Genomic DNA, 72,089 nt, shown 5'->3' on the forward strand with positions numbered 1-72,089 from the left:
CTAGAAGAGTCGATAAAATGCTTGCAGCCTTCTTGATGGGCTGCCCCAATTCGTTGCATTGGACGACGATCTTCTCATCCTCATGTAGGGTCTACACGTCCCATGCTCGAGTGGGCACTCGTGTTCTCCTCACTCTCCGCAGTCCATCTATAAAATAAGAAGTCCATTAAAGGCAAATAATTTAAAATAATTAGATTGTAAGAGAAATTAATATATAAATTGTAAATCAAATTGTCCTGGATGTCCACGTCATCCATGTCTGGACAATCTGCAGGTGGCGCGTGCTTAGACTAGGACTCGTGCTGAGTATGGGATTCGTACTGCTGGAGCTCATCGGGCTGCTGGGACCGTAAGGAATGATTAGAAGTAGATTCTACGGATGTGTGTTGAAACTCAATATCTCTGAAATATTTTTCTCGCGGCATGCTGTAACCTAGTATGCACAAAAAAAATTAATATTAGTTAAATAATAAAAGTATAGAAATAATTTTAGAATTGCTAATTAATTTAATGTATAGAAGTAATATTTTTCTTACCATTAAGAAACTACATTGTCTCATTCAACATCCGTCCTAACCAAACTAGTAAAATTCAGTTCATCAATTGGTGTACCATTAAAAGGCATACACTGAGTATAAATCTCATCATCCTTCTCTTCTAATCCTTTTCTCATATCATACAAGTCTCTAGGTTTAGTCTTAATAACAACATATCAATCTTTATCTTTAGAGTCTTGCATAAAAAACACTTGTTGAGCTTGAAATAAAAAAACGAATGAGTCATTTTTCAATAATACACCAGTATGTATCAACTTTGAAAAATTTACTAGCGTGAAACCATTTATATCTTGCCTCAGATCTCTAGATGAGTTTATATCCACCCAATCATATTGCAATAATACTACCTTAAAGTTTTCATAATAATCCAACTCATAAATATCTGTTAGGCCACTATAATAAATATTTCCGTTTGCCTCAACCATAACCCCACTATTTTGAATTTTTCTAAATTTCTCACTATTTTTAGTATGAAATTTAAAATCATTTATAATGAACCCATCATATCTGTTGACAATATTGTTCGGACCTCAAGCAAGGACTATTAATTCATTAGAAAAATTTTTCTCCATCGTCGTCGGTACCTAAAAAAATTTAGAAGTAACGATTAATTTTTCAAAGTTCCGATCGTAGAATATAATAAAAGATCTAATATATTCAACGTCTAAGCTGTTTTAATAGCCATTCAGGAAATAACTCAACCAACCATCTTTGCTCAATCCTTGGGGTAAGATGAATGTTATTGTTGACGCTTCGCTGAGCCACTAAAAATTCTTTGCACGAGCAAAAATTGTGATTTTTTTTGAATATTATATTTGATATGATAGTAAATTGTGATTTCTTATAACCATACTGATCCACGATACTCGGATATTAAGTTACTATGAAGTAAGACATAGCAATGTGCCTGTGCCAATAATTTGTGATGAACTACAGTACTTTCAGCTTTCTCCAAAAATCTTCCACCAGATGAGAACTTGTACTCCTCTGTATTCTGTACAATATCGTAATTCCTTTGTGGTCGATTAAAAGCAGTTTCAACACCTTCAAGATATCTTGAGCAAAATGTGTTAGAAACCCCACACATGCCGCTGAAAATTCAAAAAATTCAGATGCAGCGGAAGAGGCATGCGCGGGATTAACCGTTTATCGCAAGAACGTTGTTCAAAAATCGTTCGTAGATAGATAAGGATTAAAAAACTTTTAAAATCTTTAGAAGATCAGATCTTCACCTTGTGCGGGTAGATGATCACCGCAAACTGAAGTTCGTGGTTTAGGATGAAGGTTCGCTTGAAGCCGTTCAAGTGCCCGGCCTCTACAGGTATCCACACGAAGCAGGAACCGATCCAAGCTCTCTATCTCACCGGGGTGCTAGCTCCCTTGCAGAGATATCTTTTGATGCCTGATCTCCTCTCTTTCTTTCAACTCTTGAATGTACTTGAGAGGAGGAAGAAGAAGGATGAAGAAGAGGAAGAAGATCAAAGCCCTTGACAGCCTTCTTCTCTTTTCATGCGTTGGAGCCAAGGAAGAAACCCAAGAGGAGGGAGGCGCCAAGAGTTTTCTTCCCTTGCTGATGGCGGCTGAAAACCAAAAGGAAAAGAGGAGGCCATGGCTGGAGAGGAGAGGGATTCCTATGCCTAGGGCGCCGGCCCCTTTTCTCCCTTTAAAAAGCATCTAGGGCTCCTACAACTTAGGAGCCCTAGACTAGTTTCCTAAGAGGGGGCGCCGGCCCCCTCTCTTCATGCCGCACCAAGTAGATGAGAGGGGCTCATGCCCCTCTTACTTGGTTAACCTAATCCTCATCTAATGAGGATTGGGAGCCCCTAATGTGGTTTAGCCCTAATTCAATTAGGCTTAGCCCAAGGGTGAACCAGTTTGGATCCAATCTAGGTAAGTCCTAATCCAATTAGAACTTAAATCAATTTTGACTCAATTGAACTCTTCAATCCTAATCCAATTAGGAGTCTTATTGATTCATTAGATTAATAATTAATTGTGACTTAAGAAACCCTAATCCAAATTAGGACATATTTAATTTTAGTCCTAATCCAATTAGGACTCTTATTTGAATTCGAAGTCCTAATCCAATTAGGTCTTCTAGGAATCCTATTCCAAGTAGGAATCCATTTTTAATTCAAAACTCCTAATCTAATTAGGATTGTAGAAATCCTATTTCAAGTAGGAATCTCAGTCCTACTCCAACTAGGACTCCCAGTCCTAATCCAATTAGGACTCTAGGAATCCTACTCGAAGTAGGATTTGTGTTTAAGTCCAATTAATTAATTTCCTTTGTTCCTTCTTCAACTGAATATCAATCTAATTGATTACTTGTGATTTCTAATCATGATTCAACCATCGGATCGGTCAATACTTCTAGCGTGTGTGACCCCATAGGTTCTACTCTGACTGGTAGTGAGATATATTATGATCTCTATCACAATATCATTGAAAACTCCTTTCAATGGATTGGAACGATTCCAACTCTCCTCATTAGGGTTTATCGATCATCGAGATAATCCCTGTGAGTCCCACCATCCACCAGTGACACCTAGCAGCATGTAGTGGCTACCCAGTAGAATAGAATGAGGAACCTCTAGGTGCAGTTATCATGTGATACAGTCCTACTATCGTGGATTCCTACAAGACGGAGGTCATGGATAACTCGTCAAACTCTTTCGTCTGTCATATGTCAAGATTTATTCGACTCGAGTTCGTTAGTGGAAAACTCTTTCTCCACTTTATATTACTGCCCTGACCAAGGTCTTAGAACTCAGTCTAACAAATCACATAGGATCACTCCTCTTCTATCAAGGTCGATAGATTCTATGTGAGTGCATACCCTACTCCTACAGTGAACTTACTAGAGCCAATCTACACTACAAGGACCCATATGACTAGAGACCATGTATACGTGTAGTCAAACTACAATAACCTCACTGTGAGTAGCTGAAGCACCGCAGGTCAAAGGACCAGTCATACTACTGCAACATCAAGCAAGTCACTGACGAATGGATATACATCCAAGTGACTTCTAGTCTTGGTCACGCTCAGTACCCTTGTTCTCTAACAAGCACCTGCACTATCACTTCAGTGTCCCTACACTGTGGACTCAAGTCTCGTCCATCCAAAAGGAAAGTGATCTGTGCACTGATCGGATCGATCACCGTCCTCGTGATGATCCATTGATCAGGAGCATTTAGAAATTAATCACCAATGATACATGGCTCAAATTCTCAACTCTTGAGAATATGCATCATCATCTTATTAATTTTTTGGACGATTCATAGACACATAAATAATATGAATGAAAAGAATGCCTATTTATTAATCAATAATAATAAAGTCAAGTACCAAATTATGTCCTAGAATTAATAATGTGTCAGCCAGATTGGCTTCTAGGGCATACTTCTAACAAAATGTTAAACACTTATCAGCAATATATCCCTCAGCAATCGATCTCTCGGGATAGGCTCGATTGCGTACATATTCTTTTAAGCGCACAAGATACCTTCAACAATAAATTTTAATGCTCAATATCAACATTGAGAAAGATAATAGGATACATATCCATATTAATAACAAATATGGATATTCGAGTTTAGAAAAATCATCTCTCAATAGGATACATCCAATGGTAGTGAACCAGTCCACCAAGTTTAGCTTTCCCAACTAAGTGAATGAGTAGATGAACCATAATAGTAAAAAACCCAGAAGGAAAGATCTTCTTCATATGGCATAGTGTAAATGCAACATTAGACTCCAATTGATCAAGCTCCTTAGGATCAAGAACTTTGAAACATAATGCCTTAAAAAAGGATGATAACTGAGACACAATTGCAAGAACTTGTTTATACGCTGACGATCTTAAAGCCAATAGAAAGATATCTTGCATCAAAATGTGGCCATCATGACTTTTAAGATTTAAAAATTTTCGCTCTTTAAGATTAACGCATTTTAAAATATTCGATGCATACCCATCTGGAACCTTCATATTTTTCAAAACCGTTAGAAAAAGATCTTTTTCTTGAATAGACATTGTGTAACATGTAGGAGGTATGATATATTTATCATTGACAAGTTCTTTCGGATGAAGCTCTTATCTTATGCCTATGTCTTCCAAATCAAGACGCGCTTTCAAGTTGTCTTTGGTCTTTTCTTCAAACTTAAACAATGTTGCAATCAAGTTATTACAAACATTCTTTTCTATATGCATGACATGAAGATTATGTCGGAAAAGATTATACTCCTAATAAGGTAAATTAAAAAAATGCTTTTTTTTTCCATATTTGCTTCTGTGTAGATATCGAGTTTGTGCCATCGTCGTTTTTCTATCCATAAACGTTGTCATCATTCTTGAAGTTATCAGCGTCCTCAAAAATCTGTCATAGAGCTGCCAACATCCCTCCTTCCCCGCTTCTTTGAACTGTTGAAGACCTTACCGGGTATATAGTTAGTGCCATGAGTTTTCTTAAGAACTTCAGTTCTAGTTGGTGGAATAGGGGTAGATCGCAACTCTATAGTACCATTAAACTGATTATTCTGAAATTGAAATGGATGTTTTGCTTCTAACCATCAATGATGACCCATATAACAGAACTTTTTTTCATGTTTTAACCAATATGAATGGGTTGAATCTCCACAACAAGGGCATGCAATATGCCCCTTAGTGCTCCAACCAGATAAATTAGCATATGCAGAAAAATCATTGATTGTCCCGATAAGAGCTGCATGCAACTTGAATGTTCAGCTAGTGAAAGCATCAAATGCATCAATACCCTGCCATACTATTAAAGGCTGCAGAAAAATATCTATATCATTACCTAAGCCCTTACCATTGGGAATCACCATTGACATAATGAGTGAAGACTATTTCAAACACATCCATGGTGGCAAATTATATGGAACTAAAACAACTGGCCAAGTGTTGTATGTAGAACTCATCGTTCGAAATGGATTAAATCTATCAACAACCAAACCTAGCCTAACACTGCGAACATCATATGCAAATTCGTGATGCCTATCATCAAATACTTTTCATGCTAAACTCTCCGCTGGATGTCGTAACATTCCATCCCTTGTACGACCTTCATCATGTCATCTCATCGAGGAAGCCGTTTTTGATGATGCATACATTTTTTTCAATCTAGATATGAGAGAAAAATATCTTAAAATTTTAACTGTTTTTTTCAGTCTGTGCAGCATCCACTACATTTGACAAATCATGCTCGTCTTCATTTTGTTTATTCCATCATAAAGATCCACATGTTCTGCACGAATCTTCGTTAATATTTCATCACGGTATAAAATACAGTCTGTTAGACAACTGTGTATCTTCTTATATCCAAGATTCAATTCTTTTACTAGTTTTTTGGCTTCATAAGAAGATGATGGCAAAGTAACACCTTTTGGAAATGCATCCTTTAATAATTGAAGAAGCATAGTAAAATACTTGCTAGACCATCCATTCAAATATTTCAAATGGGATAAATGCACCAAAAAAGAAATCTTCATAAAATTCTTACAACCCGCATATAGTTCTTTATCACAATCTTTCAGCAAGTTATGTTACCGAGTTGTGTTATGTTCAGAGTCTATAGGTTTCTCAACATGTATAGATTCAGTAATGATATGTTCATCACCTATTTGAGCTTCTTTTTGCTCTCCACTGAAATCTGTTAAATTTTTAATATTATGTTCAAGAGTATCTCTAAGTAAGCCCCTCATATCATCTTCTATAATGGAATTTCTGTCCGTGTTACTAAATCCAATACTGGCAGTATATTCCATAATTAAGGATTGGTTAGATGAAGACGATAATTTAGACTCTCCATGGAATATCCGTTCTGTATAACCCTTCAGAAAATCATTCCATACCAAATGTTTTTCAATAGTTTTTGGAGCGATAGTAAAACAATTTACACATTTTTGACATGGACAAAAAATATTCTTATTCATTTCAGATTTCTCAAAAATAAATTTAACGAAATTCTGAACTCAATTCAAATATTCGGCACTGGATCTTAACTTATTTATCCAACTTTTGTCCATTCTACTAAAATACTGATTGAACTACAACTAATATAAAAAAAATAATAAACAAAATTAGGGTATGAATCAACAATACATACTCATGGAAATTCAAAAGAATTTATCTGTTGTAGTCAGTTAAAGGAAGAACAAACTAAAGAGTTAGGTTCTATCCCATGTTACAAACACTTAAGTTCAAGTGTCTGGTGCGCATGCATGCATGTGTGTCAAAGCATCGGATTCTTTCAATATCTAAGAATGTTTTGTTACCAAGCTTTTGTCTGGGTGTCATACAAAATGTTTGTTTTAGAGCATTGGTTTGGGGATATTTTAGGCTAAATTGAATAGTCCAAGTAACATTGGCTCTATCTGGACATCTTAAGTAATCGACATAGGTAATTGAACATCCCTATCAAAAGCTCTCAGTTCAATCACAAAGCATCAGGTAAAGAAGCCAGGATGGTTCTTTACCTTCAAATGTGATTCAAATATGATTCAAACATTAGCACACGTCCCAACAAAATTTTACCCTCGAACCGGAGGGCCGATTTGAATTTGCTCGCCTTGTTTTGAAAATTTGGACGAGTAACGAACAAAAACATCTCAACATTTGAAGCATTTGTTACTGGTCTAGTGTAGCAGATTTATTGGAAAATGAGGACAGATGGAGATGGATGTTTAAGGAATGTTTAAGAACCATGGAACCATGGCGGTTCTTTGAACATATGTTAGATTTTTTTTTTTATATAGTATTGTAGATCAAAGAGAAAACACAAAATTTGGACTTCTGGAGTGGATCTTGAATACAGATAAATCTATCTAGCCTGCCAACGAAAAAGCCAAAAATAAGTTCTGGAACCTATCTGGGATTAGAAAGACCAAAGGTGACACAAAAAAGGTCATCGAAGAAGAGAAGTTAACCACGATGGTAATACCAAAAGAAAACAAAGCTCGAAAATTTTACCGTCGGCGATAACAGCGACGCCCTGAGCGGCGGCGAACAAGATTAGTAAATTAATAAATCAGGAAGAGGGAGGAGAGGAGGGGGATGGGGCAATACCTCTTTTTCGAGCCGAGAGGGTGGTGGTCGGCCTGTCAGCGCAGCAGAGGAGGGAGGAGGAGAGGAGGTCGTTCAGCGCCGAAGAGGAGGGGAATGGGTCGGTATCTCTTCCTTGGGCGGAAGGGGATGGGGTCTGCCGGTCAGCGCTGCAAAGGAGCTAGGAAGGAGGAAAGGATCGAGGTTGTGCTGCAAAGGAGGGAGGAGGAGAGGAGATCGCTCGGCACTAGAGAGGAGGGAGGAGGAGAGGAGATCGTTCGGCACTGGAGAGGAGGGAGGAGGAGGGGACAAGGGTCGGCACTGGAGAGGAGGGAGGAGGAGGGGACAAGAGTCGGCTAGCTATTAGGACTTGATATCGATCGAGGATGGAAGGGGCGCAACTGCTGATTTTGTTAGGAATTGGGTTTTCAACGATGCAAATAAGCATCGTCTTAGGCCAAGACTACAACGACGTTAATTAGCATCGTATCTTTCCGATGCTTTTTAAAAGCGTCGGCTATTTTTGGTGCCAGACCGATATTTGCCGATGCTTGTAGAAAGCATCAGTAAAAAAGAGTCGATAAAACCCAATATTCCTGTAGTGTCCACTTCTTGATTTAAGAATTGAGGTGTCAAGAAGCTTGCTCGACATTATGCTATCTGCAAAATCGCTCCCCAACAGGATCAAGTCCAATATTAAAATATAAAATAGAAATTAATAGTGTAGAATCCTCCATTGGGGTTCATTAGGAGGTATACCATGAGTTCATGAATCTCTCTTTTACAAATCGTTTGGTCCAACTAGAGAGAGAAAAGAAGGAAAGTAGAGAGAGGAGAGAGAAGAGAAGAAGTGAGAAAGATGAGAGAGACTCTCTTCTTCTTCCCCAAAACAAGGGAGAGTTCCTCTCTCCCGTCTTTTTCGGACCAAAGGTGGCGACAACTAAGGCAGTCTGACCTCGATGATGGCGGCTGGTTCGGACGTTGGCCAGACGAAAGAAAATGAGAAAGAAAAGAAAATGGATAAAGGGCATGACCCTTCTCTTCCTCCCTTTTTCTTTTAACATGGCTAATGGTCAAGGGGCGACGGTGGCGGGCGACGATCGGAAAAAACAAAAGAAAGGAAGATAAAATAGGAGAAACCCCGTTCTTTGCTCACCCGCGGCTCAAAATCAAGTGGAGACAATGGCCTTAGATTAGGAAACATGGAGGAAGAAGAGTTTTGATCCATTACGTATGTCCAGCGAAGCTTTGAAGATGATCTGACGAGATGATCTGACGATCCTTTCTAGTGAAAATCCAAGGAAAAGCTATGCAAAAGGCTTGGTAATGGCGGTGATTGCTCTTGATTCTGGTGGTAGAGTCCGTAGGAGGAAGAGGACAACCTTTTATAGATGAGATCCGAGGGTTTTAGGATGAATTTCACTTGCCTAAGGACTCTTGGAGTCCACTGGAGTTGTGAGGGAAGAAAATCCTAATCGGAGTCTTCCTATTTGCTAGCATGCACAAGGCATGTGCAGTCAACAGGCCAAGCCTCTTCAGACTGGCCCACTGACCTAAATCAGTTATCATAATTTTGAAGTAATAATTGTATTTGTTTTAAAAGAAAATCTAATTTTTAATATACTCTGTTTAGTTTGTGCATAATTTGGTTAGAGTGATTTTCAATACTCGTGAGTCAATTGGTAAGTGACTTAACGCTTCTCAGCATGTTTTCTAAAAAAATCTTAAAAAATTATAGTTTATATTGATTTTATCACACCTCGTACCCAACATCTTGGTCAGTCTCGTAACATGGCCATATGAACCCTAAAGCAACATCTTAAGGATCATGCAAGGTCTATATGACAAACACAATTCTAATAATAACAGATAAATCATAAAATTTAGCCATAATAAAAGTCCCAAAAATTAATTCCAACATTGTCAAATAGCAAAGTTTATTCAATTACAAAATTCTAAAATGTTCATTTGGTATCAAAAAATCAACTAGCTAATCAACAACTCCATTGCTTGAACTCCATGTTCAAACCACTCTAAAACTAGACATCCTGTGGCTTGGAAAAAAATGCGACAAGAGATATAACCTTTGTGGCCAGTAAAAATTCTCCAAACATGCACACTAGCATGAATATGAAAAGATCTTTTATCAAATGTAGCTGATAAAAAAAAGTAAGATTCATATATTGACAATCTGATAATTGAATAATGCTTAGTGAATCCAGTGCTTATATCCATAGATGTACATCTAAGCCATGCCAGCATACACGTCAAGTTTTGACCATGTAACAACTTAATCACATACATAACACCATAATTAGAGTTTCGGGATACATGTCATATATCACCACAGTTCTATTAAAAACATCATATATCATCCAATTAGCAATTCCATTCAACAGTAATTCAATGAGATTACCTATCATTAATTGATTAATATAGTTCAAATCCTCACAAGATTATCGTTCAAGCATTGGAGTAGTTCCGCCCATGCTCCAGCCTGTGGCAGGCCAAAATGCATACCACATTTTCGTCTGTGGCTAGGAACCACAATATTACATCTTATCTCACCACTAATATCACATATACAATATTTCACACGTGTTGACTAGTCCAGATGCCTCTCATTTCCTCGATGTTGTAGTTAATGCAAAATGTAGTATGCTTATAATTAAACAAAATTTATTATCTTGATGTAATTTTGGTGTTGGACTAGTCATCGCCATGTTTCATCTTGTGGCAAGTCAAACATATGCCATGCTTTAGGCCATGGCCGACAACAATAAATATCATATCTCAGCCCACGACTAACGCACTATGTTTCACATATGGTCAGCTAGTCCAAATGTCCCTCTTTTTTCCCACTCTTACAATTATGCAAAATTTAATTTAATTATGTTACAATTACGATTTAGTATAATTTATTATCTACTAGTTATAGCCATGTTCTAGCATGTGGCAGGCCAAACACAAAACTATACTTTAGCTCAAGGATTACACAATATATACACCACGTTTCTTGCATGGCTGGTTGGTCCAACTGCTGCCTATGCCCCAGTATACAGTCTTGATTTTCTTTAAATTATTTACACTCTACATGATTACTATCCTTAGGTACAAATTAATAAGGATTATACAGAGCTAAAATAAGCAAAATCTAATCTTAAGCACATAATACAAATACTAACATATATAAAACACTCATAACATATAGACGTTAACTCAAATTATTTAATTTAATCATTACTATGTGACACATCTGCGTTCTAGTTTATCCATAATCATGTAGGTGATTGTAGCATATTGGAATTCGGCATCGCTTTATTAGAGAAATTGTAGCGGAAGGATTAATAGGCATGCACCACTGCTCGACGAACAATCAAGCTGCTGACATTATGACCAAGGCTTTATCCTATGAGATGTTTTCTCACTTTCGTGAATTACTTGGTGTCAATAGTTTTGCATTAAGAGGGAGTGTTGGAAATTGATGCAAGCTCAAGATTGAGTCTTTAGGGCTCTTCTATTCTAGTTGAAAGAGTCTTCTATTTGTTTTTAAGTTGAACGAGTCAGTAGCCTAGCTATAATAATGGATTCTATTTTAACTATTTCCTTATATAGCAGACATGCCACTATGCCAAGATGGGTCTCATAAGCCTATAAATAGGCCTGCACATAGTGTTCATCTTTGTTTTTGCTATCTCCTTCACCTGTGTTATCTTTCTTTGGCTTGTATTGTTCTTCTTTTCCATTGCAGGAAATTAGTAGCTAAAGCCGCTCTTGTTCCAAGCTCAATTACAACATCCAGGCCAGCATTATGCGACCATCTATCATCCATCTATAATATTTTAAGGCTAACTGAGGTTAGTTATGATTAATCTAAGGATGAGACCTGATCTTGTAAAGCGACAACCATCTGAGCAAGAAGATATTGAACAGAACACCTTGCCCCGAGTTCATAGATCGATGAGTGGCCTGGAATTCTCGTTCGCCCATGAAATGTAGGATTATTTGTCATTGATATTGTTGATTTTGTTGGAAATTGTATCCTAAATGTCAATCGTCAGCATGTTGATGATTGAATTTTGTAAATGAATTGACAAATCAATAAAGTATTTTTTGGCATTATTCATCATTTTACATCTTCAAATGGACTCTTATATGATGAAGTCCTTAGGACTTATTAATGATAAAGGAGAATTTATCTTCGAGTCCTTAAACTAGTTCGCGACCAAATGATATGTTGTTACAAGGACGACAACATTATCGAGATTAGGTCGTTGTGTAATATATACGTTGGTTGTCCTCTTAACCAAGAAGTCTGGAGACACTGGTATGCCATATAGGTAAAGTATAGGAGTACATTTCACTGAACGTGACCAATTCCGGAACGCTCTACTGTCTAGAGATGTTCCGAGTGGATATGGATATAAGTTTAGCCCTCTGACCTGAGACCGCAACCTATGACTAGCAAGCAACTCATTGTATTTTGGTACCGGACTACCTGAATTTCTAATTTAGTGACGGAATGTCACTGGGTGCAGTCAAGTACTTGCGTAGTCAGTTGTGAGTCGAGATGAAATTGACCCCTTCTAAAAATAGAAGATAATGTCTTGTGATTAATTTAGCAAAACCTTGGCCAGGGTAATCTCAGTGAGGAGTCATGGGATATCTAAAGTTAATCACATAATGGATGTACTAATTATAGGGTTGACAGTGAGCTCTAAGTCATCCTGGTGTTAGGAGTCAAAGGGATTGAATTATACAGTAACCATAGTTCAGGGTTCCAGAATATTTGCTTCGCATATATTCGGCCTATCCGGACGTCGGGTACCATTGCTAGATGGTCACATCGATTAGTGTAGGAAGTCATTCCTATACTACCGGCTTAGGTTCGAACCTATGAGGTCATACGCATAGAAGATTCCTGATTGATCAAGAAGGCTGATGAATGATTAAGAATCATTTAGGGATAATTTGGTCAATTCGATTGGCAAATTATCTTATAAAATAATTAAAGTAATTATCGGAGGATTAATTAGTAATTAGATTGCTAATGAACTCAATTGGATTGAGTAATTAGACTAAGGATGAGCCAAATTGAATTAGATTCAATTTTGGGCTCAATCAGGATTTTTGACCTGATTGGATTAGGTCTGAATCAAGAAGACTTAGGTTGACCAAATTAAATTAGATTAAATTTGTGCTTAATTAGGGATTGACCTAATTGGATTAGGTTCAACCCATGATAATTGGATCATTCTAATTGTTAGGATTTAATTAAATTAGATGGGTTTGATTTGAAACTGTTCGGATCTTGAAATCCACTTGTCACATATCCATGCATTGCGCCATAAATTGAATTTTAATATGATTAAAAATCAATTTAATTTATTTAATGGTTCCATGGGACACTTGGCAAAATCAGGGATCTCTTTCATCATTAGATGGGTCGAAATGGAGAGATAAATTCATGAAAAGAATTGGATAAGATCAAATTCTCTCTCTTCACGACATATGTCATCTTTATCTTTATCTCACTTCTAATTAAGGTTGAATTTCGAATTTAATCACCACAAAATCACCACATGACCCTCTAATCTGATTGGAGGCATGTGAATTTTGAAATTGAAAGAGGAAAGTGGCAACATGATAAATGGTTTAGATTAGATTAAGCTTCATCATGTAATGGCACATGAACTTGAATTTTGAATTCAAAATTCAAAACCCCACAAAATCCTCCACAAATATGGGATGGTTGGCATGAAGTTAGAGGGGATAGCAACATTAAAAGGACCTCCAACAGCTGGTGGTCGAATTCAAGGAAAGAAGAGAGAAAAAGAAGAAAAAAAGGGAAAAAAAAAGAGAGGAACCCTAGTTCATGCATGGAAAAATTCTGCATTAAATCTAGCCGACTTCTTCCTCCTCTAAATCCATCACGCCGTTAGTGTTAGGGGTCCCTGATAAGAGTCTTTAGATCAGATCTAAGTCCTCTTCAATCCCTCTAAACCTTTCCTCCAAGTTCTTCCAAGAAGGCGGATCAAAAGTTGATAGCGTTGGGAAGATCAAATTTCAGCCCCAAGAAATTCTGCGCAAGCTAGCACTTCCGCAGGATTGGATCTCTTCAGGAACTTCGCGTGGACTTCTCGTAGAGGCCATTCGTGTGCGTGGCTGCGAAGTCGAGGATCAGATCCACAAGTTTCATCCATCATAAAAGGTATTAATCCTACATTAATCTTTTATTTGGTGTCAGGGTCTAGGTTCGATTCTCCGAGGTTTTACCCTCCTTTGGGGCTCATCACGGAGATATCTTCAGAATCCATTCGATGGATATTCGGAGATTAATCGGAATAGAATATTTAACTTTCAGATCTGATAGTTAATCATGCATTAAAGTTTTAGCATAATTGTTTAAACGATTCCAGCATAATCCTATGTGTTCTTAAGGTGCTGATTTCTAGATTTGATCATGTAAGCATGCATGAATTAAATTGTTTGATTCGGTTTTTCCGCTATATTTTTAAACCTTAAAAAGAACTACGTATGACTTGATTCCCCTTATGAAGGGGTACGTAGGCAATCCGATCAGGTTCAGCCATAATTTTTTTTTAAAAAAAATCATCATGCTTAACACCGAAGAACCTAAGATTTACTAACAGTGGTATCAGAGCAAAGGTCCAAGAGTTGTGACCGATCTTCGGAAACTCTCACGCATGATTATGTGACGAAGCGTGGCTCTCCGCCCGGGGGCGTATAGAGATGCGTGCTCTGATAGGTATACATGAATGTCACCCTATTTTTAATAGGACCGAACCCATGTAGGAGTGGAGACTCCCCCTCTTTTAGTAGTATCAGAGCCAGGTTCATGTTTAAACTTTTATGTTTTAATTTTTGTAATTAAATCTGAAATCATGAGTATGCTTAGATTAGATCTAAAGTATTTTTATGATTGATTTAATTGTTGATTATGCATGATTAACTAGATCTAAAATTTTGAATGCATATGATGCATGTTTGTGTTAAGATTTGTCACATAAATAAATCTGAAATCATAATATTATTTAGATTAGATCTAAATAAAGTTTATGATTCATATGATCTCTGATTTTAATGAACAAATCAGATCTGAAAATAAAAGTGAAAAAACAAATACATAAGATGTATGTTGTTTGTATTAATTCATGTTGTTATATATATGTGATGCATGAACATTAAATATAATGACTTAAACATGAATTAAATATGATTACATGTGATTAATTACAAAAATTCAGATCTGAAAACATATTTTAAGAACTGAAAGATTGTAATTAATATGTAATTAAAAAGAAATATGCAATGATCAAAACTTTCATAAGTCTAAACTTAATTGAGAATTAAGTGTTATGAAATAGAAATGTAACTCAATTAATTGACATTGCATAATTCTTTGGGCATATGGGTTAGCTTGAATCAAGTTCTTAGGATTGGGTTAGACCTAAGGTTAGAATCATACGTGGACAAATAGAATTAATTGATCAAATCTAATTAGGTAGTAACTAGATTAGGTCAAGAAAATTCTAGGTCAATTTACAATAGTTGTAGATGGATCAAGTCCATATCTTTGATTAGACCAAGATAGAACTTGATTTAGGCTCAGAGGTGTAACCCGAGTCATTTGAGTAATCAAATCGAAATTGATTAACCAGTCGGTGTCTAAGGTAAGTTTGGCAGTTTTGACCGGAGGTTTTTAATTGGGAGCTACTCGCACTGATTCGTCTTTGTCGAGTTAATGGCATATCCCTTCCACCGATCTCACTTACCTGGCCGACATGGTCAATCACATTTTGATTGGATCACTTAATAATTCGAGTTAGCCCATGCTAATAAAGAAAATCAGTTTGACTGATTTAGGTGCCTCCTTAACCGGTTTGAGTCTAATCTGATTTGGTGAAGTCAGTGGGAGAAATTTGACTAACCGGATCTTCTTATCTATCCTAATTATGAAATCCTCTAAAATTATTAGGTCCTTAAAATGAAATGGTTATGGGGATAACTAGGTCATAGCCTTCCATTAAGTTGGGTGATAATGGGTCCAATGTTTTGATAATTATTGGAGGCGCGACACGCTTGGTACTTATCAAGTATTAGAATTGTCATTCAATATATGATGAGTTAAGTGTACCTTCAATAGGCGGTCAGGTGAGCCGAGCCACACTCGGGCTTGGTCGTCTATTAGTTGATTAGACTTAACCCTATCATTTAATGGTTGGACCTGACTAGGGTATTCGGTGGAGGCGCCACACGCCTGCCGAAGAACCTAGGACAAAATTATCACTAGAAGTTGCTTGGTAAAGCAACTGGTTTAGAACCTACCAATAGGTGCATATGGGTTAGCCGAGCCACACTCGGGCCTATATGCGATCTATTGGGTTCTAGTGCCCATTAAAGAATTAGGAGCAATTTTTCGAATTGGAGGGGCCAAATTTTCGAATTGGAGGGGCCTATATACTAATAGCCAAATTTTCTTTTATGTAGAAATGGCCACAAGTTTGTCACTTCGCTCATTATTGGATAATGACAAGTTGACTGGTCCCAACTTCAATAATTGGTATAGAAAGCTGAAAACTCAGCATAGTCAGACAGATTAAGGATGACCAAAGTCAGGCAGAATGCTTCTATTGTAAGAAGCAGGGGCATTGGAAGAGGAATTGTCCTCAGTACCTTACCTCATTTGATTTGAACAGGCCAAGCAAGAGAAAAGGGCAATCAGTTGCTGATCAAGGTATTTATATGATAACATCTTGTAATTTCTCTATATGTGATAATTCGACCTGGATATTAGATACTGGAAGTCCATTTAATATATGCAATTCATTGCAAGGACTTCAGGTCAATGAGAGATTTGAAAACAGCGAGAGATTCCTGAATGTTGGAGAAGGAAGATCTGTTCCAGTTCTAGCTTTAGAAAATCTCAAACTTGTTTTCAATTCTCATGTAGTTGTCTTGAGTGATTGTCACTATTGTCCTACATTCTTATTGAATGTAATTTCCGTAGGCTTTTTGGCCATGAACGGTTATGAAATTTCAATAAAGAAATGTTCTTGTGATATCATTATGAATGGTGTTACTGTAATGAATGGACGATTGAGCAATAGCATCTACTTGTTATCACAACCTATTAATGTAATGTACACGTCAAGTAAGCGTCCTAGAATAGATAATGTCACGGATGTCTACCTTTGGCATCATAGACTAGGTCATATTAACAAGAACAGGATGAACAGGTTAAGTAAAGAGGAAATCCTTAATATTAATGATTGTGAATCATTGACAACCTGTGAATCATGTCTTCTTAGTAAAATGACCAAATCACCTTTTACTGAAAAAGGTGAACGAGCCAGTGATTTATTGACCCTTGTACATTCTGATGTATGTGGGCCAATGAGCACAGATGCTAGAGGTGGGTATTCATATTTTATTACGTTTACAGATGATCTTTCTAGGTATGTTTATATCTATTTAATGAGACATAAGTCTGAATCATTTGAAATGTTCAAATTATATCGTAATGAAGTAGAAAAATAAACTGAAAAGAGTATTAAAACTCTTCGATCAGATCGAGGAGGTGAATACCTCTCCAGTGAGTTTTTGACATATCTAGGAGAGAATGTGATTCTCTCCCAATAGACTTCTCCTGGTACACCACAGTATAATGGTGTATCAGAAAGGAGAAATCGAACTCTATTAGACATGGTTTGATCCATGATGGGGTTTGCGAGTCTGCCTATATCCTTTTAGAGATATGCACTTGAGTCAGCCTGCTACATTCTAAATAAGGTTCCAAGTAAGTCTGTAAATAAAATACCACATGAGATGTGGACTGGACGTAAGCCAATGCTCTCTCACCTTAGGGTTTGGGGGTGTCCGGCATATGTCAAATGTTTGAAAACAGACAAACTTGAACCCAAGTCTGACAGATATTTCTTTGTTGGTTATCCTAAAGAAACTAAAGGATATTATTTCTACTTTGCTGAAGAACAAAAGTTGTTCGTAAGCAATAGAGCTGTTTTCTTAGAGAAAGAATTCTTAGTGAAGGAACTAAAAGCTCTAATGTTGAGCTTAGGGAAGTTCAACATGTAGAAGACCCGACACCATCCACTGAACCAATTGAGTCGGATTTGATTAGATCAGATCCAGAACCCATCTTAGATACACCATTAAGACGATCAGGTAGAATACCACGTCGGCCGGACAGATACTACGGTTTCTTGGTCCGGGACGGGGATCCTGTATAACTTGATGAAAACGATGAGGATCCGATCACCTACATAGATGCGATGCAGAGGTATGACTCTGATGCATGGCTTGGAGTCATGCAATCCGAAATGGAATCCATGAAGGTCAATGATGTATGGACATTAGTTGACCCACCCGAAGGGATTAAACCCATAGGGTGTAAGTGGATTTTCAAAAAGAAACGGGGCGCAGACGGAAAGGTAGAGACCTATAAAGCCTGTCTAGTTGCCAAAGGATATCGTCAGCGTTATGGTATTGACTATGATGAGACGTTTTCTCTTGTGGCAATGCTCAAATTCATTCGGATTATGCTTGCGATAGCAGCACACTTAGATTATGAAATCTGGCAAATGGATGTAAAGATCGCTTTTCTAAATGGAGATTTAGAAGAGGAGGTGTATATGATGCAACCTGAAGATTTTATATCTGCAGATGAGTCTAAGGTGTGCAAGCTTCAAAAATCCATTTATAGATTAAAGCAAGCTTCACGGAGTTGGAACATACGATTTGATAAGGTGATCAAATCGTATGGCTTCATTAAGAATGAAGAGGAACCTTGCATTTATAAATGGGCAAATGGTTCAGTTATCATATTTCTTGTTTTATATGTGGATGACATTCTTTTAATCGGAAATGACATTCCTGCATTACAAGGAATAAAGGTTTGGCTATCATCTCAATTTGCCATGAAGGATTTAGGAGAAGCATCTTACATCCTAGGGATGAAGATCTATAGAGATAGATCTAGAAGATTGCTTGGATTATCTCAATCCACATACATTGATACTATACTGAAGAGGTTCAGTATAATTAATTTCAAAAAAGGCTATCTTCCGATGGGCTATAGAATTAACCTCTCTAAAAGGGATTGTCCGACAATCCCTCAAGAAAGAAAGAGTATGGATAGAATTCCATATGCTTCGGTAGTGGAATCTATAATGTATGCCATGATATGTACTAGACCAGACATGGCATACTCACTAGGAGTAGTGAGCAGATACCAGTCTGATCCAGGTAGCAACCACTGGAAGGTTGTAAAAACCATTTTTAAGTATTTGAGAAATACTAAAGATCAGTGGCTTGTCTATGGTGATTTTGACTTAAAACTTGAGGGATATACCGATTCAAGTTTTCAGTCAGATCAAGATGATAGCAAGAGTGTGTCGGGATATATCTTTACTCTTAAGGGTGGGATCATCTGCTGGAAGAGTACCAAGCAGCATACAGTGGCAGATTCTACATGTGAAGCAGAATACATCGCAGCATCTGATGCCGCCAAGAAAGCTGTATGGTTGCGAAAGTTCATCACCGAGCTTGGAGTGACACCCTCCATTGATGGTCCAGTGCCTATATTTTGTGACAATACTGGAGCCATAGCTCAAGCAAGAGAACCTAAAGCACATCAGCGGACCAAGCATATTCTACGTCGCTACCACTTGGTTCGAGAAATCGTCGAACGACGTGATATTGATCTTTAGAAGATCGACACAAAAGAAAATCTGGCTGACCCATTTACCAAAGTCCTCGGCATCAAAGAGTTCAATGAACACAAGTCGAAGATGGGTATTAGATACTGTGCCGATTGGCTTTAGGCTAAGTGGGAGTTGTTGGAAATTGTATCCTAAATGTCAATCGTCAGCATGTTGATGATTGAATTTTGTAAATGAATTGACAAATCAATAAAGTATTTTTTGTTATTATTCATCATTTTACATCTTCAAATGGACTCTTATATGATGAAGTCCTTAGGACCTATTAATGATAAAGGAGGATTTATCTTCGAGTCCTTAAACTAGTTCGCGACCAAATGATATGTTGTTACAAGGACGACAACATTATCGAGATTAGGTCGTTGTGTGACATATACGTTGGTTGTCCTCTTAACCAAGGAGTGTGGAGACACTGGTATGCCACAAAGGTGAAGTGTAGGAGTACATTTCACTGAACGTGATCAATTCCGGAATGCTCTACTGTCTAGAGATGTTCCGAGTGGATATGGGTATAAGTTTCGCCCTCTGACCTGAGACCGCAACCTATGACTAGCAAGCAACTCATTGTATTTTGGTACCGGACTACCTGAATTTCTAATTTAGTGACGGAATGTCACTGGGTGCAGTCAAGTACTTGCGTAGTCAGTTGTGAGTCGAGATGGAATTGACCCCTTCTAAAAACAGAAGATAATGTCTTGTGATTAATTTAGCAAAACCTTGGCCAGGATAATCTCAGTGAGGAGTCACGGGATATCTAAAGTTAATCACATAATGGATGTACTAATTATAGGGTTGACAGTGAGCTCTAAGTCATCCTGGCGTTAGGAGTCAAAGGAATTGAATTATACAGTAATCATAGTTCAGCATTCCAAAATATTTGCTTCGCATATATTCGGCCTATCCGGACGTCGGGTATCATTGCTAGATGGTCACATCGATTAGTGTAGGAAGTCGTTCCTATACTACCGGCTTAGGTTCGAACCTATGAGGTCACACGCATAGAAGATTTCTGATTGATCAAGAAGGCTGATGAATGATTAAGAATCATTCAGAGATAATTTGATCAATTTGATTGGCAAATTATCTTATAAAATAATTAAAGTAATTATCGAAGAATTAATTAGTAATTAGATTGCTAATGAACTCAATTGGATTGAGTAATTAGACTAAGGATTAGAGGTGGGCAACGGGCCGTGCCGGGCCGGCCCGGCCCAGGCCCCCCGGGCCCAAAAACTAAACGGGCCGTGCCTGGCACGGCCCGTCCAGCACGGAAGGCCAGCCCGGCCCGGACCCAGGCCCCTCTATTGGTGGGCCGGGCCGGGCACGGCACGCCACGGGCCGTGCCTGGCACGGCCCGTAACGGGCGCAAACGGGCCGTGCCAGGCACGGCCCGCAACGTCTCCAAACGGGCCGTGCTTGGCACGGCCCGCAACGGCTCCAGACGGGCCGTGCCAGGCACGGCCCGTCTGGAGAGGGGGGAGGAAAATAGCCGTTTCCAACGGCTATTTTCGTGAAAATGACCCTTTTACCCCTCCCAACAGTCCAATAACGGCTGAATTGAGGGGTATTTTGGGAAAAAATTTTTTTTGAGCTTCTATAAATAGCCCATTCCTCCCTCATTCTCACCACACCAAACCTCTCATTCTCTCCTTCTCTACTGCTATTATTTCTCTCTTCTAAAGTGCTCTTCTAGCAATTTAATTTTTAGTTTGTTCAAGTGCTACACAAGAGGAGGTTCCTGTTGAGAAGAGAAGGTCGCTTCTGTTGAGAGCACAAGAGGAAGCTCGGAATCTCGGCTCTGCCTCTGCCCTCCGACCCTCTACTCAATTCCTCCTTGCGGTTAGTTTTTATTTTTTGAATTAATCATAGATATGTCATCTTTTGAGGAAAGTCAGTTTGGCATTCCTGTTTCTGAGGGAGAAGAAACTAATCCCCAACCCCCTGTTCCTAGTTCCTCTAGAACTGGTGAACCGAGTGAAGGTCAAACCTCTTCTCGTAAGAGGACTAGTACTGTATGGAATGAATTTGATAGAGTTATGGTTGAGAGAGTCTGGAAAGCTAAATGTAAAAAATGTGCCAAACTTTATAGTTGTAGTAGTAGTGGGAGAACAGGGCATTTAAAAAGACATCAAGAGAGTCATAGGATACATGATTCTCATGCTCAAACTCAAAGTACCCTTAATATACAAGGGGAATTACTTGTAGGTAATTTTGCATATAATCATGAAAATCAAAGAAAAGCACTTGTAAAATGGATAGTTAAGGATGAATTACCTTTTAGTTTATGTGAATCTTTTAATTTTGAAGAATATGTTCAATTAAACCTACAACCTGCTTACAAAAGAACTAGTAGGCGTACATTTAGAAGAGTAGCTATGACCAATTTTTTAGCAATGAAACAAAATTTAATTGAAACACTTTCTACTTTAAATATAAAAATTTCATTAACTTCTGATATTTGGTCAGCATCTGTAGGTAGTAATTGTTTTATTGCCATTACTGCTCATTATATTGATAATGATTGGCAATTAAATAAACGTATTCTTGCTTTTCGTGCTTTTGATTTTCCACATTCTGGGCAACAAATTTCAAATATAATTTATCAAACTGCATGTTTATATAATATTAATGATAAAATTATGTCTATTACTTTTGATAATGCATCTAATAATAATTCTGCTGTTGTATTATTAAAAGACTCATTGCATCCCATATTAGATGGAAATTTACTGCATATTAGATGTGCATGTCATATCTTAAATCTTTCTGTTCAAGCTGGCATGGGCATGATTCAAGATGTGATTTCAAAAATTAGAAATGCAGTTTCTTTTATTCATGCGTCTAGATCAAGACTTCAAGAATTTAAGGAATTATGCATAAATCATGGTAAACGTTTTAAAAAATTTAAACTTGATGTAATTACTCGTTGGAACTCCACATATAGCATGATACATGATGCATACCCATATAAAAATTTATTAAGTGCATATATTAATGATCGTGGATTAGGATTTACATTGACTGAAACTGATTGGAATAAAGGAAAAATTTTGGAAGATTTTTTGCTTAGTTTTTATAATGCTACCAATGATCTTTCTGGTATTTATTACCCTACTTCATATTCATTTTTACAACAAGCATATATAATTAGTCAAAAATTTGCAGAACATAGATATGATGATGTTTTAATGCCTATTATTGACCTAATGGAATCTAAATGAAATGAGTATTGGGACAGGATATGTCCTATGCATAACTTAGCTGCTGTATTTGATCCTAGAGTTAAATTAAATGGCGTGCTAATTTTACTTGATGCATACTCTGAAAATATGAATCAAGATGCTGAATCTGCTAAAGATGAGGTAAAAAAACTTCTTTATGATATTTATGCTATATATGATGAAAAAATTCGTGGATCTAGAACACAAATACAAACCTCTATTTCTCCTTCTAGTAGTTCTCGTTCGTCATCTATTTTTTCATTCATTGCACAGAGAAGACACACACATGCTTCAAGTTCCTCTTCATCTTCTTCATCTTTAAGTAGTGAACTAGAATTTTATTTACGAAATGATCTTCATTCTGCATATGATGAAAATCAAATAGAGAATCTAGATGTATTATCTTGGTGGAAGAGTGTTAGAAATCAATATCCTGTTATGTCTGCAATTGCACGCGATATTTTAGCTGTACCGATGTCCACGGTAGCATCGGAATCCGCTTTTAGTGCAGGTCGGCGTGTTCTTGACGAAAAGAGAAGTAGGATGACGGGCGAAACGGTGGAGATGCTTCTCTGTTTCAAGGATTGGCTGGATGCTGAGGCAAGACTTCAAGATAAAGGTGGACATAATACAACATCCTCTGATGATGATGATACAAACACTACTGAAGACTGAAGACTGAAGACTGAAGAGTGAATACTGATTCACTGAATCACTGATGATTAGTAAGATTTCTTAATTTTTTATAATTGTACATTTTTATTGTATTCTGGAGGTCAGACCAAGGTCCAAACCTCGGCCCTTTTTTAGTTTCTTATTGTATTCTAGAGGTCAGACCAAGGTCCAAACCTCCCTTCATGTACCATTTTGATTTAAATTAATAAACTGGTAGGGGTCTATGCCAAATCCCCCACCATTAAGGTGGCTTTATATTCATAAATCATAAATTCTTAGTGTTCAATATTTATAAATTTATTAAAAAAATTTATGAAGCATTAATTTTTATCGGGCCGAGCCGGGCCCAGGCCCGGACCGTGCCAGGCCCGCGTGCCAGCCCGACCCAGGCCCTTATGGGCCGTGCCGTGCTGGCCCGCGGGCCGTGCCGTGCTGGCCCGCGGGCCGTGCCGTGCTTGGCCCGCGGGCCTTGACCGGGCCGTGCCGGCCCAGGCCCGAAGCGGGCCGTGCCAGGCACGGCCCGCTGGCCAGGACCCTCTAGCCCAGCACGGCCCTCTCAAAGGGGCCGTGCCAGGCACGGCCCGGCACTGTAGCTGGCGGGCCGTGCCAGGCACGGCCCGCTTCGTGCCGGGCCGTGGGCGGCCCGGCCCAGTGTCCATCTCTACTAAGGATGAGCTAAATTGAATTAGATTCAATTCTAGGCCCAATCAGGATTTTTGACCTGATTGGATTAGGTCTGAATCAAGAGGACTTAGGTTGACCAAATCAAATTAGATAAAATTTATGCTTAATTAGGGATTGACCTAATTGGATTAGGTTCAACCCATGATAATTGGATCATTCTAATTGTTAGAATTTAATTAAATTAAATGGATTTGATCTGAAACTGTTCGGATCTTGAAATCCACTTGTCACATATCCATGCATGGCGCCATAAATTAAATTTTAATATGATTAAAAATTAATTTAATTTATTTAATGGTGCCATGGGACACTTAGCAACATCAGGGACCTCTTTCATCATTAGATGGGTCGAAATGGATAGATAAATTCATGAAAAAAATGGATAAGATCAAATTCTCTCTCTTCATGACATATGTCATCCTTATCTTTATCTCACTTCTAATTAAGGTTAAATTTCGAATTTAATCACCACAAAATCACCACGTGACCCTCTAATCTGATTGGGCGCATGGGAATTCGAAATTGAAAGAGGAAAGTGGCAACATGATAAATAGTTTAGATTAGATCAAGCTTCATCATGTAATGACACATGAACTTGAATTTTGAATTCAAAATTCAAAACCCCATAAAATCCTCCACAAATATAGGATGGTTGGCATGAAGTTAGAGAGGATAGCAACATTAAAAGGACCTCCATCAACTGGTTGTCGAATTCAAGAAAAAAAGAGAGAAAAAGAAGAAAAAAGGGGAAAAAAAGAGAGGAACCCTAGTTCATGCATGGAAAAATTCTGCATTAAATCTAGCCGACTTCTTCCTCCTCTAAGTCCATCACGCCGTTAGTGTTAGGGGTCTCTGATAAGAGTCTTTAGATCAGATCTAAGTCCTCTTCAATCCCTCTAAACCTTTCCTCCAAGTTCTTCCAAGAAGGCGGATCAAAAGTTAATAGCGTTGGGAAGATCAAATTTCAGCCTCAAGAAATTCTGCGCAAGCTAGCACTTCCGCAGGATTGGATCTCTTCAGAAACTTCGCGTGGACTTCTCGTAGAGGCCATTCGTGTGCGTGGTTGTGAAGTCGAGGATCAGATCCATAAATTTCATCCATCATAAAAGGTATTAATCCTACATTAATCTTTTATTTGGTGTCAGGGTCTGGGTCCGATTTTCCGAGGTTTTACCCTCCTTTGAGGCTCCTCATGGAGATATCTCTAGAATCCATTCGATGGATATTCAGAGATTAATCGGAATAGAATATTTAACTTTCAGATCTGATAGTTAATCATGCATGAAAGTTTTTGCATAATCGTTTAAACGATTCCGGCATAATCCTATGTGTTCTTAAGGTGCTGATTTCTAGATTTGATCTTGTAAGCATGCATGAATTAAATTATTTGATTCGGTTTTTGCGCTGCGTTTTTGAAACTTAAAAAGAACTACGTATGGCTTGATTCCCCTTATGAAGGGATACGTAGGCAACCCGATCAGGTTCAGCCATGGTTCCTAAAAAAAAAGAAATCAGCATACTTAACACCGAAGAACCTAGGATTTACTAACAGTGGTATCAGAGCAAAGGTCCAAAAGTTGTGACCGATCTCCGAAAACTGTCACACGTAATCGTGTGACGAAGCATGGCTCTCCGCCCGGGGGCATATAGGGATGCGTGCTCTGATAGGTATACATGGGTGTCACCCTATTTTTAATAGGACCGAACCCATGTAGAAGTGGAGACTCCCCCTCTTTCAGATTTATTATCAAAAAATATGGTAGTAGCATCAAGTTGAGTCTAATGAAGATCTTCAAGAACCCTTCGAATCCATTTTGCTTGACACGCCATAGATGTAGCTGCTATATATTCTACTTCAAAAGATGAAAAGGCTGTCGTGGCTTGCTTCTTCGATGTCCAAGAGATGGCTCTTGATCCAAGAGTGAAACAATAACCTGGTGTGCTTTTCCTGTTATCCAAGGAACCTGCCCAATCACTATCTGTAAAACTAGTAAGCTTGAAGTCAGTAACTGAAAAGTACCAAATCTCAAAATTAATGGTGCCATGAATGTATCTTAGAATGCGTTTTGCTGCTCCCAAATGATGCTTTGATGGGTTGTGCATGAACCTTGAAAGTAAACAGATAGCAAACATAACATCTGGTCGAGTATGAGTCAAATGCATCAGTCCTCCAACTAATTTTTAAAAATATCATCAACCTTACCAGTTCATCTTCTAGATGTACCTTTTCTCCTGCATTCATTGGTGTATTCCAACCTTTGCAATTTTCCATATTAAATGTCTTTAATAGACCATATGCATACTTCTTCTGAGAAAGAAAAAATCCATTCTTTGTTTACTTGATTTCAAGACCCAGAAAGTAATGTAAGAAGCCCAGATCAGTCATTTCAAATTCATTCATCATTCTCACTTTAAACTCTTCAATAAAAGAGCATGAGGATCCAGTATAGATCATATCATCAACATATAAGGACACAATAAGAATGTCTTTACCTTTCACCTTGATGTAGAGAGTTGGTTCATTTATACTTCTATGAAAGCCATTTTTCAGAAAATAGGCATCTATTCTACTATACCATGCCCTCAGAGCTTGCTACGGTGCTTTTTGTAACTTGTACACCTTCTCCTCCATGCCTTGAACTGCAAATCCTTGTGGCTGCTGAACAAATAAAGTTTCTTCCAACACACCATTAAGAAATGCCAATTTAACATCAAATTGGTAGACTAACCATTTCATCCGTGTAGCTAGGGCTAAAACAATTCTTATTGTTTCAATTCTAGCAACAAGAGAGTAGGTTTTAAAGAAATCAATACTTTCTTGTTGTGCATACCCCTTTGCGACGAGCCGTGCTTTATACTTCTATATATTGCCATCGTCATTGTACTTATTCTTGAAAACCCATTTCAAGCCTATTGCATTCTATCCTTCTGGCAAGTCTACTAGCTCCCATGTGTTGTTTCTTTCAACTGCTGCAATCTCACTTTCCTTAGCTTGTTTCCATTCTTCCCTTTGAATTGCTTCCTGAAAACATGGTGGTTCTATTGCTGCAAGAGCATAGTTACATGATTCATATATTTCCCTTAAAAACCTCAGCTTCCTTGGAGGAGATTCAGAACTAGATGGCTCACAAACAACTTCTTGTGTTCTCATACTCCATGGAGAACTTTCAAAATTCAAGGACGATGGGCTACCAATTGGAGAAGTAATAGGAGTCACATGTTCCTCTTTGGAGGTTGACGAAGTGTGTGGTTGCTCCATCTCCATAAATCTTGAAGGAACCTGTTCAACTTCATTCAAGCTATAACACCCATTCTCATCAAAAATTACATCCCTGCTCATAATAAGCTTCTTAGTAATAGGATCAAGTAAGCGATAACTTTTGGTTTGTTCCCTGTATCCCACAAAAATACACTTTAAACTTTTCTCATCAAGTTTATGCCTAGTTTCAGAGTTTACATGAGCATAGGCAAGAGAACCAAAGATTCGTAAATGGCTTGAGGTTTCTGTCCACACCAAGCTTCATATGGAATATGATTTCGAACAGCCTTTGTAAGAGATCTATTTAGTAAATATACTGAGGTTGCCACAGATTCTGCCCAAAAATAGTTTGGAAGATTTTTAGCCTTCAGCATGCTTCTAACTATTTCAACTATCATCCGATTCTTTCTTTTGGCCACGCCATTATACTCCGGTGTGTAGCTTGTTGTTAACTGCCTATGAATTCCATGTGCTTCACAAAAGGACTGAAACTCATTAGATAAAAATTCTCCCACACGATCTGTCCTCAAAGTCTTAATGTAATACCCAAATTGTTTCTCAACATATGCCTTGAATTTTAAAAACTTAGAGAAGATTTCATGCTTAAACCTTAAGAAATACACCTAACTCATCCTGCTGAAATCATCTACAAATAAGAGAAAATACTTACTCCCGTTCAATGTTGGAGTTCGCATAGGCCCACAGATATCTGCGTGCACTAACTGTAGTGGCTTTTGAGCTCTCCATGACTGCTTTATTGGGAAGGATGCTCTGTGATGTTTTCCATAGATGCAACCTTCACAAATGAGCTCCATCTTCTCAATATTGGGTAATCCAAACACCATATTCTTCTGTTGTAGCAACTTCAAACCACCATAGTGCAAGTGTCCATATCTCATATGCCACAACCAAGAGTCATTCTTTAAACTAGAGACAAGCATGATCATCAAGACACGAAAATTCCAATGGAAACATTTTGTTAGGTGACATGTTAACAGTCATAATGGCAACACTAGATTTCAAATCATGGATTTCACATGTATTTCCTTGAAAAATAATCGAATAACCTCTTTGTGCTAATTGTCCAATGCTTAACAAATTATGAGCTAAACCAGGATATAAAGAACATCATGAATTTGTTTTTCTTTACTCGATTTAGTTTTGATAGTGATAACACCTTTGCCTGCAGCTTGAACTTGTTTGCCATCTCCAAGTTGAACTTGCAATTTTACTGATGCATCAATATTTTTGAAGATTCCTTTCATGCCTGTCATATGATTGCTGCAACCACTGTCTAATAGCCTGATATCATTCTTATTCTCTTTAACATTACAACAGGTTAGAAAGAGATTGTTATCATCCATTTGTTCTTTAGTAAACTTAGCTTGTTGTTCAGACTTTCTTCTACAAAAGCGTTCAATATGACTATACTTCTTACAAAAATTACATTGGACATTAGTATAGCGGTTAATTACCTTGCTCCTTATTAAAGCTTCTGTGTTCTGTAAATGATGATCTTCCTTTGCCTCGTCCCTGGTTACCACCTCTTCCTCGGTAAGAACCTCTTCCACGGACTCTTCCTGCAAACTTTGGCTCATGACTTTCAAGGGGTTTAGCAGCTTTCTGCTGATTAGAGATCTCCAACTTTGAACTAAAAGCTTGTTCAACATTTTTTTTTGGCCGACCTAATAAGTCATTGTTCATGAGCTTGCAATGAACCCATTAGCTGGTTAAGAGAGTAATAAGACAAATCTTTTAATTCTTCAATGGCTGCAACTATATGATCAAACTTAGATGGCAAACTTCGTAGAACTTTTTCAACAACCTTTTGGTTAGAAACATTTTCTCCAAGAGATCTCATGTGATTGATTATAACAAAAATTCTAGAGAAAAATTCTTGCACAGATTCTACTTCTTTCATGCATAAGTTTTCAAGATCACATCGAAAAATTTGAAGTTTCGCTAAGATTACCTTATCCGATCCTTGATACTCTTTCTTTAATATGTTTCAAGCCTCTTTGGATTTAGTTGCTGCAGCAATTCTTGAAAAGATAGAATTTGTGACAGCTTGTTGTAATGCTACTAGTGCCTTGGCATCCTTCTTTCTATTCTCCTTCAGCTCTGTCTTTTGTGTTGCAGTAAGCCTTGCCTCATCATCTGGTTCAGCATAACCATTGTCAACCAAATCCCACAAGTCTAATGAAATAAAAAATGTTCTCATCTTAATACTCCAAAACTTATACAAACCTCCATTGAACATAGGTATCAAAGATTGAGAAATATTGAGAGAGCTGCTATTTGCCATGACTACTTCACACAAACCTTTAATAAATCGATAACAAGTAGAGATTATCTCTCAACTTCAGCAAGATACTTGAGAACTTGTACTGCTGACGATTCCACCTCTTCTTCCTTCCTGCCCAGGTAGAATGAACCCAAGGCTCTGATACCAAATATTGAAATTGAGATAGGAACAAGAGCAGCTTCAGCTACTAATTTCCTGCAATGGAAAAGAAGAACAATACAACCCAAAGAAAGATAACATAGGTGAAGAAGACAGCAAAAACAAAGATGAACTTGTATGCAATTTTCCTGATCAGTACACCATATGCAGGCCTATTTATAGGCTTATGAGACCCATTGACCACTATACAAGAAAACAGTTAAAATAGAATCCATTATTATAGCTAGGCAACTGATTCGTTCAACTTAAAAACAAACACAAGACTCTTTCAACTAGAGTAGAAGAGCCCTAAAGACTCGGTCTTGAGCTTGCATCAATTTCCAACACTGGGACCCCTGGTTACATACTATTGGCTCAAATCCCTTGGTCGCACTATGCTAGCCTAGGATCCTTGGTTACATAATACTGGCTCGAAGCTCTTATCTAGTCTGGGACCCCTCGAAGGGTCAACTAGTCGACCTGGTTTTACATAGATATCTGAATCCTTTACTGATCCATAAGATATCTAGAGAGAGAAAGAGAGAAAGCACAGATAGTGAAGAAGAGAGAGAAAGAGAGAGTAAGAGAGAGGAAGACTAGAGAAAGAGGGAACAAGCAAGAAGAGGAGAGGGAGACTTGCAGGTCTTTCTCAAAAGAGAGGAAGAAAGAGGCTCCAAGGACAGCCATCCTCACGGTGGCAACCTCTGGCGGTAGCAGTAGTAGCAATAGCAATGTCCTAGATGATGAGCCATAGCTGGTAGCTAGCGGCAACATGGAAGAAAAAAAGAAGGGAAAAGATATTTAGTGGCCATACCTCATCTCCATTGAAGTATTAGGTTCTCTTGTTTGGCAAAAATGGATGGTGGTTAGCCAAAAAATCTCAAGGGAAAATCTAGAGGAACTTGAGGGGTTTTGCCGGTGGTTGATTGGAGTTTAAGCAATATGATTTGAGAAAGAGGGGAGAGTCTTTTATACATTGAGTCCTACGATTTTCATCAATGTCCAGCGAGCGCTAAGATCCCTTTTCTTTGGTGGTTTTGGGAAGTCAACTCCCATCGAGAGTCTTCACCCCCTATCTCACATGCCGGGTGCATGTTGAGCGGTTGTTCCAGGCCGACCTAGGCCGGATCAAGCCCAAATAAAATGAGCTTTTGTAGCTCCCGGTTGAAAGAACAACCTTCTTTCAATGAACACATATGGTTATAGTTTCTGCATCTATTTGATTAAATCGTAAAGTATGTTATATTTTATCTCTAAAAGTAGTATAATTAAATAAATATTTTGATATTTTCATAAATAGATTAATTTATATATGATCAGTTTTGAGTAGTAATTTTGAAAAAAATGATTGGATGACTTGTGAAAATGCTTTTATATATATATTCAGTATGGTTATGATATGTTCTGGCTTCACCAATAGAAAGTATACATTGGCCTTGTTAATTTATCCTCTCAAAAATAACTAGATTCGACAATGCACCATTAGTGATTATAATAGTGGATTTGGGTGCTATTATCTGGTATGTGATATCCGTTATCTGACTTATACCACTGGGTTATATGGCCGCAGCCAATTGTTAAAAGTAGTATTAGTTTATCAAAAGTATACTTTTGAAAGAAAGAAAAAGTATTCTCTAATATTTAATAAGAATGAAACTTTGCTCAGTCAATGATATGTTATTATTATTTGAGTTGTTATCTATTAACATATTCTAACTCATTCTGAAGTGTTATATTGCTTATTGGGCTAATGTATCTCATTATTCTTCTTTTATTTTCTGTTTTTATATTCCGATCAATGATTGACTGCGGGACTTAGAGAAGTGTGCTAGACTTAGAGGATATTATTACTTTAATTTTCACGGATTGAGATTGTTTTATTATTGAATTAAAATTTATTATGAAATGATGAGATTGAATGTTGTTCGGGTAGCCTTGCATGTCTTTGGGATCTGCCTTGCACAATGAGTTCAGAGAGTGACACGACCAGCAACACCAGCCTTAGAAAGGCATCTCGGCCATGCTGAAGCATATTCAAGGTGAGTCCATTCTTCTTTTCGAGCATTTCATTCAATTTGGGAAATGGAAAACAAGTGGCCTTCCGGCTAGATGAATGGTTAAGGAGTGAGTCTTTGAGGAACACGCTGTGAAGAATTCTTATGGCCCACAGAGAACCTTGCATCTTAGTAGCAGAATATATTGAAGAACTTCAAACAGAAATTTATGCTAGAATATACACGACTGGAGAGGAACTGAAGAACTAGAGGGCCTATACACAATGCTAGACTCAATTGAAACTAATACAGATGATGATAAAATCAAATGGAAATGGAGCCAGACAAATGTCTTTACAATCAGAGAACGTTACAGGTTTCTCAGCCATGGAGGTGTCCTATCCCCGTTCGCAAAAATTATTTGGAAATTTGATTTTCAATTGGTTAGCCTTCAACGACAAGATAGATCCTCACTGGAGAGAATTTAATCAAAGGAAAGTGGAATGCCCCAGCGAGTTGGCCTCTGTGCGGTGCTGACTTAGAAACAACGGACCACCTCCTGGTTCATTGTGCTTTTACTTCCTCTATCTGCAAACAGCTCATGAACAATCCATCTCAAAACGCTCTTCCAAGCTCCTTGAAATCTCTTTGGTTTGTCTGGAGGGAAAGATACCCAATGCTGGTGTGTTTGGAAGGAACGGAACATAAGGATTTACCGGTTTCAAGCTACTTCCTTCAAATCAGGTAAAACAACATATCCTCTTTCTATTGGAAAGCTGGACGATGTGTTCCGAAGGAAGCTTCAAAAGTGATCTTGAAAAACTACTCAAAGAGAACAGCAAAACGTAAGGAATAGGTAATGTCGTATGCAGCCAATCATTTCGGATTTGTATTAAGGATAGGCCGTAGGCATTAGATCATGTTTTGTTGTGTGATTGTTCTAAACTTTCTCATCGCCGTGAGCAGGGCCGGCCCGAAGGGCGGTGGAGAGTTTCCTGGCCTGCAGAGGCGCAATTTGGAAAGTTGGGGACAGTAGTTTTGTTTTGGGTGGAGAGAGAGAGAGAGAGAGAGAGAGGAGGGATTTGGTTGGCTTGATACACGCCTGAAGCCACTCTTATCTTTCATCCCTTCTCTTTTTTGGTTTTGGTCTTGATTTTCCTTCCTTCACATTACTCCTGATCCAGCTGGGCCATCGGGAAGAAAGATAGGGGGATTGGAGATGGACTTCTTGGAGGGTGGAGATTCTTTTAGTTTTCTCCTCTCGGTTTCTTCTCCCCTCTTGGGTGGTAGAGAGAGAAAAGGAGGGAGAGGGTTGAATTGGCTGCCGTGCTGTGATGTTGCAGTTGCTGCTTGGGTACTCACTTGAAGGGGAGATGGTGGGATGGGACTTTTATTAATTAGATGGAGTGAATTTTCCATAATGACCCTACTTTCTCTCATAGAGAGGTTTCTTTATGGACAAATTCTTTTCTTTACCGAAGTGCCATGGGATGACCTTTTTCTATTCGGCTCTTGCTGGACATGGTAAACAGTATTGCCAAGCATTATCACAGTTGTTTAATCAGTCTCATGACCCTTCATTTTGAGTAATTACTTTTATGTGCTTCTATTCAAAAATTATATTAAATTGAAAAGTTTTCTTGCCTATCTTTGTTAGATTCATGTATATTTGTTGAAATAGTGTACTTGATAGCTATCTATTTTTATATCATTTTTTTAAATATTTTATATTTATTAAAAAATTATTATTAAAAAAAGGTCTTGTTCATTGGATTCTTCTTAAGCTCCTAAATGTATTGGGCCGTCGTGGGTTGTGAGGAGCTTGTTCATCAAAAAAAAAAAAAAAGAAAATAAAAATAAAAATAAAAATAAAAACCGTAAGGCATAGGTAACGTCCTCCGGGGAAAACTGCGTCCCTCACGTAGTGTCTTCTCAACACAAAGACAAACATTTAATGATAACGGCCAGTTGTCCATATTTGTGTAGGACCCTATTCTCTTGAAGTGACAGTTACGTCACAATTTTTGGATCTTTATATTTCTTTATTCTTTTCTGAGCCGCTCCTACGTCAAGCTCGTCTCTGTAATGGACCTCTGCTCGCCTTCTTAAATAATAAAATCACTGTGGGTGGTCCTTGACCTCCCATTTGCATCAGAAAAACAAGTTTTTGGGCACAAATGGAGTTTGTCAAATATTTACATGACTTATGATTGCTTCACGTAAAGGGTAATTACAAAACTAGCTAGAGAGATAACTTGCTTCTCAATGTTGGAAGCTATCAGTCCCATAGGTGTCCGATCTGATCACATAACCATACTAAAAGAGCAACCAGATGATTACCAATTAAGAGCAACACCATTGTATTACATAAAGTTATAAAACTAGACAGATTATAGATGGGTTCATGATAAAGAGGTACAAACAACCTGTTTTCTCAGATAGTCAAAGCTATAACATTACATTCATCCAAGCAACAATAGATGACAACAATACATAGATTTTTGCGGTCTAATTTATCAATAAAGGAGCTGTTTGAGATCCATCACAGCTTCAAGGTGAGATCCGGATTCAGAGAGTTAACCTCTTCCCCTTGATCCACTTCTCTCCGTAGCGTCAGCATCGGATCAGTAATGGTTTCCTCAGAGGAGTGAGCCATTTCATCCATTTGAGAAGGCCGTGGGTGTTGCTGTGAAACTTCAGGGCTATGTATTTCAATAAAGTTTATCACCACAGGAGATTGATTGGCCCTTCGGAGTGCCTCCCAGTATGCATAGTTTGGAGTGAGTGGCACCATACATATTCCAGGAGATCCACTTGAGGCCCTGAGTGGCCTCGGCGTGAGACGCTGGGCCTCCATGAAGGCCTCATGCTGCTTCCTCATCTCCTTGATCTCTCGACGATGGCTGGTCTGGTGACCACCGAGCGATTGAAGTGTTTGGAAGGCTTTATTGCAGAAGGAGCATATGTATCGCTGGCTTGCCATCTCCGCTCTGAACCTAGGTTCCTCACGAATTTCTGGCACCGGGGAACCTTTGGACCACTGCGATGGTGCAACACCACTTCCAGTCCTCATCGTAAATATAGGGAATGGGAACAAGGGAGATGCGAAGGAACAAGAATGAGGGTTGGGTGGATTTGACAAGTCTAATAATAGTGGTATTGGCAGGAGTATGAAGGCCTTCTCATCCTTTATTATGCTAAGTCAGTGCATCGTAAACAGACTCCCTGTCGCTGCTTAATTTTTTTTGACTGTTTTGGCAAAGATGACCGCAAGGAACTTGCTGCTAGGACTGTCTTGGTTAGTCCCTAGCGGAAGAATGAATATGTGAAACGTGTGATGAGCTGTACCATGCCATTGTGGCCAATAGTAAGAGGTTACAGTCCATTGTCTTAAATTAAGAGTTTAATGTAGCTATTTTTTTGTTGTTCTTATCTCTCTGGATTAGTTTTACTGGAGAAACTTATCCTAATGAGATTTTAAATACAAGAAATAGGGCTTTCCATTCACCCCCTCCGAATGGAAAACTACTTTCTATCATAATATCGGCATTCTCCTCTATGATAAATGGAAGCCTTCCTCTTTAAAGACGTACCAAATTTAAAGTTGCAAACGAGGGGGCTGAACTATTTAAAACAAGTACCAAATAAAACAGGCGCGCAAGACTTCCCTGAAGAAATTAAGAGGCAAGCTTATGATATATATGTGGAAGGAGATAAGAAAGCATTTAAAGCTGGGAATCCTTTTGGCTTTCAGTCCCTGGTGGACGCCGACGCTGGGGTTTTCTGCGTGGTCTTCATGCATGCTTTCAGAATGACACCGTGCTGTAGGTGTTTCTTTCACAGAAAAAGTTAAAGATGTAATGATGGAGCATTAATAAGAATATATCTACAGAATTTCTCAGTTATAACTTACCATTCTTTTTTATTCTTTTTTTGGTATATTGCTCAAATTAATCAAATTCTCGTCCTTCAAAATTCTTTGAAAACATATTCACGGTCTTCGGAGCAGCTATGCATGAAATCCACTCACCATCCTAAGAGGCGATGAGAACAAGATAAAACGTATTATATTCAGTCAACTCTAATTAGTATATATCTTTAGACCAAAAATGTTTGTTTATATTGGATATATAAATTGTTATTGCCTTTGTAGGGCAATTTCTGTTGTTATAGAAGAGCTCTTTTTTTGGTAGAAGTTGTTCGAAAAGAGTTTACAAGACCTAGTTTTAGGTTTTTTCTTCCTGATTGAAAGGGGAGGTGGGGCCCTACAAGACCTAGTTTTAGTTAAAATTCAATTTGGTTATGATTACTTTTTGAAAGGCAAACTCAAATCATCTAATTAGCTATCAGTTAATTTGTTCTCCAATTGCATCTAGATTAATTCCATGTGTTACTTTCATTTAGTGCAAGAAGCTTTCTCCAAAAAAAAGAGGACAAGGAACTATAAAACAGAGGTCATTGTCATCATTTTTAGAAGGGTCTTGGAGGCTATGCAATTAAAAATTAAAAAAAAATATAGAAAGGGATGTATATTAAATTTTTAAAATAATTTTTAAACCTAACTTTTGCACCAATCATTTTTTTTTCTAGAGCCAAACTTTTGCAATTATAACTTCACATTTGGCACTGTTTTGCTCATAATAACCATCCACATGGCCCCATCTCCGTTACGAAATAAAATGAACATACTCCTCTTTTTTTTTCTTTTTCCTTTTCTTTCTTTACTCGTGTAATCCTAATCATCCACCTAGTTGTTGAGAATAAAACTTGTTCTTATCCTTTATTTATTATTTTGATAATATATATGTCTTGAGTATTGAAAAGTTGTATTGGAATATGTAAAGACTTCTAGAAGTATAAGAAGTTAGTCTTTAAAGTTGAAGAGTCATTATGTGGTTTATGAACTCAGTTCTAGAAACTTGGTTCTCGTCTTTCAGAAAGTTGTGTATGAATTTAGTCTCAATTCGTATGAAAATTGGTCTATAAATTTTTATTTTTGTAACGTCATATTACAACACTTGAATCAATAAAATTTGAGTCCATTATCAAGTAGTAACACCCTAGCCTCATTTCTCCATTGTTCTCCATCAAGAATACACCTTTCTTGATTAGTTTTTTTTGTGTTGGTTATCTCCAACAAATTAGTATTAGAGCTTGGCTCAAAATCATGAACTCAAGCAGTGTTCAATCATCGGATCTCAACTTATTAAAAGAAAACTATGATATATGGTGTATCCAAATGGAGGCCTTGTTTGGTTCTCTTGATATATAGGAGTTGATTGTTGATGGATATCTGAAGCCAGAATCAGCCGAGGCAAAAGCGGCGTTGGAGAAGGCAGAAAAGAAGTCACTACAAGATTTGAGAAAAAGAGACAAGAAAGCTCTTTATACAATTTATCAAGGGCTTGATGATTCAATGTTTGAAATTATCTCTTAAGCAAAGACATCAAAGGATGCGTGCTAACTCCTCAAGAAAGCATACAGTGGAATAGAGAAGGTGAAGAAGGTTCGTCTACAAGTTCTATGAACTCAGTTTGAGACTCTACACAAAGAAGGTACCAAATAAATTTCAGATTATTTTACTGAAATTTTGTCTATTGTGAGGCAATTGAAAAGAAATGGAGAAAAGATAGAAGATGTTCAAGTGATGGAGAAAATCTTGTGATCCCTAGATGCAAGGTTTGATCTTGTGGCTACAGTAATTGAACAATCGAAAGATTTGGAGGAGATGAGTCTAAAACAACTAATGGGCTCATTTCATGTTCATGAGCAAAGACTTGCAAAATAAGGAGAAGAAAATTCTGTGGAGCATAAATTGCAAACGAAGCTCACATTTGGAGACAAGAAATCCGAATCAAATAGAGGAGGATTTCAATGAGGACGAGACAAAAGTTCTCGTGGCAGAGAAAGAGGCAGTAGAGGGCAACAATCAAATGAAATGAAAGATGACAATGATGAAGGTAATTCATTTAGAAGTCGTGGACATGGCCATAGTTGTGGTTGTGGCCATAGTCGTAGTCATGGTCGAGGTCTAGGCCTTGGACGTGGTAGACAGTCAAAATGAAGGTATGATAAATTTGAAATTCAATGCTATTATTGTAAAAAGTTTGGTCATTATGCCTCTAAATATTGGTACAATACTAACAACAATAAAGAGAAAGTGAATTTTGTTGATAAAGAAGAAGAAGAGAAACAAGAATCAGTGTTGTTGTTGGCCTATGACAAGTTTGAAGGCTGCAATTCTAGCACGTGGTATCTTAATACGGGTGCCTCGAATCACATGTGTGGAGAAAAGGAGTTTTTCGTTGAGCTTGAAGAAAAATAGTATGGCAACATTATTTTTGGTGATTTGTCTCAAAAACCAATAAAAGGTAAAGGTAAAATTTTGCTCGAATTGAAGAATGGTGAGCAAAGGTATATCTCTGATGTCTAGTATGTTCCAAACATGAAAAACAATATTTTGAGTTTGGAGCAATTGCTTGAGAGAGGATATAATATACAAATGCAAACTTTGAGTCTTTTTACTCGTGATAAAAATAATACTTTGATTGCTCATATAAAGATGGCCAAGAATCGGATGTTTTCTTTAACTTTGTCTATTGATCATTCGAATTGTTCCAAGGCTACTGTTGCAGATGATTCTACTCTTTGGCATATTCTGTATAGGCATTTGATTTTTCAACATTGAAGCATTTGGAGAGGAAAAAAATGGTGATTGGTCTACCAAGGATTGAACACCCAAGTAAGTTGTGTAAAGTTTGTGTCTTAAGGAAGCAACATAGAAAGCCATTCATGAAGGGAGGATCGAGAAGATCAAATCAACGTCTTAACTTGGTCCATTTTGATGTATGCGGGCTAATTAATCCTACTTCAATTGGTGGTAATAGGTATTTTCTAACCTTTACCGATGATTATAGTGGCAAAACATGGGTTTACATGTAGAAAGAAAAAAGAGAAGTTTTGAGCAAGTTCAAGGAGTTCAAAAGCATGGTTGAGAAGCAAAGTGGTTGTTACTTGAAGTGTCTTAGAACTGATAGAGGCGGTGAATATACCTCCGATGAATTCAAACATTTTTGCAAGGAGAATGGGATTGTGCATCAATTCTCTATGCCTCAAACACCACAACAAATTGGCATCTCGGAAAGGAAGAATCAGACCATTATGAATTTGGTGAGATATATGTTGAAGGAATGAAGAATTCCCAAAGAATTTTGGGCTGATATTGTTGTATATGCAACTTACTTGATTAACAGGTTTCCTACAAAGAGAATTGATGATATTACACTAGAGGAGGCATGGAGTACGTTTACGGAAGCCAAGAGTTGACCACTTGCGGATTTTTGAGAGTGTTGCTTATGCCCAAATCCAAGAAGAAAAAAGGACAAAACTTGAAGACAAAAATCAGAAGTGTATCTTGCTTGGTTATGGAGAGAATTCTCATAGCTACAAGCTGTACAATTCAACTACCAAGAAGTTTGTGATGTCAAGAGATGTTGAATTTGATGAGGAGCAAATCTGAAATTGGGCAAGCAATGACCAACAAAAGAAAGTTATTTTTGATGACGAAAAGGAGCAAAAAGACACAAGAAAATGCTGTTGAAAATTCGATGCAACTAGCAGCTATTATTTCATCCTCTCCAGCAGCAAGGAAGACAGAAGTATCCAAGACTTGTACAATGTTGCAAGGCTAATTGATACTGATGATGAGTTCAATATGCTATGTCTTTTTGCAGGCTTTGATCCATTAACATTTGAAGAAGCTTATCAAGAATCAAAGTGGAGGAAGGTGATGCAAGAGGAGATACATGCCATTACCAAAAATAATACATGAGAGCTTACTTCACTTCCACAAGGACACAAGGCGATTGGTGTCATATGGATTTTCAAGACCAAAAGAAATGCAAAAGAAGAGGTGAAGTACAAAGCAAGGCTAGTAGTTAAAGGCTATAAGCAAGAATATGAAGTTGATTATGAAGAAGTGTTTGCTCCAGTGGCTCGGATAGAGACGATGAGAATGCTGATTTCAGTGGTGGCTCAAAAGAAGTGGAAAATCTTTCAAATGAATGTAAAGTCCGCTTTTCTCAATGGGCATCTTGAAGAGGAGGTCTACATTGATCAACCCCTTAGTTTTGTTGTGCAAGGAGAAGAAGAAAAAGTCTACAAGCTGAAAAGAGCTCTCTATAGGCTTAAACAAGCGTCAAGAGTATGAAATTCCAGAATTGACGGATACTTTATTCAAAATGAATTTACTAAATGTCCATATGAACATGCTATATATATGAAGACTAATCTGCAGGATGATATTATGTTCCTTTGTCTCTATGTGGATGACTTATTTTTCACCGGCAATAATTTATCCATGATTGAAGAATTCAAGAGCTTGATGGCGAAGGAGTTTGAGATGACTGATTTAGATCTTATGGCTTATTTCTTGGGCATTGAAGTGAAGGAAAAAAAAAACGATGGAATTTTCATTTCTCAAAAGAAGTATGCACAAGAAATCTTGGCAAAGTTTGCTATGGATGATTGTCAACCGGTTGATACTCCGGTGGAGTATGGGGTGAAGCTAACAAAGGAAGGTGAAGGTAAATTTGTGAATCCAACTTATTACAAAAGTCTTGTCGGATGTTTGCAATATTTGACTTGTACTAGACCTGATATTTTATATGATGTTGGTTTGGTGAGCCGATATATGGAGACCCCAAAGAATTCTCATCTAAAGGCAGCGAAGAGAATTTTAAAATACATTAAAAGTACACTTGATTATGGAGTGTTTTATTCTTCATATGCAAATTTGAAGTTGACTAGATATAGCGATAACGATTAGGCTGGAAGTTATGATGATCAAAAGAGCACTACAGGGTTTGTGTTCTATCTTGCTGAAGTTGCATTTACATGATCTTCGAAGAAGCAAAATTTGTCAACATGTGAAGCTGAATATATAGCAGCATCTTCATGTGTTTGTCATGCTATTTGGTTGAGAAAATTACTTAAAGAGTTGCAGCTGAAGCAAGAAAGTCCAACAAAGATTTATGTGGATAACAAATCAGCTATTGCATTAGCAAAAAATTCAGTTCATCTTGAGAGATCGAAATATATTGATACTCGGTTCAATTTCATAAGGGAACATGTGAAGACTAAAGATGTAAAGCTCATTTATGCAAAGTCAAGTGAGCAAGTTGTTGATATATTGACAAAGCTACTCAGTGTTCAAGTTTTTCAGAAGCTAAGAAGGTTGCTTGGAGTGATGGCACCTGGAGGAACAAGTTTAAGGGGGGAGCATGTTGAGAATTAAACTTGTTTTTATCCTTTATTTATTGTTTGGATAATATACATGTCTTGAGTATTGAAAAGTTGTATTAGAATATGTAGAGACTCCTAGAACTATGAGGAGTTAGTCTAAAAAGTTGAAGAGTCATTATGTGGATCATGAACTTAGTTCTAGAAACTTGGTTCTCGTCTTTTAGGAAGTTGTTATGAAATTAGTCTAAAATCGTATGAAAATTGGTCTATAAATTTTCAGCTTTATAACTTCATATTACAATACTTGAATCAATAAAATTTGAGTCCATTATCAAGTAGTAATACCCTAGCCTCATTTTTCCATTGTTCTCCATCAAGAATACACCTTTCTAGATTAGTTTTTTGTGTTGGTTATCTCCAACACTAACCTCCCAGCATAATGTGAAATCGGATGTCTCCACGCCTATCCACAACCCCTAAATCATTCTGATTTCTTTATTAACACTTGTAATTTGGACAAGACAATGACTTCTCACCATTGATTATCAATCCGAGATAATAAATTTTTAATGTAGCATTTTCAAAATAAAAACTCTAAAAGTAGGAAAAGCAAGGAATTTATATAGAGCGGTATGCTATTCGGAGTAAAACGGATGTATTGGCTCAGGATCCAATTCAAACATCAAAAAATCAAGTAATAGCAGTGGAAGAATAATTTGAGAGGGAAGAACAAAATTATTGAAAAAAAATAAAGGTCAAAATAATGAGTTTTGCTCCTCTTACAAAGAATCCTCAATCCTCTCCAAGACACCTTTCCTCACCAAAAAGAATTTTCTCCAATTCTCCAGTAACTCTCTCCCCTTATTTATAAAAGTATGCATTCTTTCACTTCCACTATAAGAAAAACATTAATGTTGCACTCCAACAAAAAAAACAAACCCAAATATATTCAGCCTAAAACTTAACCAATCTAGAGTAGGACTAGCACTAAAAGAAATTATTCCAACTAGTATTGTAATAGGAGACAAAGACAAACTAGAAATAAAATCATAGTGCAAGTAGGACAAGCAATGGACTTCCAACACGATCCCCCTCATTGCAAAATTCATGCTAACAATATTGGATTTGTTAATACAATGAAATGCCATAGTAGCTATTATGAATATTGCCACAATTACTACAACATACGACTTGTGGACCAATAATTGAATAAAAGAGCCCCTTCCTTGAACTATTAACTCCTTCGCTGGCTTGATCTTTTCGATGTATGTCCTAGAGTCGGCAATGTTCTCTAAAACTTTTTCTCAGCATTGACTCCACAATGATATTGCTGAGATTCTATCAAAATCTAGCTTTCTCAGCATTGACTCCACAATGATATTGCTGAGATTCTATCAAAATCTAGCTTATCCCAATGAACATCATATTTTCTGCTACAATTGTTGCTCACTATAGTATTAGCCATTACGTGCACACAAAGTAAAATAAAAACCAAAACTTTGGCTATATATATCTGCATGCTTTTAGTTGAGCAACTCCATGTATCTACATACAACTTGCTCCCATGTATGAACTCAAATCTTCATGCATAGAGTCTGGCCTCTAGCAACTTAAACATTGGAATAGCATAAAAAATAACTAACGCACCAAACACTTTGTCGAATATTAAAGCACAACTAGAATCATCTATAACAAGTATATCTTCTCGTTGCTTGATATCTGAAACTACATCAAAATTAATAAGCTCTTCATCCTCATGACTAACTAAATCTCCATAAAAAATGTTCACATCTTGGATAGCTTTGATACAAGACTCTTCCCCATAATTTGATTCTTCAATATGAATTTCTACGACTGAATCAACTATAGCACATTTTGTCTCTTCCCCAGCAACTACAAAATAAATCGATTTTTTAATCATGATCTCTTTTAAGCTTGATACAACATCCATATGATCAGGCTCCTCTTGTTCCATATATTCTTTCTGACTTAATTGATCTTTGAGTTGATCAAACTTTTTATGTTCTGAGTCTTCCGAATTTGATCCAGTCATTAGCTGATTAAACTCGTCATGCTTCAAATCTTCATATTTGAACCAATTCTACTCTTCCTTTAGATTCTCAAGAAAGCCTAAAACTATAATATATTCTTCAAGTATTTTTTGTTTGTTATGTCTCACCTTGCTAGAACTTGAGTGAACGGCCATAAGAATATTTTATGCTTTCTTTGGCTCCTTTACATTCTGAACATGAAAAATAATTTTCTCTATTAACTGAAATTTGAATAAGCCACATCACCTATCTAGATTTTAGATTTCATTTTCTTCTCGCAAATTTATTATTGAGAGTATCTATTAGCATCATCTCTGACTCATCCAAGATATCTTATAAATCTTGTCCTATTAAATAAGGCTTGACAATGGGCTTCAAATTGAATAGCATGTGTTGTTCAACTTACGGAGAAAAGTGTTAGTAGCAAAAGCAGTCATATTGATATCGATGAGGTCAGACATGTTGAACCATTAAGAAAGATGGTAGTAGCATCAGTCATAATAATTCACCTCTTGAATCATCAAAATAAGAGTCCACATACTTGTACCATTGAAGCGAACTACTTGAAGATTTTCAACTGCGGCAAGTTATAAATATAAGAATGACTAACAATCAAGTTGCTGCTCTAAAACTTATGCTTCAAATAAATCTAATCGAAACCGCACATTACTAGCTCCACCTCAACCTTGCTTTGAAGTTGAATAAATTGGCTCTGATACCATGTAGAGCAGTATGCTATTCACAGTAGATCGAACATGTTGTTCCAGGATACAATTCAAACATCAAATAAATTAAGCAATAGCAGTGGAATAATAATTTGGAAGAGAAAAATGAATTTATTGAAAAAAATAAAGCCTAAAATAATGAGTTCAGCTTTTCTCCCAATGAAGCCTCAAGCCTCTCCAAGACATCTTTTTTCACCAAAAAGAATTCTCTCCAACTCTTCGGTAACTCTTCCTCCATTTATAAAAAAAACCACACGCTCTCTCCCTTCCACTAGAAGTCAAAAACATCAATATCACTCTCAAACTAAAAAACAAACTCAAATATATTAATTCTAATGCTAAATCTAACTAAAGTAGGGCTAGCACTAGAAGATAAAATATTCCAACTTGTGTTGGAATAGGAAACAAAGATAAACTAGGAATAGGATCCTAGTACAACTAGGACAAGCAATGGACTTCCAACAATTTAGTCAGATATTGATGGTTGGAGATTTGAAAGAGTTAATTCTTTGGATCCACTTGATTTTGTTTATGATGTTATAGATACTATACAGGTGAAGAGAAAATTATTGTAGCATCAAAAGAGTGGCTTCCCTTCCTTACAAAAGAATGATTTGATTCTCTGACCTTGTTGCATAAAATTAACATTCTCAAGAAGCTTTCTTAAAAATAGACAAGAGACCTTCAAAGAGTTGTCCTCAAGTAGTTCATAATCCCTTAATTGGCTCAAATAACATAATCCAACTTTCATGATTAAGATTTCGAGAAACGTCAAAAGCATACTTGCATATTGTTGTGTTACCTTGCTGACAATTTATCATTTTGGTGGACCAATTATGGGTGTCATTTAGTGAAATGAGCATCTCCAAGTTTTGTTATTATTGGGACTGTATTAGGCCATTTAAAGTTTCAGTTAAAGCATAGTACACTACAAGAAAATACATATTCAGCGACTAAAATTCTAATCGTTGAATAACCATATTTGGTCGCCGAAACCTTTTCACGACTAGCATACTCTTCGTCGCCGAACCCTAGTCACTGAAAGGTTTTGGCTACCAATATTGTGTGGTCACCTAAGGTACACCAACAACGACCAACATTTGGTTGCTGAAGAAAATTTTCAGCGACCAAATCTGTTGTCGCTAATTTCAACGCTGACCAAATAGTTGGTCGTGGAATATTTGTCTTCCGCTACCAAAAAAATGGTCACTGAATGTCTATCTTCCTCCACCAATAGTTTGGTCGCAGAATGTATTGGAATACATTGGCAACAAACATTTTTTGGTGGCAGAAAGTATTAACCTGTATTTAATTAACAATTCAAATTATAAGCTTAATATTTATTTTTGGGCTCGTTCCAAATCCTGTACAACCAACACAGCCTATCCAATATCCATATTGCACAATACATTTGCTCATCCAAATAGAAGTATACACAATGTTGGAGAATCCATAATCATTCATTATAAATATCATCATCTATAAGTCTAAAGTCAAGCATATCTATTAACCATACATCACAATGTTTCATCCATACCATATGTTAAGGTGATAATCATCACCAAACATATCAAAATGTAAATTAAAAATTTCAAAATATCTGATCTTGCTATTCCTCCAAACAACCATCATATAGACAAAAATATTCTTATACCAAAAACTGGATTCTGCTTGTAGACAACTTCACCATGATCATATGAACAAAAGCTATCCATGTACCAAAAACTAGATTTCACATGCTCATAACTCCACCATGTATCTGAGAAAGCAAAAAAAAATACACAATCAATAACTACATGTGAAAATAATAAACTAAAATTCAAGTATAAGTTCACAATAACATTTCGCTTAATTTGGTCAAAATCTCTAAATAACCTATGTAATATAAATGAGAATACATACCAACGAGTATTTGTACCACTAGTTGAATACATGGCCCCATCATGATGGATAGATGACTTGTGTGTTTGAGTCTTTTTCTTTAAGAACTTTGTCACCAAACTTGTAAGATGTGCAATTTGCTTATGTTCTTCCTCTCGCTCTTTCCTTTCCTCCTCATGCTCTCTCCTCTTCTGCTCCAATTGCCTCCGCAGCTCCTCTCCTGTTAGTTACCGGTATAGTCATTGTTGCAACAAATGACTGAGATCCTAAACAATGATTGTACTCAAGCTTTTCTTTTTTGGAGTATTCAGCTGAGTACTTTGTCTGCCAGTTGATATTGGTCAGCTCACTCATGTTGAGCTTGTTTGGTGTTTGCTAGCACAAAGATGGAAGTAGTTTTCAGTCTATTTGGTTTCAACTGGGCTGTATGTAACTAACATGGACTTAGAGTCCAACTTCGTTGAGATTTTGGTTTGGATTGAGGACTTTGAGATGACCAACATAATCAAGTTTCAGGTTTGGGTGCACATTGAGTTGGTTAACTTTTTTTTTTTGTCTAATCCATTTGCATATCCACTATTCCTGCTCTTAGGTGAGGCAAATCCAATTATATTTATGAAAATATAATGTGATCGATACAAGCATGAAATGAAAACTAGTTTCTCTAGCATCTCGTAGAAGAAGCTATTTGACCTCTGCTTGTGTGAGCAGCACTTTTTATTAAGCATTATGAAAATCAGCTTCTTTCAAACTCATTCCTTTTTATTTTCGAGTTGAAGAATGGTGAAACTGCTTTTTGTAAAGCAAAGCCAAAGATGAGCACAATGTACTCATTTAAGAACATCATTTTACATGACATACTGTAACATGTATAATTCAGTAATTATAAAACAAAAATCACTTGAGTGACTGCAGAAATTGTAAGGAATAGCAAATAAGATCTCAGAATGAGATTTTTTTTAGTTATGCTTACTCTCTCAACTAAATCCAATGCTCTAACCCCGGAGACCTTGAGACTGTCTGTGATATCCTCAAGAGGCTTTTGAACCTCCCGAATGGCTTTGTTATTGATTGGCAATGCATACCTCAACAAGGCACCAGGATCCTTAATAGGTGGTCCAGAAATTAGCACTGACAGATCAGGCAGCACAGGGCCTCAAGGGGATGCATGTGCAGGCCAGTCCAATGTAGGAACACCAGTGACCAATCCAATTGCCAATGCTATGGAAACTGCACATTCCTTTAGGTGAAATGAGTTCTTCTTCTGCCCAAGAATTCAAAAGATATACAAACTGCTCTCAGCATTTACCAAAAGAAACTGTTTGTGGTTTTAATAAGAGAACACAAAAAAGTGATGCCACAGAGAATGATATTGAATTGGCAGAATTAATTCTATTCTCTCCAATAAGAAAAGAAAGAAATTCAACCTATATCTTATGAAAGAATCCATGTCAAGCACCAAGAAGGCAAGCCGATCTAATGGTACAAAAATATAAATGGAAGTGGTTCGAAAATCGGAGCATACTTCAAGGAGCAATTTTGATAAGAATTATACTAAGGAGATGGAAATTAATTTTTGTAATATAGAATAAAACTGTCCAATCTAACCAACAAACTCTGGAAGAAATGAATGAAAACAACTGATTATTCACCTGACCCATGAAGAACTTCTCTCTCTCAAACACTTTGATCTTCTTAAAAGGAAGTATGGCCATATTGATTTACAGTTCATAGTAAGCATATCAGGTAGACAGGAGATCTATCTTATGAGACCAAAAAAAAAAAAAGCAGGAGAAATATCTAACTGATTGGTTTTGCAGTTTTTTTTCTTAACAACATACCATCTTAATCTAACTGAGACAGGAATGTGTATGTGCCTTGCTAATTGCAATATGCCATCTCATTCTAACTGGGACAGGAATGTGTTCTCTGTTGTTCATATAAAATAAATAACGATTCATTAGTTAATACCTTTTTTTGATGCTTCCACCAAGGTAACATGAAACTCTCTAAAGCATTCTGGTCCAAGAGCTCCATATAGAATAGCAACTGGACTGGCAATACTTGAACCAAAATATATGTGATCAAAATCAAAAAGTTCAGCCTACTCAGCAGATCCCACAGCTCTGGTGAAATCCAAATAAACATATAACCTCACTATATAACAAGGAGGCAAAAAAGATCAACAAGATTTGCAATAACAGAAATAGAAATACAACAAAGGCACAGAAAAGGTGGATATGACTTACAGTTTGGCTGAAGTGTCAAGCCATGAAAGAAGATCAGTAACATTGAACAGTAGTGCACTACCAGTATCTACCCAGCAACTACTTCCTCCAGGGCTTCACAGGTTTCTGCATATGAGAAAAGGTTCTGCCTTGACTCTTGAAATTGGCTCTGACAAGTCTCCCATAACATGTTCTGAGTTGGTTTCGTCGTCAGAAGGATAAGAAGATAAAGAATCCTCCGCCAACTGCCAGTAGAGCACTAGTGTAGGAGATGCTAACCGAAGCATAAGAGAAAATTCAAAAACTGATCCCAAGGGTTCACTTAGAAGCAAGCGCCCATCATGGACAATTTTGTGAATGCAGCATTTGGCTGTCAAACAATCTGAGCCTTTATCTGGTTCTAACCAGAGATCAGTAAACTCCCAAAACAGGTTTTTCCGTTCCTTAGAGAGCAATTCTCTGTTGATATATGTTGTAATAATTCTTTAGTAACCTATCAAACTGAAGTGCTCCTTAATCAAAGAAGGTATAAACTTAAAAGACAAATAACAAGCAAAATAATACTTCAATGCCAACAATGCGTCATACACCAGTGCCAACAATGCAACTATAAACTGAAAGCAGAAACAAAAATTATCATGCAAGAGAACAACACAGTCACTGATTTCTCAGTTACTCACACCTTTACTTACCACCAATAGACAGTTCTTGGCTAGGGCAAGCATCCAGATTCCATCAGGCAAGCCTACTTTTGAATTTCTTTGGAATTTCATTTGTTCAGGAAGGGGAAAAGAATGCTCACTTTTGTGCACAACTTGCCTGATGGAATCTGGATGCTTGCCCTACAAGTCTCAGCATTCTTACCAAAGGGGGAACTATTTTACTAGAAAAAACAAGTTATCTTTACAAAGAAAACGAAATCAAAATTGTGCAACTAATTCAACCATCTACGGTGCAAAAAGAGAGGATTTTCATCAAACCCATCCAGAATTAGTCTTTCTCTTTAGAAAATTCAATTTCTTGGTTAAGAAATAAAGAAGTACAAAGGAATGAAAATAGAGGAAGTAATGAGTTAGAGATGGTATAGGAGAATGAACAGTGTCTGATACATTGCTATAGTATCTGGCACGTAGTTCCTACTTCTCTATTTCTTCACAACTGAACAGAGTCTCTTACAGTCCTTTTATACACAGTCAGATCCAATGATCCGTTGAGGGAAATAACAGAATGTAGTTATAATGAAGACTCTGGAACCTGGGAGAAGAAATCAGTTGTGAATGTTCTGGAAAACAGAGGATCACATGGAGCTTGCAGTGAGTTTGAATGACTGTGAAGTAGGGATGATCAGTTGGTGAAACATCAGTGAGATGGTCATCTTAAGACCCCCCCTCAAGCGGAGAGTGGGAAGCAACTCTCAGCTTGGAACAGATCATACGATGACGAGCCGTAGGAAGAGATTTGGTAAAAATATCTGCTGGCTGGTCTTGAGTAGAGACATGAGAGAGATGAATCTCTTTGGACTGCAGTTTCTCCCGAATGAAATGATAATCCACCTCAATGTGTTTAGTCCGAGCGTGGAATACAGGATTGGCCGCTAGAGCCATAGCTGAAATGCTGTCTGAGTAGAGGACAGTGGAATCATCAATGGAGACACCGAGTTCGTGGAGAAGACGCCGAAGCCAGACCAGTTCCTGAGTCGTAACTGCCATAGCCCTGTACTCAGCCTCCGTCGAAGATCGAGCAACAGTTGGCTGCTTCTTGGCACACCAAGATAGAAGGTTGCAGCCGAGGAAGATACAGAACCCAGAGGTGGAGCATCTATCCTGTGCATCACCGGCCCAATCGGAGTCACAGTAAGCTGTGAGTTGAAGAGAACTACGTTTATAGTGTAAGCAGTGATCAATGGTGCCTTTAACATAACGGAGGATGTGTTTAAGGTATTGAAAGTGCAATTGGAGTGGATGATGCATGAACTGACACACAAAATTTACAGCAAAGGAAAGATCGGGCCGAGTGATTGTCAGATATTGTAATGAACCAGCGAGACTCCGATAAAACTCGGCATCTGAAAACGGGGCAGAGAGATCAGTGATAGAAGATTTCTTGGTCGAAAGAGGAGAAGTAAGGGATTTGCAATTCTCCATGCCAGCCCGCTGTAAAAGCTTCTGAGCATACTGAGATTGTCTGAGTCGAACGCCACCAGCATCAAAGAAGAAGCGAATACCCAGAAAATAGGATAGCTGACCCAGATCCTTCATTTTGAATTAGGAATGAAGCTTATGGAGGAGAGTAGTAATTGCATCAGAATCGTTTCCAGTGAGGAGGATGTCATCAACATATATTAGTATGTAAATAATTGTGGTGTCCTGCTGAAATAGAAAAAGAGAAGGATCTGCCGAGCTGGGATGAAAATGATGCTGGAGAAGAAACCCAGAAAAGGTGGCAAACCACTGTCGTGGTGCCTGTTTCAGACCATAAATGGACTTCTTGAGATGACAGACATGAGTAGGATGCTCTGGATCCGTGAACCCTCTTGGTTGTTCCATAAAGACAAGTTCATCAAGATGTCCATGGAGAAAGGCATTGGACACATCGAGCTGTTTGATGGACCAGCCCGAATGTAAGGCAAGAAGAACAAGCACCCGGATGGTTGGAAATTTTGCCACAGGACTGAAAGTTTCATGATAATCCAGACCATACTCCTGTTTGAATCCCTGAGCAACCAAACGAGCCTTGTACCTTGCTAGGGAGCCATCAGAATTTTGCTTGATCTTATAAGTCCACCGACAGCCAAGGATATGTTGATCAGAAGAGCGAGGAACTAGTGTCCATGTCTGCTGATCAATCAAAGCATTGAATTCAGAGGACATTGCTGCTCGCCAGTTAGGATCAGCGTTCGCCACTGAGAAGCAAGTTGGTTCCTGATCACCTGTATCCACACTGAGAAGAGAGAAAATTTGCTTTGGGCGAAGTGTCCCTGTCTTGGACCTTGTAACCATGGGATGCCTAACAGGAGGAGAGAATACAGAGGAACACGGAGGACTTGCAGACTGTGGGGGATGCCTAACAAGAGGAGAGAATACATAGGAACCCGGAGGACTTGCAGACTGTGGAGGGGAGATGGAAGATAGAGGTGCAGTGGAGGTTGAAGACGAAGATGATGAAGAAAAGGTGGGTGAATGAGTAGTGGTGGTCCTTGACTGGGAGGAAGTTGACAAAGTAGGGAGCTGAGAGGGAGGAACCAGTAGAGGCGTGGGAAGGAGAGGTGTTGATGAGATGGGGGATAGAACAGAATGAGCAAAAGGGAAGAGAGACTCATTGAATCGAACATGTCGGGAGATGTAGACCCGGCCATTGGATGGATCATAGCAGCGATAGCCTTTATGATTAGGGGAGTAGCCAATGAAGACGCAAGGTAAAGACCGGGGTGAGAACTTGGATGGATGCTGAGGACGTACCCAAGGAAAACATTGGCAACCAAAGACTCGAAGAAAGCCGTAATCTGGAGAACGCTGATACAGAATTTGAAAAGGAGACTTGTGTTGCAGAGTTGAAGTTGGAAGACGATTGATTAAGTAAACGGCAGTTAAGAGCGCTTCAACCCAGAATTGATGAGGAAGAGAAGAATGAAAGAGAAGACTCCTCACCATTTCAAGAAGCTGGCGATGTTTGTGTTCAGCACTTCCGTTTTGTTCAGGAGTATAGGGAGACGATCGTTGATGAACAATGCCAGACGCAGCAAACAGGTGATGAAAGCGAGAGTTAACAAATTCTCCACCACCATCAGAACGAAAGACTTTGATAGTGGAGGAAAATTGATTTTCAACTAAATTTTTGAACTCAACAAACTTAGAAAATACATCTGATTTCAGTGCTAAAGGATACACCCAGATGAATTTTGAAAAGTCATCCATGAACACGACATAGTAACGTAAACCAGTGGAGGAATTTAAAGGAGAAGGTCCCCAGACATCAGAGTGTATAAGATCAAGTGGACGTTGGGAGATGGAGTTGCTGGTGGAGAAAGGAAGTTTGTGTCCCTTGGCCATGTTGCAGAATTTACAAGATGCAGTGTCAACTGATGAGGAAGCAATGGAGGTGTCCTTGATGATTTGCAGTAAGGTGGAAGCAGCTGGATGGCCAAGACGGAAATGCCAAAGCGAGGTCGAGAGCTTTGTAGACACTAAGGCAGTTGAGCGAGAAGTGGGAGTAGTAGGCTGAACGAAGGAGAAAGGTATCCTGTAGAGCCCCTCAGTGCAGCGTCCCTGGAACAAGATCTTGCCGGTTGCTTTGTCCTTAATAACACAACCATCAGAATTAAAGTGAACGGTGCAGTGATTATCAACAGCTAACTTGTATACTGATAGCAGATTGTGAGAAATGTTTGGAGCATGCAGCAGTTCAGAGAGTTTAAAATTGTGAGTTGGGGTGCAGAGGATACCAGTCCCTGATTGTATAACTGGGATGGAGGAGCCATTGCCCACTGTGATCCTATCTGAGCCCTGATACGAAGAGGCGTCGGAAAGTGATAGTGGGTCGGAAGTGATATGTGAGGTAGCGCCGCTGTCTACAATCCAGTCACGTGAGACAGAGGAAGAAGAAGGTGTAGAGAGAAGCGCCTGCTGGTTTGGCTGTCTTGGAGGAGAGGAATTGTAGCTTGGATTCATCCGGAACCAGCAATGAATTGCTGTGTGTCCTCTTTTGCCATAGATCTGGCAGTCAATGAGAGCTCGGGAATCTTTTCGAGGTCCAGGAGAACTCCAATTGCTGTTCCAGTTGTTGCTGGAGTAAGTACTCCGTGCTCGGCCACGTCCTCTGGATGTAAAGAAAGATCTACCTCGACCTCTTCCCCGAGTGGCTGAAAGTGCAAAGGAATCGGTGGAGGATTGTTGCTTTTCTCTGGATAGGATGATGAGTTCCTCGCTGCAGAGCAGAGCGTAGAGCTCATCCAGTGTGAGAGAGGCTGACTGAGTGCGTATTGATGTAGCAAAGGCATCATATGAGGTTGGTAGTCCATTAAGGATGTACAGAATGGCATCTTCAGTGTCAATTGTGGAACCAGCAGCTGATATAGCGTCGACTTTTTGCCGAACTTCATGGAGAAACTGCTGCATCGGAAGATCCATTTTCTTTATGTTGTGCAGCTCATTTTTGAGTTGCATTACATGACTCCTTGTAGCCGAATTTAATCGGCATTCTAAGGTAGTCCAGATCTGAAAACAGTGATCTAGATTGATCACGTATGGTAAGATAGAGGAAGAAATTGTGGAGTTAATGGCAGAAGCTAAGAACTGGTCTGTCAGCAACCAGAGTTCATAGCTTCTGTTCTTATCTTCAATGGAAGATGAAACGCAAGTGGAAGTACCATCTAAGAATCCAAAGAAGCCACTCGCTTTGAAGAGATGAGTAACTTGAGACCTCCAAGTTAGATAGTTATCAGATTGAAGCTGGGTGGAGACTAGGTTCTGTATTTTTGAAATCAAGAATTTCAACCTGGGAGAGATTAAGGGATCATCTAAGGATCCTGATGATTCAGCTGACCTGGTGACTTGCTCGGATCCAGGAGACTCCATTTGATCGTTGTCTAGTGGAGGAAGAACCACTTCTAGAGAGAAAGGCGTCAGAACCTCCTGCTCTGATACCATAAAGAAGTACAAAGGAATGAAAATAGAGGAAGTAATGAGTTAGAGATGGTATAGGAGAATGAACAGTGTCTGATACATTGCTATAGTATCTGGCACGTAGTTCCTACTTCTCTATTTCTTCACAACTGAACAGAGTCTCTTACAGTCCTTTTATACACAGTCAGATCCAATGATCCGTTGAGGGAAATAACAGAATGTAGTTATAATGAAGACTCTGGAACCTGGGAGAAGAAATCAGTTGGGAATGTTCTGGAAAATAGAGGAGCACATGGAGCTTGCAGTGAGTTTGAATGACTGTGAAGTAGGGATGATCAGTTGGTGAAACATCAGTGAGATGGTCATCTTAAGAAGAAAAGCACTATGCATTGCTGCAAAGGCCATACCAAACACAAAGAAGAAAATCTAATATAGTGGAGAAGAAAATCATGAGAAGTGATCCAAGAATCTCAGCCTTCTTACCGAATGGAACTATTCAAAAGGTGATTTTCACAGAACATATGATACAATTATAAAAAAATAATCCCATTTCCTCCAGTGAGGAAACAAATAGCATTAATTATCCAAAAAAGTGAATATTAATCGAATTACTCATCCAATTCATTCAGATTATGACAACTTTCCGATCGGATATATCTCTACACTGCTCATATTTCCATTTAAAAAATCTACTTGCATATAAATAAGTGGAAAATAATCTAAAAACGCCTACGTTGGAAGAGAACTGGATCAACCAGTACCTCTCCGCATCCGGAATCGAGTTTGCAAAACCCCGATGAAGAAGAAGAGCAGTAGAACCCTAGGCGGCGAAACCAGAGGGGTCTCCGGTGGCCATCGAAGTAGCTCCGCCTTGCCGAAATGGAGGATCTCGGGGCGGCAGCGGAGAAGCGGCACTGGGACTGGGAGGATAGGAGGGCCGCCATGGGAGCTAGAGTTTCGAGAGGAGAGGGATTGGGGAAGCAAGGGTTTTGGAGTTAACGCAAAGGAGAGAGGATAAAATGGTGGTGAGAAGAAATAGTGGAAATCGGAGAGCCGCTAGATGTCCCCACGGTGTGGATAAGGCTGTCCGGAATCCGGACGGTCATCCCTGCTGTGGATGGCCTTCTAGTTAGGGATTTGTTGGATTTGGGTTAGGGAGGAGGAGGGGGGGTTGGGATCGCGTGGGGAGGGGGGGGATGGGTGGGTGCCGGGGCCACGGGTTGAGCGACTGCAGGGGTTTTGGGAAGGAGGAGGGGGGGAATTTGGGCGGGGCGGCGACACTTAGTTTCATTTTGTATTTTTCTCTTTCAATCTTTTTTTTATTATAATTATTCAAAAATAATATTTTTAATATTTTTAGAATTAAAAATTAAATTTGGTGATGAAAATTTCTGCCGATAATCCATCACTGCTAAAAATAATCTTTTAAAAATTTATAAATACTTGAGTTATGATTTTTGTGATGGCTGAATTTGTCACTGTCTAGTTACAATTTCGGTTACCAGTTTTGTGACAAATATTCCGTCACTACGGTGGTCACTAAGTTTTGTCGCCTACCCTACCCGCGTATTTTGTGACCGGTCTGTTACTAATCTGTCACTAAGTTCACACCACGGTGACCAAATTTCTGTATATCATTAATCCGTCATAAATAGTGACAGATAACGGGCCGTCACTAGTTTTCTGTTACTATACGCTTATTTTCTGGTAGTGAAAGTTGTGGGATTGAGATTCAGCCAAAGAGACGAGGATATACCTAAGTGAATTAAGGTGTTAAACGGCACCGTTTGAAAATAAGCAGTTTTTTTTTTTTTTGAACTTAGAAATTAACATCTTACAGGGGCTAGTACAACATCGTTCGGTTTTACGGGAACCTTTCACTACCAAAAGTTTGGTCACTAAAAAACTCAAACTTTCTGCCCAATTTTTTCATCGAAAAAAGGTGCCATTCGTAAAAGTTTTCCTGGACTAAATTTTTTTTAATCGCTGGAGGTGAACCTTTAAGAACCAAAATTTAGTCGCCAAAAGTTTTACCTCCAGCCCGTGTGAAATATTGGACTCGTGCCAACTTGGTATTGCGTTTCCACGACCAAATATACATTTAGTCGGTGTAGGACAATTATTCAGTAACTAACAAGAATGTTGGTCGCAGATAGCCTTATTTTCAGCGACCAAACTTTAGTCGCCAAACGTTTTATCTCCACCCCGCCAACTTGGTTTTGATTTTCCGCGACCAAATATGCATTTAGTCGGTGTAGGGCAATTATTCAGTAACTAACAAGAATGTTGGTCGCAGATAGCCTTATTTTTAGCGACCAAACTTTAGTCGCCAAACGTTTTACCTCCACCCCGCCAACTTGGTTTTGATTTTCCGCGACCAAATATGCATTTAGTCGGTGTAGGACAATCATTCAGTAACTAACAAATATGTTGGTCGCAAATAGCCTTATTTGCAGCGACTACTATTCATTTAATCGCCGAAAGTGGTCACTGAAAGTGTATTTTCTTGTAGTGGTGATACCTATGACTAGATCCATGGTAATTGCCTTAACTTTTGTTTGTATTATTAACATGTTTATTGTTGCAATGATATATAAATATATAAACTGATTGCTAATTCTAGAAATTGATTGTTAATTATAAAAGGTTGACACTTAATATTCTAAGAATTAGTCATCGAGCACTTACTTTGATAGTATCATCGCTAGCCACTCAGACATGGGGAAGTTGTTTCGATTCTAGTTGAGGTCGCCCTACTATAGGTGGGTGAATTATTGGGCACAAAGAAGGGGATTAACTCCTCCTAATCTATCTATCAATCTATCTATCTATCTATCTATCTATCTATCTATATATCTATCTATGTATCTATTTATTTTTTTATTTGTTTATCTATTTGTCTGTCTATCTATCTATCTGTTTGTCTATCTATCTATCCCTTATCTTTTTTGAATCTGTCTATCTATTTATTTATCTATTTGTTTGTCTATCTATTTGTCCATCTATCTATCTATTTGTCTATCTGTTTATCTATCTATCTATCTATCTATCTATCTATCTATCTTACTATCTATCTATCTGTCCACCTATCTTTCTATCTATCTGTTTATCGGTCTATCTATCTATCTATCTATCTTAGCTAGACTTGAGTAGATTTTCACTCAAATTCAGTAAGGTCTATATTGAATGATATATCCTACATCGATGATCTGAGCCATTAGATATGATTTATAATTTTTAAATTACTTACATACCAAAAATTATAGAATTTGAAGATCTTTAACTTTTGTATTAAGTGGATAAAAAATTGGACAGTCTAAATAATATAAAATAATACATATTTTTTTGACCACTTGATGCATAGACTAGGAGTCTTCAAATTATATGATTTCTTCTATTGAAGCAACTTAGAGAGAGTAGAATACATCCAATGGCTCGGATCACCAATGTGAGACTTTCATCATCCAATCTAGATCTAATTGGAGGATCCACTCAATCTCCACTCAGAAAACATTAGCTTCTAGTATGAAGTTATAGTTTATTATACTTAATTTAAAATTTATTCACATTTTAAAATATACTCATTTCAAATATATTATGATATTTTATATTTTAGTAATTAATTATTTTTATAAAAATTCTATCCTCTTCTTTTTGATAGAAAATAAAAAAATGAGTAACTTTATATATATTGAAAATTATTTCATTTAAAATATTTTAAAATATAGAATCATATATAGTTTTGCTAATGTCCTTTAAAAGTAGATAATTCATGATACATTTTATTGTTGTGATTAAAAAATAATGTTATTTATTATAGAATACTTTTAATACTTTATATTATATATTTTATTTAAGTAGTTTTTATTTTTATATTTTTAATACAAATTAGGTTGGATCAATGATCCAAATTTTTAGTTAAATATGTCTCCATGCAAAATTTTTAATACTTATATCTTAGAGCATTACCTAGTCAAGGTGTCTCATTTGCAGCACTGATAGTAGATTTCGTATCAAAAACTATTTTCATCTACTTATTAAACTAACTTGATTGAGTTAAATCAAGATGAAAATAATATATTTAACTCAATAAAAAATTTAAAGCAAAACATAATATATAATCAATTTCATCAAATATACCATCCCTCAAATAACCAAAAATCATCAAACATTGTTTTTTCATGAGAGTAGGTAAATGTATTATGCACCCTCTATATCAATAAATTATTTCTAGTACATCTTTAATTAATGAATAGTCATTAATTTATATAAAACTATTACGTATTGATTAAAAAATTCCAAGTTGAATAAAAAATTAATGTATGTAAAGCCTATTTACGTGACATGACTGATTATAAGGCATCATTGCTATATAGTAACTTTTAGTAACACTCCCGATGAACCGTTGTAGTATTATATATCTTTTGTGAATTCCTTAAAACTATTACGATAGAGTGTTTATAGTAATATATTTTGCCAAGTGTTGCTAAATTCTGTTGCTATATATAGACTTTGTCTGTTGTAATGACCTTATATTAAGCTATGTACATCTAAGAACTTGACTATTTGCATTTTCTACATCATGAAAAAAATGGACTTAGAATGCTTCATGTCGCCACTACAGTTCTCGAGTATCGGGTTTGAGTATCTAGTTTGCAACCTATTGCGCAACTTATAGAAATTCTATCGATAACTGTGTGTACAATCAACTTGCTATGCTTCTCTATATATCTTGAACTAAATTAGTGATTGTCCATACGCCTTTCACCATTACCAATCATACAAAGCCCATTATTTAATACCACTTGTTGGGATTTACTAGTTAGGGTTATAGAATCCTTATTTTGATTCCTCAAAATCTCTAGTTGCAAATCAAGTGATAAACATGCATTTGTGTCTCCGATTCATGAATTTCTAGAAAAAATGCTAGCACATCAAGACATAGGAATCCTTATGGTTTATCCAAAATTGAAATACATCGATTAAGGAATGAGCAATTTATTGCACCCACCATTTCATTTCAAAGAACATGCATCTTCACTAGCTCACAATTGCACCCATGCAAAGAGGTTGTCATTAAGAATAGAAAAGAACCTATATGGTTTATTCCACTACAGGAAAATTAAAAATTGCCAACATATATATGCCAACGCTAGATAGAAACATTAGTAATTTGGCTCATGCACCAAAATTTACTGACACTTCTTAGTAACGTCGTCAAGAATTAAACTAAGATGACGCTTATAAGCATCGTCAGAAATAAATATTAAGACAACACTGATGAGAGCACAAAAGTGCGACCTACATGTCACTAAAATTAGTGTTATTGCTAACCAATAATGATAAATTCACTGAATTAATATTATATTTGGGTTGGGCACAGATTATCATAAATTGGAGATAAAATGCATATTGAGCACAAATTTGACTTCAGAAGAATCCGTTCCCAGATCCGAGTCGGGTCCGGGTCCGAATCGGGTCCAATTTCTTTGTGCTTTTAGGAAAGAATTTTGGGCAAATCTAATTTGACCATATCATAACTATGAGGTGCTGGGTGACCCATGACTTGAAAGACTTGCAATTGACCTCCAATCAGAACAGATGACTCGTGAGCCAAATTTCATATCACACTATTTTTTTTATCTCTATGACTAATTGGATGGAACTTGGTATCTCCCAGCTCCCATCTCAGGAGGGCAAAGAAAGTCCCATACCTTCTTCCAAAATCCAATTCCATTGCAGAAACTGGCACATGACCCATATTCAATGAAGGGAGATCCTTTCACCCGCATCAAAGCAGCTTCATCCATGGCGAAACAGGGGAGAGGGAATGATCCCATGCGTCCGCCACATCGATCCCAAGCGCCCGTTCGAATGCATCCAACTCCCGTGCCAGCCACCGTGCCAGCAATGCCCGGAATCCCAGCATCTGAATCCAATCTCCGGCGATCCCGCACCGCGTCTTCACCGCATCCATGCCAACGTCCCAGCGCCCGGATTCAAGCCGTGACCGCATCCTCCAAGTGATCCTGCATCTGTCCATCTCCCACGGCATCCTCCCAAATCAAGCCTCCGGCCTCAGCCCGCCAACCCCTCCTTCCATCCGACGCAGCATCCACGTCTTCTTCCTCTCGTCGATCACGTTCCCAGCCGGCCGTGATCAGCGATCCAGCCGCTTCCCAATGCCCGGATCTCTTCCGTGATCGGCTCCTTACAGCAGCACATCCTCCGCAATCCACCCAGCGATCCCACGTCCGTTACCTCCTTCTGGCGTTTTCAGCCTCTTCCGTTGTGGATGACACGTCCGAATCCGCCCCACAGATCACGTTCGCCCGTTTCTCCTCCTCTCCATGCAGTGGCGTCTATAAATAGGGGAGAACGAAAGGGGGAGAGAGGCGGAGTGGCCGGTGTTAGATGTATATCCTAGAAGCTAATTTTTGGCTGACACATTATTAATTCTGGGACATAATTTGTATTTGACTTTATTGTTGAATAAATAAAAGGCATCTTTTTCATTCATATTGATTATGTGTCTATAAATCATCCAAGAATTAATAAGATGATGATGCATATTCTTAAGAGTTAAGATTTTGAGCCATGCATCATTAGTAATTAATTTCTGAATGCTCCTGATCGATGGATCATCATGAGGGCGGTGATTGATCCGATGAGATCAGTGCACACATTACTTTCCTTATGGATGGACGAGACTCGAGTCCACGGTGTGGGGACACTGAAGTAATAGTGCAGGTGCTTGTTAGAGAACAAGAGTACTGAGCGTGACCAATACAAGAAGTCACTTGGATGTCTATCCACTCGTCAGTGACTTGCTTGATGTTGCAGTAGTGTGACTGGTCCTTTGACCTGCGGTGCTTCGGCCACTCATAGTGAGGTTGTTGTAGTTTGACTGCACACATACATGGTCTCTAGCCATATGGGTCTATGCAGTATAGATTGGCTGCAGTAGGTCCACTGTAGGAGTAGGATATGCACCTATAAGGAATCTATCGACCTTGATAGATAAGGAGAGATCCTATGTGATTTATAAGACTGAGTTCGTAAGACCTCGGCCGGGGCAGATTGCACAGTAGAGAAAGAGTTCTCCGCTCTCGAACTTAAGTTGAATAAATCTTCACATATGACAGACGATGGGGTTTGATGAGTTGTCCATGACCTCTGTCATGTAAGGATCCACGATTGTAGGACTGTATCACATGATAACTGCACCTAGAGATTCATCATTCTATTCTACTGTGTAGCCACTACATGCTGCTAGGTGTCACTGGTGGATGGTGGGACTCATAGGGATTATCTTGATGATCGATAAATCCTAATGAGTAGAGTTGGAATCGTTTCAATCCATTGAAAGGAGTTTTCAATGATATTATGATAGAGATCACAATATATCTCACTACCAGTCAGAATAGAACCTATGGGGTCACACACACTAGAAGTATTGACCGATCCGATGGTTGAAAAAGTGATTATGAATCACGAGTAATCAATTCGATTGATAAGAAGTTGAAGAAGGAATGGGAATTGATTAATTGGACTTAAAACACAAATCCTACTTGGAGTAGGATTTCTAGAGTCCTAATTAGATTAGGACTAGAAATCCTATTTGGAGTAGGACTGGGATTCCTACTTGGAGTAGGATTCCTACAATCCTAATTAGATTAGGATTTTGAATTCATCTTTGGATTCCTACTTAGAATAGGATTCCTAGAAATCCTAATTGGATTAGGACTTCGGATTCAATTAGAGTCCTAATTGGATTAGGACTAAAATTAAAAATGTCCTAATTTGGATTAGAATTTCTTAAGTCACAATTAATTATTAATCTAATGAATCAATAAGACTCCTAATTGGATTAGGATTGAAGAGTTCAATTGAGTCAAAATTGATATAAGTTCTAATTAGATTAGGACTTACCTAGATTGGATCCAAATTGGTTCACCCTTGGGCTAAGCCTAATTGGATTAGGGCTTGACCACATTAGGGCATTCCAAACCCTACTAAATGTGGATTAGGGTTTACCAAGAGGGAGGGGCGCAAGCCCCTCCCCTTTTGCTTCCTTGGTGCGGCATGAAGAGAGGGGGCCGGCGCCCCCTCTTAGGAAATAACTCTAGGGCTCCTAAATTGTAGGAGCCCTAGATGGGTTTAAAAGAGGAACAAGGGGCCGGCGCCCGAGAAGGATTGAAGCCCTCTTCCTTTGTGCCGTGGCCACCCCTCTCCCTTCCTTGGTTCAGCCGCCATCAGCAAAGGAAAAAGAAGAAGAGGCGTGCACCTCTCCTTGGCCTCCTTCCTTGGTTCCAATGCAGGGAAGAAAAAAAAGGCTGCAGGGCCTTCGTTCCTCTTCCTCTATCCCTCCTTCTTCTTCCTCCTTTCAAGCACATTCAAGAGTTGAAAGAAAGAGAGGAGATCAGCCATCAAAAGAAGTCTTTGCAAGGGAGCTAGCACCCTGGGAAGACTAGAGAGCTTTGATCGGATCTCTGCTTCGTGTGGATACCCGTAGAGGCCGGACACTTGAACGGCTTCAAGCGAACCCTCTTCCTAAAACCACGAACTCAAATTTGCGGTGATCATCTACCCGCACAAGGTGAAGATCTGATCTTCAAATTAGTTTAAAAGTTTTTAATCCTTATCTAAACTACGAACGGTTCATGAAACAACGTTCATTGCGATGAACGTCGATCCCGCACATGCCTCTTCCGCTGCCATCTGATTTTTTTTTTTGAAATATCAGCGGCATGGGCGGGTTCCTAACAGTGGTATCAGAGCCTAGGAATCGTAGATTAAGGTAAGGATTAATTATTAATAGGCTTAATAGATCTGAAAATTGAATGATCATGCATGCTGAAATTTTTCTGCATGCAGATTTTTTCTAGGGTGCTGATTTTTACATGCTGATTTTTATGTGATAAAAAGATGATTCTAATTGCATTGTTAATAGGATTACAAAGTTTAGAATCATGATTAGCATGATCAGCAACCTATGTCCTAAGATAATCAATTAGTTTTCAGATCTGAAAAGTATAATTGTTGCATGCGGTGATGATCATAGGATTCAAACCCTTTTGGTATTAAATGTAAAGACCTGCGATGTGATCTGCAATGTCATGTAATTTTTCAGATGCTTGCATGCATCTTATTTAATATTTTGAGAGGCCTGCGTGCCTCCTAAAAGGGAGATGTAATTTATTTTTATTTTTATTTTATATCTGATTGTATTTCTGTGATGTGATGTACGTCAACGATCAAGTCAAAGATGATGCATGAGATGAGCAGAGGTCTAAGCGGTTGATGGCGATTGGATCAAGAGTTGGTCAAGGATCGAGTCAAGGAGGCTTGCAACCAATTCAAGAGTTGAAGACAAGTTGATCAATTGACGTGCATGTGCTTGTTATATGACCTAATTAGAATCCATGATCGTCACCTATTTAAAGTTTAGCTTTAATTATTGCTGCGATTATAACTGCCTGTAATGTGCCGTTTGCATGTGATGTGAATGAGAGTCGGGTAGATAGGTTTACATGTGATGTAGCAAACCCAATGAGACCTAAACTAAAACCTCCTCAATCAAGTCGAGAGTGAACCGACATGAGCAAGTCATATTAGATTAATTGATCTAATTGGTGTCTAGGAAAGCATAAAAGGTGGTTACTTAATTAGGATCTTACTCTCTGAGTAAGGGGAGCCTCCCACCTGCTTACCTGGCCAATTATTCGATTACCTCTTATGAAGAGCTCAAGTTGCAAACACTAAGACCTGATTAACTAATATTAAGTCAATAGGTCTTCCACTGTAGTAGAGCTGCTAAGGTCTTTCTGATGTTGATTTGTCTCGGCTGGACACAGTGGGCAAGTTGCATCGGGGGGCTGGACCTCTCTATAGACATGAGATGTTGTAGGGTAAAGGTGGGGTTGGGCACCAATAACTGTTAGGTGAGGACCCAATGACGACTTTATTCCTACGGTTATACGGTGGGTCAGACTTAACTAAGAAATAGGACCAATAACTGTTAGGTGAGGTTTTCATGGCTTAGAGACCAAGTAGCACTGCAACATGCTTAAGAAGCATTGTACAAGAGTTGTACATTCATCAATTTATGTGTCATCAATAACTGTTAGGTGAGGTGGCATGTAAATCGGTGGAACCGCAGTACCCACTAGAAACCCTAGTCGTGTAGGATTTCCATTTTCCTACCAGGAGAGTGTGAGGAATTCGAGAAAATAGTGGGAGGTACATTCGTTCTAAAAGTCCTTAGAACAGATTAAGGATCAAGTACAAAAGTTTACTCTCTGCAGATCATAATGTCAGCCTCAAACCCTTTGACCCGTATTCTTGAGACCAACCGATTGACCGGAACCAATTATAAGGACTGGCTTAGAAATCTCAAAATTGTTTTGAGCTGTGAGAAAATAGGCTACATACTGGATTCAGATATCCCCACACTACCAGCACGTCCTACTGATGTTCAGCGATAGATGCTTCAAAAGTGGATGGATGATGACATTAGAGTCAAGTGCTATATGATGGCATCCATGTCTAATGAACTCCAATGCCAGCATGAGAATCTCAAGACTGCTAGGGACATACTAGCACACCTGCAAGAGTTGTATGGTGAGTAGAGTCGCACAGCTCGTTTTGAAGTGTCCAAGAGGCTCTTCAAGACAAAGATGCGCGAAGAGCAGTCCATCCATGATCACGGTCTGACTGTGATCAAGGACCTTGAGGAGCTTGAGAAGCTCGGTATGAACATGCACAAGGAATTGCAAGTTGATCTGATCCTTCAATCCCTTCCTGATTTATTTGGTCAGTTTATAGTAAACTACCACATGAATAAGATTGAATGCACTAAGACTGAACTGATAAATATGTTGGTAACTGCTGAGGGAGCCTTGAAAGGTTCAAGGGGCAATGTCCTTGCTGCTGAGTTGACTTCTGGTTCCAAGAGAAAGTCTACTTGGAAGAAAAAGAAGCCTGCTAAGAAGCAGAAGAAAGACAAAAAGCCAAAGAAGGAAGTTCAAAAGAAAAGGCTAATGACAAAGGAAAATATTTCCACTGCAATGTCGACGGCCACTGGAAGAGAAACTGTCCTTCATACCTCGAGAGCCTGAAGAACAAAAAAGATGACACACCTTCAGAAGGTATAGACTTGCTCATAATTGAAACTAATCTAACGGTTTTTTCTACTTCTAGTTGGGTTATAGATTCTGGTTCTAGTGCTCATCTGTGCACTACCATGCAGGGTCTAAAGGAAAGAAGAAGGCTGGCGGAAGGTGCGGTAACCCTTCGGATTGGCAACGGAGCAAAAGTTGCTGCTGTGGCTGTGGGCACCTACCATCTGCGACTACCGTCTGGTTTTAGTTTATCACTTAGAGACTGCTATTATGTACCTGCTGCTAGTAGAAATTTGATTTCTGTTTCATGTCTAGCGCAGGAAGGTCATGTTTTTACATTTGACAAAGACTGTTGTTCTATTTATTTCAGAAATAAAATAGTCGCACGTGGTTTTTATGATTGACAGTCTCTATCATTTACATATGGATGTATCTATAAATGTGTCTGAGCAAGAAGTGAGTGTCAAAGGATCCAAAAGATCCAGGGATGAGATAAACCAAAAGTATTTGTGGCACCTTAGGCTTGGCCATATTGGAGAGGACAGAATGAATAAAATGGATAAAGATGGGCCTCTTGGCTCATTGACTTCCGAGTCATATCCAGTTTGCGAGTCCTGTCTTCAAGGAAAAATGGCCAGATTGCCCTTTGTAGGACATGAGGAGAGGACCACTGAAATACTTACCCTGGTACATACAGATGTATGTGGCCCATTCGATGTGCTAGCCAGGGGACGTTATTCATACTTCATTACCTTTACCGATGATTATTCACGGTATGGGTATGTGTATCTTATGAGACACAAATCTGAATCTTTCAAAAAGTTCAAAGAGTTCAGAAATGAAGTAGAAAAACAAACTGGAAAACCTCTTAAGGCTCTTCGATCAGATCGAGGAGGAGAATACCTTAGTGGAGAATTCCGGGACTATCTCAAGGACAATGGCATAGTCTCACAATGGACTCCTCCGAGTACACCTCAACTCAACGGGGTGTCAGAGAGGAGAAATCAGACTCTATTGGATATGGTCCGGTCCATGATGAGCTTCACTGATTTACCGATGTTTCTTTGGGGAGATGCCTTACTTACCGCAGTATATCTACTGAATAGGGTTCCCTCTAAATCCATTCCTACCACACCGTATGAGATATGGCATGGGAAGAAACCAAGTCTTGGTCATCTCAAGATTTGGGGATGTCCGGCCCACGTCAAAAGACTACATGCGGACAAACTAGAGGCTAGAACTATAAGTGCTCGTTTTATAGGATATCCTAAAGAGTCATTAGGAAATAATTTTTACATCTCAGAGGATCACAATGTGTTTGTGAGCCGTCATGCCATCTTCTTGGAAAATCAGTTTATCCTTGATAGAGGCAGTGGGAGGAAAATTGAGCTTGAAGAGAAAGTCTCTGAAAAGCAACGAGTCATGGATCCTATCGAAACCCATTAATACAGAGCCAGTACACGATGTCCCTCAACCACCTCGCAGATCAAGTAGGGTCTCCCATCCTTCCGATAGATACTTAGGTATACTAGAAGAGGATACTGAGGAAATGTTCCTAGTGGGAGATAGGGATCATGTACAGGATCCCAAAACCTACAACGAGATGATATCTGATATCGATTCCGAGAAATGGTTGGAAGCTATGAAGTCAGAATTAGACTCCATGCATTCCAACCAAGTCTGGACCTTAGTAGATCCACCAGAAGGTATTGTACCTATTGGATGTAAATGGATCTACAAAAGAAAGATAGGTTCGGATGAAAGGTAGAGACCTATAAAACAAGGCTGGTGGCGAAAAGGATATAGTCAACGCGAAGGCATTGACTATCAGGAGACCTTTTCACCTGTAGCCATGCTAAAATCCATCCGAACATTGCTTGCCATTGCAGCATTTCATGATTATGAAATCTGGCAGATGGATGTGAAAACTGCTTTCCTAAATGGATATCTTGAAGAAGATATCTATATGGAACAGCCTTTGGGTTTCACTTCCAGTGATGGAGATCACAAGGTCTGCAAGCTGCAAAGGTCCATTTATGGACTAAAACAAGCATCTCGGAGTTGGAACACTCGTTTCGATGACGCAATCAAAAACGTTTGATTTCATCAAAACAAAGAGGAACCGTGTGTTTACAAAAAGGTTAGCGGGAGCGCTGTCGTATTTTCTCGTACTGTACGTGACAAACATCCTCCTGATAGGGAATGATATTCCCATGCTAACCTCGGTCAAGGTCTGGTTGTCAAAAGAATTCTCCATGAAAGACCTTAGGGAAGATCCTATATTTTGGGAATTAAGGTCTATAGAGATAGATCTAAAAGGATGCTTGGCCTATCACAGAAGATGTATATAGAGGAAGTGCTGAAAAGGTTCAGCATGAAAACTCTAAAAGGGGTCTCTTACCCCTAAGACATGGAATTCATCTCTCCAAGAAGATGTGCCCAACACATCTGAAGAGATTCAACGCATGAGCAAGATCCCTTAATGCATCGGCAATAGGGAGCCTCATGTATGCCATGCTATGTACACGACCTGATATAGCTCTTGATGTGAGTGTCACAAGCAGATATCAGTCGAATCCAGGTGAAGAACACTGGACAGCTGTGAAGAATATTCTTAAGTACTTGAGAAGAACTAAAGATTATTCTTAGTCTTTGGAGGATCATCAGAGTTAAAGGTAGAAGGGTACACAGATTCAGACTTCATGACTGATGTCGATGATAGGAAGTCAACATCTGGATATGTGTTCTTGTGGCAATGGTGGTACGGTGAATTGAAGAGTTCTAAAACAAACCGATCATTGCTGATTCTACATGGAAAGCTGAATACTTCGCCGCCTCTGAAGCTGCTAAGGAAGGCTTCTAGTTCAAGAAATTTATTGCGGAATTGGATGTAATGTCATCAGATGCCATAACACTCTACTGCGGATAATAATGGCGCCATAGCTCTTGCTAAGGAGCCAAGGTCTCATCAGAAGTCTAAGCACATAGAGCGGCGCTTCCCACCTCATACGCGACTATGTTGAGAAGAAGTATGTCGAAGTGCAGAGAGTAGACTCCCGCGGACAACGTGGCAGACCCATTCACTAAACAGCTAAAGTCAGCAAAAGACTGAAGCCCACTTGAGAAGATGGAACTAAGATATATGACTGATTGGCTTTAGTGTAAGTGGGAGATTGTTAGATGTATGCCCTAGAAGCCAATTTTGGCTGACACATTATTAATTCTGGGACATAATTTGTATTTGACTTTATTATTGAATAAATAAAAGGCATCTTTTTCATTCATATTGATTATGTGTCTATAAATCGTCCAAGAATTAATAAGATGATGATGCATATTCTTAAGAGTTAAGAATTTGAGCCATGCATCATTAGTAATTAATTTCTGAATGCTTCTGATCGATGGATCATCACGAGGGCGGTGATCGATCCGATGAGATCAGTGCACACATTACTTTCCTTATGGATGGACGAGACTCGAGTCCACGGTGTGGGGACACTGAAGTAATAGTACCGGTGCTTGTTAGAGAACAAGGGTACTGAGCGTGACCAATACAAGAAGTCACTTGGATGTCTATCCACTCGTCAGTGACTTGCTTGATGTTGCAGTAGTATGACTGGTCCTTGACCTGCGGTGCTTCGGCCACTCACAGTGAGATTATTGTAGTTTGACTGCACACATACATGGTCTCTAGCCATATGGGTCCATGCAGTGTAGATTGGCTGCAGTAGGTCCACTGTAGGAGTAGGGTATGCACCTATAAGGAATCTATCGACCTTGATAGATAAGGAGAGATCCTATGTGATTTATAAGACTGAGTTCGTAAGACCTCGGCCGGGGCAGATTGCACAGTAGAGAAAGAGTTCTCCGCTCTCGAACTTAAGTCGAATAAATCTTCACATATGACAGACGATGGGGTTTGACGAGTTGTCCATGACCTCCGTCCTGTAGGGATCCACGATAGTAGGACTGTATCACATGATAAACTGCACCTAGAGGTTCATCATTCTATTCTGCTGGGTAGCCACTACATGCTGCTAGGTGTCACTGGTGGATGGTGGGACTCATAGGGATTATCTTGATGATCGATAAACCCTAATGAGTAGAGTTGGAATCGTTCCAATCCATTGAAAGGAGTTTTCAATGATATTATGATAGAGATCATAATATATCTCACTACCAGTCAGAATAGAACCTATGGGGTCACACACACTAGAAGTATTGACCGATCCGATGGTTGAAAAGTGATTATGAATCACTAGTAATCAATTCGATTGATAAGAAGTTGAAGAAGGAAAAGGAAATTGATTAATTGGACTTAAACACAAATCCTACTTGGAGTAGGATTCCTAGAGTCCTAATTGGATTAGGACTGGGAATCCTATTTGGAGTAGGACTGGGATTCCTACTTGGAAGTAGGATTCCTACAATCCTAATTAGATTAGGATTTTGAATTAAATTTGGATTGCTACTTAGAATAGGATTCCTAGAAGATCCTAATTGGATTAGGACTTCGGATTCAATTAGAGTCCTAATTGGATTAGGACTAAAATTAAAATGTCCTAATTTGGATTAGGATTTCTTAAGTCATAATTAATTATTAATCTAATGAATCAATAAGACTCCTAATTGGATTAGGATTGAAGAGTTCAATTAAGTTAAAATTAATTTAAGTTCTAATTAGATTAGGACTTACCTAGATTGGATCCAAATTAGTTCACCCTTGGGCTAAGCCTAATTGGATTATGGCTTGACCACATTAGGACATTCCAAACCCTACTAAATGTGGATTAGGGTTTACCAAGAGGGAGGGGCGCAAGCCCCTCCCCTTTTGCTTCCTTGGTGCGGCATGAAGAGAGGGGGCCGGCGCCCCCTCTTAGGAAATAACTCTAGGGCTCCTAATTGTAGGAGCCCTAGATGGGTTTAAAAGAGAACAAGGGGCCGGCACCCGAGAAGGATTGAAGCCCTCCTTCCTTTGTGCCGTGGCCACCCCTCTCCCTTCCTTGGTTCAGCCGCCATCAGCAAAGGAAAAAGAAGAAGAGGCGTGCACCTCTCCTTGGCCTCCTTCCTTGGTTCCAACGCAGGGAAGAAAAGAAAGGCTGTAGGGCCTTCGTTCCTCTTCCTCTTCTCATCCTTCTTCTTCCTCCTTTCAAGTACATTCAAGAGTTGAAAGAAAGAGAGGAGATCAGCCATCAAAAGAAGTCTTTGCAAGGGAGCTAGCACCCCGGAAAGACTAGAGAGCTTTGATCGGATCTCTGCTTCGTGTGGATACCCGTAGAGGCCGGACACTTGAACGGCTTCAAGCGAACCCTCTTCCTAAAACCACGAACTCAGATTTGCGGTGATCATCTACCCGCACAAGGTGAAGATCTGATCTTCAAATTAGTTTAAAGTTTTTAATCCTTATCTATCTACGAACGGTTCATGAAACAACGTTCATGCGATGAACGTCGATCCCGCACATGCCTCTTCCGCTGCCATCTGATTTTATTTTTGAAATATCAGCGGCATGGGCGGGTTCCAACAGTGGTATCAGAGCCTAGGCTTCGTAGATTAAGGTAAGGATTAATTATTAATAGGCTTATTAGATCTGAAAATTGAAATGATTATGCATGCTGAAAATTTTTCTGCATGCAGATTTTTCTAGGGTGCTGATTTTTGCATGCTGATTTTTATGTGATAAGATGATGATTCTAATTGCATTGTTAATGGGATTACAAAGTTTAGAATCATGATTAGCATGATCAGCAACCTATGTCATGAGATAATCAATTAGTTTTTCAGATCTGAAAATTATAATTGCTGCATTGGTGATGATCATAGGATTCAAACCCTTTTGGTATCAAATGTAATGACCTGCGATGTGATCTGTAATGTCATGTAATTTTTCAGATGCTTGCATGCATCTTATTTGATGTTTTGAGAGGCCTGCGTGCCTCCTAAAAGAAGATTAATTTATTATTATTTTTATTTTACATCTGGTTGTATTTCTGTGATGTGATGTACGTCAACGATCAAGTAAAGATGAAGGCATGAGATGAACAGGGGTCTAAGCGGTTGATGGCGATTGGATCAAGAGTTGGTCAAAGGATCGAATCAAGAAGGCTTGGAACCAATTCAAGAGTTGAAAACAAGTTGATCGATGACGTGCATGTCTTGTAATATGACCTAATTAGAATTCCATGATCATCACCTATTTAAAGTTTTAGCTTTAATTATTGCTGCGATTATAACTGCCTGCAATGTGCCGTTTGCATGTGATGTGAATGAGAGTCGGGTAGATTAGGTTTACATGTGATGTAGCAAATCCAATGAGACCTAAACTAAAACCTTCTCAATCAGTCGAGAGTTGAACCGACATGAGCAAGTCATATTAGATTAATTGATCTAATTGGTGTCTAGGAAAGCATAAAAGGTGTTACTTAATTAGGACCTTACTCTCTGAGTAAGGGGAGCCTCCACCTGCTTACCTGGCCAATTATTCGATTACCTCTTATGAAAGCTCAGTTGCAAACACTAAGACCTGATTAACTAATATTAAGTCAATAGGTCTTCCACTGTAGTAGAGCTTGCTAAGGTCTTTCTTGATGTTGATTTTGAAAGTGAATCCTAGGTTCTTCGGTGTTAAGCATGCGGATTTTTTTTTTTTTAAACCATGGCTGAACCTGATCGGGTTGCCTACGTACCCCTTCATAAGGGGGATCAAGCCATACGTAGTTCTTTTTATGTTTTAAAAACGCAGCGAAAAATCGAATCAAACAATTTAATTCATGCATGCTTACAAGATCAAATCTAGAAATCAGCACTTAAGAACACATAGGATTATGCCGGAATCGTTTAAACAATTATGCTAAAACTTTCATGCATGATTAATTATCAGATCTGAAACTTAAGAACTCTATTCCGATTAATCTCCGAATATCCATTGAATGGATTCTGGAGATATCTCCGTGAGGAGCCCCAAAGAGGGTAAAACCTCGGGAATCAGACCTAGATCTTGACACCATAATAAAAGATTAATGTAGGATTAATACCTTTTATGATGATGAAACTTGTGGATCTGATCCTCAACTTCGCAGCCACGCACACGAATGGCCTCTACGAGAAGTCCACGCGAAGTTCCTGAAGAGATCCAATCCTGCGGAAGTGCTAGCTTGCGCAGAATTTCTTGAGGCTGAAATTTGATCTTCCAAACACTATCAACTTTTGATCCGCCTTCTTGGAAGAACTTGGAGGAAAGGTTTAAAGGGATTGAAGAGGACTTAGATCTGATCTAAAGACTCTTATCAGGGACCCCTAACACTAATGGCGCGATGGACTTAGAGGAGGAAGAAGTCAGCTAGATTGAATGCAGAATTTTTCCATGCATGAACTAGGGTTCCTCTCTTTTCTTTTCCCTTTTTTCTTCTTCTTTTCTCTCTTTTTTCCTTGAATTCGACCACCAGATGATGGAGGTCCTTTTAATGTTGCTCTCCTACCTAACTTCATGCCAACCATCCCATATTTGTGGAGGATTTTGTGGGGTTTTGAATTTTGAATTCAAAATTCAAGTTCATGTG

General features: G+C 38.4%; 2 long non-coding RNA genes across 3 annotated transcripts; both read right to left on the reverse strand.

Moving 5' to 3' along the window:
* Window positions 1–44,969: 44,969 nt before the first annotated feature.
* LOC120106865 lies at window positions 44,970–46,083 on the reverse strand. The gene is made up of 2 exons (XR_005508859.1): window positions 45,580–46,083; window positions 44,970–45,436 (listed from the first exon to the last, which is right to left on the reverse strand). It is a non-coding gene; the product is annotated as an uncharacterized LOC120106865 (long non-coding RNA).
* A 97-nt stretch (window positions 46,084–46,180) lies between these two features.
* On the reverse strand, window positions 46,181–54,536 carry LOC120106864. 2 transcript variants are annotated; one of them, XR_005508858.1, is made up of 4 exons: window positions 54,169–54,536; window positions 47,808–48,245; window positions 47,530–47,684; window positions 46,325–46,822 (listed from the first exon to the last, which is right to left on the reverse strand). It is a non-coding gene; the product is annotated as an uncharacterized LOC120106864 (long non-coding RNA). The 2 variants fall into 2 exon arrangements; XR_005508857.1 differs by lacking the exon at window positions 54,169–54,536 and having other exon boundaries at window positions 46,181–46,822; window positions 47,808–48,577.
* Window positions 54,537–72,089: the final 17,553 nt, after the last annotated feature.

The sequence above is a fragment of the Phoenix dactylifera genome, unplaced genomic scaffold, assembly GCF_009389715.1.
Source record: "Phoenix dactylifera cultivar Barhee BC4 unplaced genomic scaffold, palm_55x_up_171113_PBpolish2nd_filt_p 000669F, whole genome shotgun sequence".
Lineage (NCBI taxonomy): Eukaryota > Viridiplantae > Streptophyta > Magnoliopsida > Arecales > Arecaceae > Phoenix > Phoenix dactylifera.